This window comes from Lolium rigidum, chromosome 1 (assembly GCF_022539505.1).
Source record: "Lolium rigidum isolate FL_2022 chromosome 1, APGP_CSIRO_Lrig_0.1, whole genome shotgun sequence".
NCBI lineage: Eukaryota > Viridiplantae > Streptophyta > Magnoliopsida > Poales > Poaceae > Lolium > Lolium rigidum.
This window is the reverse complement of record NC_061508.1, coordinates 291,283,259-291,355,347: the sequence shown is the minus strand read 5'-3', so window position 1 is coordinate 291,355,347 and position 72,089 is coordinate 291,283,259. Positions and strand designations below refer to the sequence as shown.

General features: G+C 46.9%; 2 protein-coding genes and 1 pseudogene across 3 annotated transcripts in view; 1 reads left to right on the top strand and 2 right to left on the bottom strand.

Annotated features, from left to right (window-relative positions):
- Positions 1-28,015: 28,015 nt before the first annotated feature.
- Positions 28,016-45,259, top strand: LOC124660143 (annotated as a pseudogene).
- A 586-nt stretch (positions 45,260-45,845) lies between these two features.
- LOC124660133 (subtilisin-like protease SBT5.3) lies at positions 45,846-51,827 on the bottom strand. Its single transcript, XM_047197925.1, has 8 exons — positions 51,693-51,827; positions 48,561-48,850; positions 48,385-48,482; positions 48,013-48,286; positions 47,304-47,939; positions 46,969-47,214; positions 46,728-46,842; positions 45,846-46,634 (listed from the first exon to the last, which is right to left on the bottom strand). Exons 1-8 carry the CDS (start codon positions 51,825-51,827, stop codon positions 45,846-45,848), a joined length of 2,583 nt encoding a protein of 860 aa, XP_047053881.1.
- A 19,187-nt stretch (positions 51,828-71,014) lies between these two features.
- LOC124696007 (protein NRT1/ PTR FAMILY 8.3-like) overlaps positions 71,015-72,089 on the bottom strand; it is a 2,882-nt gene continuing 1,807 nt past the window's right edge. For both annotated transcript variants that reach the window (XM_047228808.1, XM_047228802.1), the window contains one exon: positions 71,015-72,089. This exon is cut by the window's right edge and continues 247 nt beyond it. In XM_047228808.1, coding sequence (XP_047084764.1) covers positions 71,065-72,089 — 1,025 coding nt within the window. In that variant the 3' untranslated portion in view covers positions 71,015-71,064.

Genomic DNA, 72,089 nt, shown 5'->3' with positions numbered 1-72,089 from the left:
ATGGTTGATCCACTGGTAGAAAACCGTTCGTAGTCCATTCGTACAGTCAGTTTAAGCAAACTACAGTTTAAGCGGGCTCTAAAAGGAAAGGCACAACCTCAAGCGTTTCTTGCTTTAAAAAAGCCATCTTCAAAGAAACAGCCGACTCTAAAATGTATAAGTGGCAGTTGGCTAAAATGAAATACAGAAACTGACGCCAAGAACATTAGAGTTGGTCCAAAAATTAAGAAGGCTGACTACAAGAAAATGACATCGAAGCCGGCTTTAAAATATGGCACTCTCTTTGCGTGCCCTCCATGCTCTTGACTAACTCATATTGTTTTAACTACACATGCCATATCTTAGTAAAAAATAGAATCTTCCGTAAGATAATACAAGTGTCTGTTTGATGGGTACTATCCACATGTTAGATGAGTTTACGATGCTGGCCATTGGTGAGAAAACCGACTACCAGAGTCCGTGCGTAGAGTCAGTCTAAGAAACTATTCAATTGGGTTCTGAAAGGAAAGGTACAACCTCGATCCTTTCTTTAAAAAAAAACAAACTTTAAAGACATTGTCGACTCTAAAAAAGTACAAGTGCCAGCTGGCTAAAATAAAATACAGAAAACCAATGCCAAGAGCATTAGAGCTGGTCTAAAAATTAAGAAGGCTGCTACGAGAAAATGACATCAGACACGGCATTGTTTAAATGGGCTCTAATTTTAATGGTTCAGATCCATCGTGATAAGAATGTATCTTTCCTACTAGTTAAGTGTATATATCCATGTATTTTTTGGTTGTTTAGACACATGGTCAATCGCAAAAGGTCCAAGATAATAATAGCCTCTTTTATTCTTATTTTACTGCTTGGGCACTAACTTTTTCCGAGCAAATCTATTTTCTAACCGATAGTAATAAATATTTATATTTTGTAACGGATGAGTTTTTTCGCAAAGAGGCTTAGGGAAATTGCCTTTTTTTCTTTTGCGACCATAACATTAATTAGAAGCTTGACAGCATGCAGAAGAAAAGAATACGGGCCCACTCTCCTCGCGTTGCTCCCTCCAAAGTGCACAACTGTGCGTGTTTGCTTAGATCCACGATGAACAGGGAGGATGGTTGAAATCTTACCACCATTGTTGAGGTCCACGACGAGCTCAAGGTCGCGCTGGTACTCACGATGCTTCTCCCGTCCGGGCTGCAGGTTGTGGCTGTCGTCACGGTCGGTGTCGCCCGTCTCCTTGCTTGTTCCCGCTCCTCCTTGTTGCGATGCGGCAGATTTGACGACGATAGTGCAAACACAAAGTTTTGGATGTGACATGTTGGGGGTGAGATTCGAAGAGGGAGAATGAGGGGAAGGACTCGGTCGGCGAGGCAATTTATGGCGCGTGTTCTCGAAGGGACGCAGCTTTTCCTCTCCCTTGCCCATGAGTATAGCCTTGCACTGAGAACTAACAACGGGGAAGACTTGGTGCAAATGGCCGATTAGGTTATTTCTCGTGGGACAGGTCTAGAGGTGCTTTAACATCCATGCTATGCAACAACACGGGTGAGTCCAGCCAACCAAATAACCCAAATTCTTCCCATCGTGTGTGGGTTAAAGGGTCTCTAGGCTACCAAACGCGCCCTTAGTCGGTCGCAAGAACCAGTGAAATAGTGGGATCTTAGCTAGAAACTTAGTTCATCTCCCGGGTGCGTATGATCTCTCTACCAAAAACTTTAATTTAAAAGTGTCAAAAAAAATTGACCAAAAAATATACATGTACATCTTCATAATATATGTGGATTCGTCAAGTTTCGCGAAAAAACGATATTTTTGTAATCCATGTAAAAAAGATAAAATTTATCTTGTGATAAACCTTATTTTCCGCACTGAATTTTGTCTTTTTTACCCACGCCACATGATAAGTCGATTTTTCATGATACGACTTTGTGATCGTGTAGAACGTGAAGATGTACATATGAACTTTTGTTTTAATTCTTTTAACATTTTAAAATGTGTTAAATATGTATTTCAAAATAAAGAGAGCATATACTCCCATATGCCAAAATATCACTCCTCAGAAGTAAATAAATTCTACTTCAGAGAAACAAACGATGTGACATCTCACATCAGCACAGCATTAGGTTAACATGCACCCAGCTTTCAACCAATAAATGCCACGTTTTCATCGGTGCACGAGCACCATGTTAATTCACAAATTCTAACCATCTGTCGACTTAGTTTAGGGCTTACAGCAAGGTCAAGTGGCACAACCGTCGGATGGAATCGAACGGCGCTCGCTCACGGTGCCGCGCGGCTCACCACCTGGCTTTTTAATGTGTCGTAACGTCTTCGCGATGGGGTGCGCTTAGTAAATTCACCGTTTCAAATTTGGGGACTCGTGCTACGCCAGAAGAGAGAGAGGGAGAGAGCTATCCATTCATTTCGCCCAAATCCCTGGAGTGAGCGTTGTTCTTACTTCTCCTTCCGCACCAATCCCCAAATCGCCGCTGCTTCCCGTGGTTCTCGTCGTAGATCTTTAGGTCAGTAGAAGTTCCTGGTCCGCGCGGGAGTGTCTACCATGTCGGGCTGTCGATTCAGTCATGCGCGCTTCGCTTCTCTCTACTGCAACACCGCGCCAACTTTTCTTCTACTCTTAGATTCCTTCTTGTGTTCTGCCAGGGATCGGTGATTTCTGTTTGCTGCTACATCTCCTAGCGCGACGATCTGTTCGTGCCCCTGTTCATGTGGGTTTTTCTGATGAGTGATGTTGATCCTGTTGGTGAGCCTTCACGGATCTAAGCTTATTTTTGAGGATCTGTGAGCTGATGTGTTGATCTATGGTTTAACCTATAGTTTTTGATGCAAACATGTGTATATTTTTGCCGGTTTGTTTTGGTTATTTTTCTCTATCTGCGCTGCTTGATCCTGCTGGTGTACTCGGTCAGATCTGCACAGATCTATTTCTCGTACATGCTCATCACTATGCCATATTTTTATGTTCATTTTCCTCAGCAGGTTAACTAGTTTTGCTGCTACATGCAATTTTTCGATCTGCTAATCAAAATGCTTAATATAGTTTTGTTGTTACATGCAGTGTTATGTATCTGCAAATAAAATGCTAAAACTAGTTTCCTGTTACATGCAGTGATGTATCTGCAGAATAAAATGTTAATCTAGTTTTCCTGGTACATGCAGTGATGTATCTGCAAATAAAATGCTAAATCTAGTTTTCCTGCTACATGCAGTGAACTTCCCAAAATAAAATGCTAAATCAATGCTTAGTTTTAGTTCATGTTCCATGCAGTATATAATGTGCAAATCCATGCTTTGTATTTTAGTTCCTATTCCATGCACTATATAATGTGCAAATCCATGCTTGTTTTAGTTCTTGTTCCATGCAGTGTGTAATATGCAAATCAATGCTTAGTTCTTAGTTCATGTTCCATGTAGTGTGTAATATGCAAATGAATGCTTAGTTTTTAGTTCCATGCTAATTTGTAGTACTTGTTAGTTCCTGTTACTTGCAGTTTTTAAACTGCTAATCCATGCTAAGTGTAGTTCATGTTACATGCACTAAATTCCTTTTATGTGTATTGTCATACCACTAGCATGTTGTTACATGAACTGTATTGCTAAGTACAGTTTTTAACTGGTTGTTAAGAATGTAGCAGTATTTTTTGGGTGAGGGTTTGCAGTTTTCCTATATGTTATATGCAATAGGGGATGGAACTAGCATTTGTTGTCTTGTGTATATTAAAATTAGTTGGTTTTTTTTTCCATTGTAATGGTTATTTTAGCTAGTAGTTTTTTTCTGCAGCAAAACTAACTAATGTTCTTAGTCAGAAATAGAATATGGATAACAATGAAGAGTCTAGGAACCCCATGGTTTCTCGTTTCGTTATGGATTACCTTAGTCTGCAGCCTGGCCCAGCAATTGGTGTCCTCTTGGTTTGTGTCTGTTTCTCTTTGTCACCTAAAGAAATTTTCCATGCAATCCACAATGTCAGGGCTTTGACTTCTACACCTATCACTTACGTCATGAACAACACACGGCATGCTCAACTACTTGTTAGGTGCAAAAACCTAGTTGACGCACTAAACCTAGATTACACAAGGGGCACCTTCAAGTTTGATGACATGTTGATTAAATGCATCAACCTTGAAACCATTAGTATGTTACCTTATGTTGAAGACAATGTTTACTCATGCGTTGGTCAGTAGTTCCGTGCATGCCATGAAGGCCTTTCTGCTATGAACTACCCTAGAGGGTTTGGGACTCCAATCGAAGACATGGACCTACATTACTACCGCAGGTCTGCCAGCACAATGGACATCCTTTGTGTAGAAGAAGGTCATGCAGGTTCTCTGCTAAGAGCGGGAATCAAGTATTTTGGATGCCCTAGGGATTTTCTGTATGTCCTACGAGTTGCGAACCGCCCTCACCACAAGTTTTTTGTTGACCAAGATGAACAATGTACATCAAGTATAGGACCACATTTGAAGCTCATTACACATCTAACCATCTCTTCTACGTGTGTGGACACATGATGATCAAGTTCTACCAAGTAGCATATGTGAACAAAAGGATTGCCGCCCTTGACACGTCTTTCATACCAATATATTTCAGGGCTTCAATCGATGGTGCATGGGACTGTGTTGTCTAGTGCACCTAGGGAGGAAATACCATCAGGCTGCGCCGGGAGGGAGGGGGTTTAGATATTTCTTTGTATTTTTAGTTATTTGGAACTTGATTTTGGGAGGATGTTCCCAAATCGTGTTTTCGTACTCCCCTTTTGCTTCTGCTTTAAAGTGCTTCTTCTTTAATAACTAGCTACATATTATGTCGAACCTTCCTTTTTTTCAATTCTTATTAGTACCCAACACAACATGATGGATTGTGACTTCTTCTCTGGTCCGAGCCTCTGGTTTTTGCTTTCTATGATGCTTTTCTGTTTTATGTTGCTACTCTGAAATGTGAATCAATCTGTAATAGGAATGTTTTGTTCTTTGTAATTGTGTTTCCGTATGGTCATTTTTTTGGAAATGGCATATGCAGTTTACATTCTAACAAACGAAACATTTTTGTGATGCAGATTTTGATACAGTTGTCATGGCAAGATCTAGTAGTAACAAGAAAAATAGGTCTGCCAAAAAAACTTCGAAGTACAGTTAGATTCGCCATAAGCTTACATTGAAGCGTACGATGTCACCAGTGCAATTCCTAATCAAGCAAGAGGTAAATGGAGCTGAAGCAAGTACAGCAATACTAAATGTGAAAGAAGAAGTTCCAGGAGTTGATAATTAACAGTACCAAGATAATATGGTTAGTTCTTTACGAAATCCTAGTTTACTACTAGTATTTTCTTTGTGTCGAACTATCCAAGAAATACATCTTGAATTTGTTATTTGCTTTGTTCTGTAGACAAGAACTAAGAAATTATTCCAGAGAGCATCACCTATGAGGGTGGTCGGGATATACCCAAGCATTACAGAGGAGCAGCAGTTGTTGATACGAAATAATGATTATGGCGGTCTTCTGGATATCAAGTGTTCTAAGTTGGATCCCAGGTTGTGTGATACATCTCAAACGTATCTATAATTTCTTATGTTCCATGCTAGTTTTATGACAATACTCACATGCATATACACTTTATATCATTTTGATGCATTTTCCGGCACTAACCTATTAACAAGATGCCGAAGCGCCAGTTCTTGTTTTCTACTGTTTTTGGTTTCAGAAATCCTACACAGGAAATATTCTCGGAATTGGACGAAACAAAAGCCCACGGTCTTATTTTCCATGGAGCCTTCCAGAAGTCCGAAGAGGAGACGAAGAGGGGCGACGAGGCGGCCACACCACAGGGGGGCGCGGCCCCACCCCTGGCCGCTCCGCCTTATGGGGTGGGCCCCTCGAGCGTCCCCCGACTCTGCCCCTTCGCCTATATAATCTCTCCGTCGCGAAAACCCTAGTACCGAGAGCCACGATACGAGAAAACATACTGAGACGCCGCCGCCGTCAACCTCATCTCGGGAGGTTCTGAAGATCGCCTCCGGCACCCTGCCGGAGAGGGGAATCATCACCGGAGGGCTCTACATCACCATGCCCGCCTCCGGACTGATGCATGAGTAGTTCATCCTTGGACTATGGGTCCATAGCAGTAGCTAGATGGTTGTCTTCTCCTCTTGTGCTATCATGTTTAGATCTTGTGAGCTTCCTATCATGATCAAGATCATCTATTTGTAATGCTACATGTTGTGTTTGTTGGGATCCGATGAATATGGAATACTATGTCAAGTTGATTATTGATCTATCATATATGTGTTGTTTATGATCTTGCATGCTCTCCGTTGATAGTAGAGGCTCTGGCCAAGTTGATACTTGTAACTCCAAGAGGGAGTATTTATGCTCGATAGTGGGTTCATGCCTCCATTGAATCTGGGACAATGACAGAAAGTTCTAAGGTTATGGATGTGTTGTTGCCACTAGGGATAAAACATCAATGCTTTGTCTAAGGATATTTGTATTGTTTACATTACGCACGGTACTTAATGCAATTGTCTGTTGTTTGCAACTTAATACTGGAAGGGGTGCGGATGCTAACCCGAAGGTGGACTTTTTAGGCATAGATGCATGCTGGATAGCGGTCTATGTTCTTTGTCGTAATGTGATACGTCTCAAACGTATCTATAATTTCTTATGTTCCATGCTATTTTTACGATAATACTCACATGTTTTATATACACTTTACATCATTTATACGCATTTTCCAGCACTAACCTATTAACGAGATGCCGAAGCGCCAGTTCCTGTTTTGTGCTGTTTTTGGTTTCAGAAATCCTACACAGGAAATATTCTCGGAATTGGACGAAACAAACGCCCAGGGTCTTATTTTTCCACGGAGCTTCCAGAAGACCGAAGAGGATACGAAGTGGGGCCACGAGGTGGCGACACCACAAGGCGGCGCGGCCAAGGAGGGGCACGCGCCGCCCTATGGTGTGGGCCCCTCGTGAGCCCCCGACTCTGCTCTTCCGCCTACTTATACTCTCCGTCGCGAAAACCCTATTACCGAGAGCCACGATACGGAAAAAGTTCCAGAGACGCCGCCGCCGCCAATCCCATCTCTGGGGATTCAGGAGATCGCCTCCGGCACCCTGCCGGATTGGGGAATCATCACCCGGAGGACTCTACATCACCATGATAGCCTCCGGACTGATGTGTGAGTAGTTCATCCTTGGACTATGGGTCCATAGCAGTAGCTAGATGGTTGTCTTCTCCTCTTGTGCTATCATTTTAGATCTTGTGAGCAGCCTATCATGATCAAGATCGTCTATTTGTAATGCTACATGTTGTGTTTGTTGGGATCCGATGAATATGGAATACAATGTCAAGTTGATTATTGATCTATCATATATGTGTTGTTTATGTTCTTGCATGCTCTCCGTTGCTAGTAGAGGCTCTGGCCAAGTTGATACTTGTGACTTCAAGAGGGAGTATTTATGCTCGATAGTGGGTTCATGCCTCCATTGAATCTGGGACAGTGATAGAAAGTTCTAAGGTTGTGGATGTGCTGTTGCCACTAGGGATAAAACATCAATGCTTTGTCTAAGGATATTTGTGTTGATTACATTACACACCATACTTAATGTAATTGTCTGTTGTTTGCAACTTAATACTGGAAGGGGTGCGTATGCTAACCCGAAGGTGGACTTTTTAGGCATAGATGCGTTCTGGATAGCGGTCTATGTACTTTGTCGTAATGCCCTAATTAAATCTCATAGTAGTCATCATGATATGTATGTGCATTGTCATTCCCTCTCTATTTGTCAATTGCCCAACTGTAATTTGTTCACCCAACATGCTATTTATCTTATTGGAGAGACACCACTAGTGAACTGTGGACCCCGGTCCATTCTTTTACATCTGAAATACAATCTACTGCAAACTCTGTTCTTTGTTGTTCTTTGCAAACAAACATCATTCTCCACACCATACGTTTAATCCTTTGTTTACAGCAAGCCGGTGAGATTGACAACCTCACTGTTAAGTTGGGGCAAAGTATTTTGATTGTGTTGTGCAGGTTCCACGTTGGCGCCGGAATCCCTGGTGTTGCGCCGCACTACACTCCTTCACCAACAACCTTCACGTGGCCTTCATCTCCTACTGGTTCGATAACCTTGGTTTCTTATCGAGGGAAAACTTGCTGCCGTACGCATCACACCTTCCTCTTGGGGTTCCCAACAGACGTGTGTCTCACGCGCCATCAAGCAATTTTTCTGGCGCCGTTGCCGGGGAGATCAAGACACGCTGCAAGGGGAGTCTCCCACATCCAATCTCTTTACTTTATTTTTGTCTTGCTTTACTTTACTTTATTTACCGCGGTCACGTAATCCGCGAGCCAATCTTCCGGCTTAGTGGTGCCATCGTATGTTTTGGTGTCACGGGGCAACTGGAAATTGCGTACCGGTGGTTGCTCTTTCATGATCCTTGGGCCAAAGCACTTTGGACCCGGAGGTCCCTCTGCCTCTACCATTTCAGATAGGTACACTCTATCCAGATGGTGCCTCGCATCCCGTTCTGGCAGGTGTCTTTCTCCCACGCGTTCTCCCAATGGGTTCCGGTAAGCGGTGAGTCTCGTTGAGTTAGCTTCATCGTAACGTTCCGGTACCGCGGCCCTTGCCTGCCGGTACCTTGGTGGAGGCATCTCCTCCTCATCATATGCTGCCCTTGCAGGTGGATAGTTTTGCCCGGTTTCATGTCTACCGGCATGATTGTTTCCGGCATAGCCTCCTTTGGCGTAGCCTCGATCTGCCCCTTGGCTTTTTCTACCGGCATCATGTTGCCCGGCTTGTTGTTTTCCAGCAAGGACCGGATCGTACACAGTCATCTGCTGTGCGTTCATTTCTTTTTCTCTCCTTCTGTCCGGATGGGGGGACGAGGCCTGCCCATGGGACTTGCTTCCGGCATTCTTTGTTGAACGCGCGGATTTTGTGGCCGCAGCCTTGTTCAGCTTAGCCAGCTGCTCGACGTTCTGCTGCTCGATAGTTTCCAGCAGCTCTCTAACACGCTCTTGCTGTTTTGCCAGAGCATCTCCTGAAAGCGACTCACACAGCTCTACCGCAGCCTTAGCAGCTTTTATAGTTTTATCCGGGCTACTGTACTTAGGTTTTTCTACGATGCTCACAGATGCAGAGGTACTTTTGCCGGCAAGAACTTCCTTACGCAGATCCTGATCTAGATTGCGAGCTTTAAGCCGGTTCTCCGGTATCCTAGCGGCATGAGCGCTAACAGAAGCAAAGCCATGGGCAGCGTTGTACTCACGTAGGGTCAGGTTCAGCTCGCGCTGCGCCCGGACGATGTCGGCGCCGTTCGCGAGCAGCTACGGCGTTGTGCCTCCGGCTCCGCCTGAGCCGCTGCCGGGTCGATGTTCTGCGCGATGGGCGTTGCCAGCACGTTCATCGCCGCTTGGAGTGGTGTTGCCGGTGGTGCGGATGATGCTCCCGCAGCGCCAGCGTCGCGCTCCAGCGGTGGCTTGGCCGCACGGGTCGAAACCGCACGGCCAGCACCTTCATCCACAGCCTCCTTGCCTGCGCCGACCACGCCGGTCATCATCACCTCGGCCGCTGCCGGCGGCGCGGCCTGCTGCAGAGCCACCTTGGCGGGTCCGGTGCCACCAGCACCGGTGAGAGGCGCCGGCGCACGGGGACGGTGCCGAAGTAGATGCGGTGGCTGCCGAACCTCGATGATGCGGCCGTTCTGGGGAAGATGCCGCCGTTGGCGAAGCAGCCCGCGTTGTCGTTGATGAAGTCCATGGAGTAGAAGCGCTGGACGAGCGCAGACACTGTCCGCTCGCCGGCGACCTCGAGGATGCCCGCCCGAATATGAACTCCTGCAAGCGCCACTTCATGCCCCACGGTGGGCGCCAACTGTCGTCGTGGGGAACAGACAGATGCCATAGGATGGCTTAAGTTGGGGCCGAATGGACGCTAGAGGATTCGGGGGAGGGTTTGTGATTAGATGGGATGAACTTCCGGATGGTTTCCTCAAGAACTTAGCCAAGGCTAGAGGTTGAAGAAGAAAGACATAAGGAAGAACTCGCTCTAGATCATCTTCTTTATTGATCTCAACAGGTTACAAGTTTCTCGAGTACATGGGTTCACCTCAAACCTAGCTTACCTTCGTTCGTGCCCCTGAAGAGGGCTGCCCCCTCTCCTTATATAGGGGAGAGGGTGGCTTACGGGGCAAGAAACCCTAATGGCATCTTTGACTAGACAAACTACTTTACAAAGCTACTTTAATCATAGATGACACTGGGGTCTTCTTTAATCAGGGATGCCGACGTCCTCCGGCTTCTTTGACCGTCATCCTCCTCTTTATCGTCAGCCCTTCGTTTAAAGCTACTTTGCTTAGCTCATCTTTGTCTTCTAGCTCGGAGAGAATCTTTGACCAGTCCTCGCCGACATGCTCTTCTTTCCGGTAGCCCGGTATCTTCTTTATCCGGTTCCGGCATACCCCTCTTGGGGATACCGGCTTAGCCTCACTTAGCTAATTTCTTATCTTCGTGCTCCGGTACGAACATTAAACCGGTATCTTGATGGCTCTAAACCATCCGGTTTGGCATGCCTTTGGCATACCGGGGGTCATCCCCCCAACATTAGTCCCCGAAGCTGGTATAGTCTGGCGGATTCTATCCAACAGACCATGCCAGGTTCTTCTAACTTAGAATACCGGTTTAATCTATCCGGCGCTGGGCTTGGATCCGGCATCTTTGCCCGGACTTTCGTTATTTCTCTTTACAAGATATTCTCCGGTATCTTATCCTCCGGCATCTTAATCATTAAACACTTCCTCGGCGAAGTCGAGAATATTTTGGGCCCGTGCGCCGTCGGTGACATGCGCACCGTGGATCGACGCGTCAGTGTCAGGGGTCACTTCCCTTCGGCTTCTGCGCGCACATTAACTGCCTTATAGCGAATCCTGACCTCCGCTCTGGATCCGTGTGCACTTCCCTGTGGTCTTCTATTTTTACGCGTGTATTGCCACGCCACGTGGTGGCCCGCGGGGCGAACCGTCGCGGACCACGATCCGAACCACCGAGGCCCAGCGGTTTTCGGCCCACTTCTCCCTCTTCCCTTATAAGGCGAAACCGCTCCTTCTTCTTCCTCTTCTCGCATTCTCCACTCCCTTGCGCATAGTGCTTTTGCCCTCTGCGCCTCCGCCGCTCTGTTCGCCGTTCGAGCTCCGCCGCCCGACGAACTTCCGCTGCTGCTCCGCCGGACGCTGCTGAACTTCACCGCGTGAAGGTCCTCTGCGGCGCTCCTGTCGCAGTTGCGGCATTGGCGTTTCCTCGAGCTCTTCCTCACCTCGCCGTCGACGGACCTCCTCGCCGACCTTAGGCTCACCATCCCTTCGGCGAACCTCCTCCTCTGCAACTCCGCCGCCTCAGGTTAGGTTCGATACCTCTTTACCTCTTCTCTCTTAGCTTTCCAGATCTTGGGCCGGTAGAGTATTTATCCCCTTTTTATTTTGCTTTTTCTCTTACTCGTAGATCTTCGCGCGAGGGTGTGTTTGGGGAAAACTGTTTTTCGGTAGATTCCGGCGTCGCCCAGATCTGTATGTCTAGTGAAGAATCCCTTCTCGCCTCCTCTTCTAGTAGTCAAGGCAGTAGGACCTCCGACGGGCTAACTGAAGATCTTGCCCGGATGGAAATAGAATCCAACAAGGATCAAGAGGCCGGCACCTCCAGCCGGGCCCCCGGAAAGGATCTTTCCGGTATCACACGCGGAGCCTGGAGAGGTTCCGACGTGACTCAACACGAGATTGATTGGCTTTACCGGTCTAGGAGGATACCGGAAGGGGTCTCCTGCCGGATTCCTGGTGACGAGATCGAACCGGTACTCAATCCTGGTGAGGTCGTCGTCTTCCTTGCTCACTTCGAGCGTGGCTTCGGCCTCCCCGCCTCCGATTTCTTTCGCCAATTCCTTGATTTCTATCGACTCCAGCCTCACCACCTTCCCGGCAATGCCGTTTTTTACCTTTCTTGTTTTGTGGCCTTCATGGAAGGCTACATTGGCATCCGTCCCGCTCGCGAGACGTTTGCACGCTTCTTCTCTCTCCGGATCAACTCGGTCCAGGGCAAGGACATTCCCAAGCCCAAAGCCCCCGTACAATGCGGGTCTTGTATCATCGGCTCCCGCCAAGGGAGCCCCTTTTTAAAGTTCAACGGCCTCGAGTCTTGCCGCTTGTGGCAGACAACGTTCTTCTACGTGAAGAACAAGAGCGCCACTGACCTCATCAACTTGCCGGCCTTCAACCCGGCGCCGCCCGCCAAGATCAACTGGAACTACAACCCTGGTACGGATCACATAGAGACGAACCGGGTGGTACGCTTCATGTTGAAGCTGATGAGCGAAACCAACATTTGCTCCGACGATATCATCCGCACCTTCATCAGCCGCCGGGTGCTTCCCCTCAAGCGTCGCGTTCACAAGATGAGCGAGATGTACGGCCCCGGCGATCCCACCAAGATCACCGGCCTGCCCTTGAGCAAGGCGGATGTGGTCCTGAAGGCTAGCCAAATATGCCAAACGGACATGCCGGTTGACTGGGAGTGGGGTCTCCGGCCTCTCAGTTCCACTAATCCTCCGACCCAAGAAGTAAGGAATTACGCGACTCGGGTCGGTTTACCGGTAACTTTTATACCGCGACTAATTGTTTTTCTTGCTTGTTTTCAGGCCAAGGACCGCTTCCCCCGCATCGACTCAGATCGGCGAGGCCCTTGCCGGAAGCGTGCTCTTGACAAGTTCGATCCGGACCCTTTCATCAATTGGCTGGACCTAAAGATGGGCCGGACTCCAGCTTCACGCCTCGGCAAGTCTCCACCGGAGCCAGTCGGTTCGTCTGACGACCTGAGCTCAGTTGAGGTAGCTCTTCTTTTTGATCTCTCATATTCTTCTGTTACCTATCTCCTTCTGTAGACGCTCCCTCAGCTAGCCCCGAACCACAGGTCCACGAGCACGTCGTTCCTCTGGGGGCCGAGGCCGGGGACGAGTTTGTGGAGAAACTCATGGCCCAAGGCCAGAAGAAAAAGGCTCCGGCTGCTGACGCCGGCCCTAGCCAAGCTCCTCCTGCCAAACGCCCTCGGACTGAAGTCCTTGGGGGAAAAGAGGTTGGCACTAAGCGCTACAAGCACAAGCGGATGCCGGTTTCTTCCGGGTAAGTTCTTTACTTCTCTTTTTGTTTGTTTTGTTCTTACCAAGTTCTTTTCCGGTTGCTTTTTTCCCAACCCTTCCTTTTTCTCTCTTTCAGCCCTGCGCTCCAGCTTGGCTCCAAGCCGGAGGGCTCTGCCGGCTCGGCAAGGACCTCAACTCCTCCTTCTCACTCAAGCCCGGCACCATCTGGTGCCGGCAACACCTCTGCCTCCCCTCCGGGAGGCACTACAAGTTCGGGGCGCGCGGCCCCTACACCTCCTGATCACCGCGCAGAGGAAGACCTCTCCTCCCCTCCTGAAACCCAAGACACCGGCGCCAGCAACATCGGCGCCGACGACGCAGCTGCCGGGCAGGCGGAACCTCTGGTTCCTCCTGGCCCGAAGAAGAAGAAGAAGAAGCAGCCAAGCTCTTCCCCCAGCAAGACCGCGCCGGATACTTCCGCGCCGGCCTCTTCTGCACCGCACCCGGAAGCTCTTATCCTCGAGCCTACGGGGACTACTCCAACACCGCCGCCAAGCCAAGGACCTCCCGCGGCCAAGCCAAAGCCACCGCCGGCGACCCCCAAGATCACGCAGTTCCTCAAGCCGGGGGCGTCCCGCGGAAAAGCCGTGGATGGCAGCGCATCGACCGGCTCGCAGTCTCTAGTGCTGCATGTTGGGCCTGCCGCTGCTGCCGTCCCAGAAAAACCTTCCGGCCTCCTGGGCCGGATTGTTGAGCTGAGGCGTGAGGGCAAGGACCTGGGGCACCTTCTCCCTTATGCCCAAAAATGGAACGACGCAGACATCTCTGCATCCACCCGCGGCTTGGGGAAGGACCGCCTTCCAGCGCCGGATCCCGCTGGGCCCCGGTCCACTGAAGAACACTTCATGCGGCTCAAGCGTGCCGTGAAGGAGTTCGACAGTGCGTGGTACGACGCCACCAGCAACGTGGTGGTAAGTTTCGCCAACTTGTTGTAACTTTTTGTTGATGCCGGTTTCTTTCTTTCCGGATCTTGTCTATCCTCCCAGTCCCCGAGTTTCGTGTTGAGAGCGTAGCTCTTAGCGCGAAACTTAACTAGAAACGCGCGAAACCGGCATAGCCAGTCCCCGAGTTTCGGGTTAAGATCTTTGCTCTTAGCGCGAAACTTAACTAGAAACGCGCGAAACCGGCATAGCCAGTCCCCGAGTTTCGGGTTAAGATCTTTGCTCTTAGCGCGAAACTTAACTAGAAACGCGCGAAACCGGCATAGCCAGTCCCCGAGTTTCGGGTTGAGAACATGGTTTCTTTCTTTCTCACAATTGTCTTCTTTGAACAGAGCACCGCGGATGCCCGGAAGCAGCTCTTCGAGGAGCTCCTCTGGGAGCACCGGGACCTTGCCGAGGCCCACAGCCACTGCCAAGGTTTGTTTCCTTTCTTTTGCTCCGGCATCTTTTTACCGGACTGTTCTCTTCTTTAACACTTATGCATCTTTTGTTCAACAGCTGTCCCGGAAGCTACCATTGAGACCCTCAAGGCCCAAATTGCCACTCTCCAAGGTATCATTTTTTCTCTTCCGGTTGACTCGTTCTTTTTTCATTTTACCAGTTGCTACTTGCTAACACCTTTCTTTCCGGTGCCTAGGCGAAAAAGAGCAGCTCATCAAGGAGCACCGCGAGGCACTGGACGCCCAGAAGACCGCCTCGAGGGAGCTTAAGGAACAAGCTATGCAAGCCGCGCTCCAGCAGGACCAAGCTCTGAAGGATGCCCAGGCTGCAGCCGAGGCCAGGCTGGCGGAGGTCGTGGAGGATTCCACGAACTCCAACACGGTGCTGATGACGGAGCTGGAGGAGGAAAGGAAGGCGCGGAAGGCAGCGGAGCACCATATTGAGGTCATGACCACTGATCACAAAGAATATGATCGGCTGGTTATGCAGATCGATGCGCTGGCTTTCCGTAAGTCCTTGCCTTGTCCCTTCTTTCGTTTATAAGCTTTCTCTTTTTGAAAATACATCCGTGTTCCTTTTCCTTCCGGCAGACTGTTTTCCGGTATCTTGTGCTTATGCTTTTCCCTTCTTCTTGTAGAACACTTCCCGGAGTCCCAGGCACACGCCGTGAAAAAGGTGATGGAGGATCGGGTGGCGCGGGAATTTCCCAACATGGACGCGCACTGGGACGGGTACGACTATCTGGTCGCCCTCTCCGCCCGAGTCCAACACATGCGCTCAGTGGACCGCACCCTTGTCGATCTTCCGGATGCTGCCATCCAAATCTTCAAGGTGCTCGTGGCCCGAAGAAGCCATGCCGGCCAACATCACCCTCACCGCCAACCGGCCGCAGGAGGCAGGGCGCCGGATTCGTGAGTGGCAGTGCTCCGCGGCTCGTGCTGGAGCTGACACCGCGCTGCGCTCCGCGTGCTCCTCGTATCGGGACTTGGACTTGGACGCGCTCCAAGGCGTACGCCAAGATGCTCCGACCGATGTGGACCCGGTTCTTACCGCGAAGCGGCAGGATCGGGCCTACCGGCTCGCTGAGTATGCCGAGGTCCGCACCTTCATCCCTCCCCCTCCTGATGTCAAGGACTACCTCAGCGATGAGGAAGAAGAAGAGGGAGATGAAGATGAGGATGCCGAGGATGTGCCGCCGGAAGCTCCCGAGGCCAGCGCTGCTCCCCCGAAGCCCCGAGACCGGTGCTGCTCCACCGATGCCCCGCTGCTTGAAATTACCTTGTCAACTCGGTTACCCGTGATAGGCCTGCCCTGTTTGACTTGAAAACATTGTCTGTTAAATTCTACCCCGGTATGCCGGGGTTTATGATGTAAGATAAAACTCATCCTTGTGGTTTGTGGTGCAACAATTTATGCCGGTGTCTTGCACACCGGTAACTTATTAAGTTATGTTGGTTTGCTACTTAGCACTTTGCTTATCGTTTCGATTTTTGTCTTGCACTGCAATGATTCCGAAATTGTTTCCGCATCCAATTCGATGCACACTTGGCTCTTTTGCTTTGGCTCTGCCTACCTTCTCTGGGCGTTTTTGGCATATGAGCGCAAAGTTCTTTTACCAAGCAAGCACTTTCTTGAACTTAGAAATAACTCGAAATTTTTGCAAAAAACCGGTATAACCGGGGTTAGTTAAATCTTTCCGGATTGTTCTTTCCTGCTCTCCCTTTCCGTAGTTCATGTGCTTATCCCCTACCGGTTTATCTTGCTTGCCATGAAGCCGGATTGCGGACAGCAGCAGAGTCGAAGACTCCGGTAGGGTTTAGCACACTACTAAACCGGAAAGAAAAAACGTTCAATAAGCAACCGGTAAACTGAAAAAATAAACAAGTTACATGCAACCTTAGTGGGGTAGTCCCCGAGATTCATTCGAGGTTCCGACATCTTTTATTCATAGCAAATAAGGTACAAAAAGGAACTTCTTACACCACAACTTCAAGAGTAGAAAGGACGCAACAAAGCTACATTCCATGGACGCTTGGTCTCCTCTCCGGACCTGTCCGCCTTTCCTTTCTTCCATTCCTGTGCATCAATTAGGTAGTAGGCATCATTGTGGAGAGCCTTGCTCACAATGAAAGGCCCTTCCCACGGAGGGGAAAGCTTGTGCCGGCCTTCAGTGCGCTGCACCAGGCGTAGCACTAGGTCTCCTTCCCGGAACACTCTTGGGTTAACCTTCCGGCTATGATAGCGTCTGAGGTTTTGCTGGTAAATGGCTGTTCTTGCCAAAGCTAACTCTCTTGCTTCTTCTAGCAAGTCCACATCGTTTTCTCGGGCCTCTTTTACCTCTTCTTCGGTATAGAGTTGCACCCTTGGTGAGTCATGGAGAATGTCGGTTGGTATGACCGCTTCTGCTCCGTAAACCATGAAAAATGGAGTGTATCCGGTAGACCGGTTTGGAGTTGTTCTTATACTCCACAACACTGATGGTAGCTCATCGAGCCAACACCCCGGCGATTTTTCCACCGCATCAATGAGTCTTGGTTTGATACCGGAGAGTACCAAAGCGTTTGTTCTTTCAACTTGGCCATTGCCTTGTGGGTGTGCGACTGAGCACAAATCCAACCGGATGTTGTTGTCTTCACAAAATCTCTTGAACTCACCTTGAGCAAAATTTGTGCCATTGTCAGTGATAATGCTATGTGGGTAGCCATACCGCAAAATAACATCTTTTAAGAACTTCACCGCTGTGCGCCCATCACACTTTGCAATGGGTTTCACCTCTAACCACTTGGTGAATTTATCCACCATAACCAAGATGTGGGTCATGTTTCCCCTTGCGGTTTTGAATGGGCCAACCATGTCTAGGCACCAAACGGCAAACGGCCAAGTTAGCGGTATTGTCTTTAAGCCGGAGGCTGGGGTATGATTTTGCTTGGCGTACCTCTGGCACCCATTGCATTTTCTTACCAGATCCTCCGCGTTCTCCAAAGCTGTGGGCCAATAGAACCCATGCCGGAACACTTTTGCCACCAGCGCCCTTGACGAAGCGTGATGCCCACATTCCCCTCGGTGAATCTCCTCGAGCATTTCTTTTCCCTCTTCCGGTTCCACACACCTTTGGAGGACACCGGTAACACTTCTCTTGTACACCTCGCCATTGATGATGGTGTAGGCTTTGGACCTCCTCTGGATCCTTCTCGATTCATTTTCGTCAACCGGCAAGGTGCCGTTGATCAGGAATTCCTTAATAGGTTCAACCCAAGATGGTGCCTCCCGAACCAGGAATACCGGTTGGTCTATGTCCATGCTGTCCACCAACATTGTTTCTTCCGGTACAGGCACATCAGTCCCCGAGCTTACCGGTACAGTCTCCGGGTTTCCTTCGTCGATATCCATTGGTACAACATGTGATTCTGGTACAAAAATTGACTCCGACTCCGGACTCGGCTTGATTGACGGTACCCTTAAGTGTGCCAAGGCTATTCCGGGAGGAATTTCTTGCCTGGACGAGCCTAGCTTTGACAAAGCATCCGCGGCTTCATTCTCCGCACGCGGCACATGGTGAAACTCACACCCTTCGAAGAATCCGGCAATCTTTTGCACGTGAAATCTGTATGAGGCCATGTTGGCATCTTTTGCATCCCAATCTCCGGAACATTGTTGTACCACAAGATCTGAATCTCCATAGCAAATGATCCGGTGTGCACCGATTTCTTTTGCGACCTTAAGCCCATGGATCAAAGCCTCGTATTCAGCGACATTGTTTGATGCCCCGAAATGTACTTGTAAAACATACCGGAGATGATCTCCCTTGGGTGAGGTGAGCACCACACCGGCACCTAGACCCTCTTTGAGTTTGGATCCGTCAAAGTGCATCTTCCAGTATTCTATTCTTTGATCTGGGGGCTTGTACTGCATTTCCGCCCAATCGACCAAGAAATCAGCTAAAGCTTGTGATTTGATGGCATCTCTTCTTTCATATACCGGTACATACGGTGATATCTGGATCGCCCATTTTGCAATCCTGCCGCTAGCATCTTTGTTGCTCATGATATCGGAGATGGGTGCCTCACTCACCACCTTCATAGGGTGCTCCTCAAAGTAGTGCTTGAGCTTTGTGGCGGCCATGAACACGCCATAAGTCATCTTTTGGAAGTGCGGGTAGTTTTGCTTTGAGAGGGAGAGCACCTCGCTCAGGTAGTATACCGGCCTCTGGACGGTTTTTCCTTCCTCTTCTCTTTCTACTACCACAACCACACTCACAACTCGGTTAGTTGCTGCTATGTACAACAACATGGGCTCTCTTTCCAATGGCGAAGCTAGTATTGGTGCAGTGGCTAGCATCGTTTTTAGCTCTTTGAACGCCGCGTCTGCCTGAGGGGTCCAGACGAACGTATCGGATTTTTTCATCAGAGCATAGAGCGGCAAGGCCTTTTCTCCCAACCTGCTTATGAACCGGCTTAGCGATGCTAAGCTTCCGGTGAACTTTTGTACATCCTTGAGCTCTCGCGGTATCGTCATTCTCTCGATTGCCCGGATCTTTACCGGATTCACTTCAATGCCGCGGCTTGACACAAGAAAACCCAGCAGCTTACCGGCAGGGACACCGAAGGTACATTTTGCCGGATTGAGTTTCATCCGGAATCTTCTTAAGTTATCAAATGTTTGCCGGATGTCGTCAATTAGGGTATCTTTTACTTTCGTTTTTATCACAATGTCGTCCACATAGACTTGCACATTCTTTCCAATTTGATCAAACAAGCATTTTTGCATACAGCGCTGGTACGTTGCACCAGCGTTGCGCAAACCAAAAGGCATAGTGACATAGCAATAAGCCCCGTGCGGGGTAATGAACGCAGTTTTTATTTGATCTTCCTTTTTCAAGGGGATTTGGTGGAAACCAGAATAGGCATCCAGGAAAGACAATAACTCACACCCAGCGGTTGAATCAATCACTTGATCGATCCGTGGTAAAGGGAAAGGATCTCTTGGGCAAGCTTTGTTGAGGTTGGTGTAGTCGATGCACATGCGCCACACCTTTGGAGCTTTTGCCTCCGTGTTCTCATCTTTTTTTCTTTTCGACCATTACCGGATTGGCCAGCCACTCAGCATGCGTGACTTCCACAATGAAACCGGCAACCAACAACTTCGTCACCTCTTCTCCGATAATCTTCCTCCTCGTCTTCGCCGAACCGGCGCAAAGGTTGTCGCACCGGCTTGGCATCCTTTCGGACGTTCAGAGAGTGCTCAGCCAGCTCCCTCGGAACACCTACCAAGTCATCAGTAGACCAGGCAAAGATATTCCGATTCTCACGGAGGAAGCTGACGAGCGCGCTTTCCTATGCTTCATTGAGGCCGGCACCGATACGAACGGTGCGCTCAGGGAAAGCCGGATCCAACACGATGTCCTTTGTTTCCTTTGTCGGCTTGAACGCTGGAGCGCTCAAACTTTCACTCATCGCCGCTAAGCTCAATTGTGAGGATTGAGCCAGCGCAACCGCGGTTTGCATCCTCCTTTTCTCCTCCGTGATCACCAGCGATTCTGCCAGGTTCGATCCGGCAGAGGCTGTTTCCAGTGAGATTCTATAGTTTCCCACCACAGTTAAGGGTCCACGAGGTGCCGGCATCTTCATTTTGAGATAGGCCGTGTGAGTCGAGGCCATGAAGGCTGCCAATGCCGGTCTCCTCAGCAGTGCATGGTACGGACTATCTAAGTCCACCACCTCGAACTCAACGTTTTCAACCCGGCAATTGTCACGTCCTCCAAACGACACATCCACCCGGACTTTTCCAACCGGTGCACAGGACAAACCGGGAACAATTCCATGGAACGTTGTGCGAGTTGGCTGAAGCATGTTTTCTGTTATGCCCAGAGTATGCATGGTGTGCCGGTACATTATGTTTATGCTGCTCCCATTGTCTATCAGCACCTTGCTGAATTTGACGCGACTTACTGGTCCCTTCATGATTGGGTCCACCACGAGAGCGTAACCACCCGGATTCGGCATGATTTTGGGGTGATCTTTGAACGACCGTGTGAGTTCCCGATCCGACCACGAGCATGTATTTTGGCACTGCCGGCATTACCGCATTCACCTCCATGGAACGGCGGCGCAGGCTTTGCTTGTCTGTCGGCTCAGTGACGAACACGACACAACACACGTCTGGATCCTCGTAAACATTCCGGCCCAAAGGTGCCGGTGGAGGCGGTTGGCCATGGCCTTCTCCCATCTGATTGACTTGTTGATACTGCTGCCTGTTTTGCTGAGGCTGTACCGGTAAAGCGTTTGCTCCGGTAAGCGGTGGTGGTGGTGGTAGTTGTTGCTGGCGCGGCATATCTTGTGGTGGTGGCATCATCGTGTTGCACCCTTGTGCTTGCGCATCTTTTACCGCCCCCTTTTGCATCAGGTACTTGGTCCAGGTACAATCTTTTGTTAAGTGGTTTGACGGGTGTGCCGGATTCGGCGTGTGCCACCGGCAAGGTTGATCCATGGCGGCTTCCATGGTGTATTTCCCGGGTTCTTGCCAATTCTTTTTCTGGCCCCAGGGTTTCTTTTCGACCCATTGCTTCTTAGGACCCGCCCACGGCTGCGATCCAGTTCTCTGCCTCCGGCTGCCGCCGGCATCGTAGTTTTCTTGCACAAGCAGCAACTTGCCGCGAACCATACCTTCGATCCGGGAAATCTTCCCTTCTTTTGTTGTTCCGGTTGTCCCGGTATTGTTCCCGGCGCTCGCTGAGGCGGGTTTTGTTGTTCCGGTTCTGCTTGTACCGCCGATTGCGTTGGGTCTCCCAACGCATAGCTATCCGCCACACGTATCATCTCCGCCAAAGTTGTTGGCATGTTCCGCTGCAGCTTTTGCCACAAAGGCGAACCTCGCCGGCATCCTTGGCTAAACCAAGCAATGGCTTGTGCCTCTATCACCCCTTCACAAGAGTTTCGAACAGAGTTCCACCGGGTTAGGTAATCCCGGTCTGTTTCCTGCGGGCGCTGCAAGCACAAAGCGAGCTGCTGAGGCCTGTTTGGCCTTCGGTAGGTGCTGCTGAAGTTGCTCACAAAAGCTTCCTCAAAGTCCAACCAGCCATTTATGCTTCCTGCCGGCAAGTTGTTTAGCCAGATTCTTGCCGGTCCTACCAAGAACGATGGTACAATTCTCACGGCCCAACGCCGGTTGCCTCCTCCGGCTACGGTACCTCCGCCGCCAGCGACGTATACCGCGGTCACATAATCCGCGAGCCAATCTTCCGGCTTAGTGGTGCCATCATATGTTTTGGTGTCACGGGGCAACTGAAAGTTACGAACCGGTGGTTGCTCTCTCATGATCCTTGGGCCAAAGCACTTTGGGCCCGGAGGACCCTCTGCCTCAATCATTTCAGATAGGTACACTCTGTCCAGACGGTGCCTCGCATCCCGTTCCGGCAGGTTCCTTTCTCCCAGGCGTTCTCCCAATGGGTTCCGGTAAGCGGTGAGTCTTGTTGAGTCAGCTTCATCGTAATGCTCCGGTGCCGCGGCCCTTGCCTGCCGGTATCTTGGTGGGGGCATTTCTTCGTCATCATAGGCGGCCTTTGCCTGTCGGTACCTCGGTGGAGGCATCTCCTCATCATAATACGCTGCCCTTGCAGCTGGATAGTTTTGCCCGGTTTCATATTTACCGGCATGATTGTTTCCGGCATAGCCTCCCTTGGCGTAGCCTCGATCTGCCCCTTGGCTTTTTCTACCGGCATCGTGTTGCCCGGCTTGTTGCTTTCCGGCAAGAACCGGATCGTACACGCTCATCTCGCCGTGCATTCACTTCTTTTTCTCTTCTTCTGTCCGGATGGGGGGATGAGGCCTGCCCATGGGACTTGCTTCCGGCATTCTTTGTTGAACGCGCGGACTTTGAGGCCACAGCCTTGTTCAGTTTAGCTAGCTGCTCAGCGTTTTCCTGCTCAATAGTTTCCAGCAGCTCTCTAACACGCTCTTGCTGTTTCGCTAAAGCATCCCCGGAAAGCGAGTCACACAGTTCTACTGCGGCCTTAGCAGCTTTTATAGTTTTATCCGGGCTGCTGTACTTGGGTTTTTCTACGATGCTCACAGATGCAGAGGTGCTTTTGCCGGCAAGAATTTCCTTACGCAAATCCTGGTCTAGATTGCGAGCTTTAAGCCGGTTCTCCGGTATCCTAGCAGCATGAGCGCTAACAGAAGCAAAGCCATGGGCAGCGTTGTACTCACGTAAGGTTAGGTTCAGCTCGCGCTGCGCCCGCACGATGTCGGCGCCGTTCGCGAGCAGCTTCTAGCGTTGCGCCTCCAGCTCCGCCTGAGCCGCCGCCGGGTCGATGTTCTGCGCGATGGGCGTTGCCAGCACGTTCATCGCCGCCTGGAGTGGTGTTGCCGGTGGTGCGGACGATGCTCCCGCAGCGCCGGTGTCGCGCTCCGCCGGTGGCTTGGCCGCGCGGGTTGAAGCCGCACGACCAGCACCCTCATCCACAGCCTTCCTTGCCCGCACCAACCACACCGGTCATCATTACCTCGACGCCGCCGGCGGCGCGGCCAGCACAGAGCCACCTTGGCGGGTCCGGTGCCACCAGCACCGGCGAGAGGCGCCGGCGCACAGGACGGTGCCGAAGTAGACGCGGTGGCTGCCGAACTCCATGATGCGGCCGTTCTTGGGGAAGATGCCGCCGTTGGCAAAGCAGCCCGCGTTGTCGTTGATGAAGTCGATGGAGTAGAAGCGCTGGACGAGCGCATACACTGTCCGCTCGCCGGCGACCTCGAGGATGCCCGCCCGAATATGTACTCCAGCAAGCGCCACTTCATGCCCCACGGTGGGCGCCAACCGTCGTCGTGGTGAACAGACAGATGCCATAGGTTGGATTAAGTTGGGGCCGAATGGACGCTAGAGGATTCGGGGGAGGGTTTGTGATTAGATGGGATGAACTTCCGGATGGTTTCCTCAAGAACTTAGCCAAGGCTAGAGGTTGAAGAAGAAAGACATAAGGAAGAACTCGCTCTAGATCATCTTCTTTATTGATCTCAACAGGTTACAGGTTTCTCAGTACATGCGTTCGTCTAAACCTAGCTTCCTCCTTTTGTTCGTGCCCGTGAAGAGGGCTCCCCCCTCTCCTTATATAGGGGAGAGGGTGGCTTACAGGGCAAGAAACCCTAATGGCATCTTTGACTAGACAAACTACTTTACAAAGCTACTTTAATCATAGATGACACCGGGGTCTTCTTTAATCAGGGATGCTGACGTCCTCCGGCTTCTTTGACCGTCATCCTCCTCTTTATCATCAGCCCTTCGTTTAAAGCTACTTTGCTTAGCTCATCTTTGTCTTCTAGCTCTGGAGAGAATCTTTGACCAGTCCCGCCGACATGCTCTTCTTTCCGGTAGCCCGGTATCTTCTTTACCCGGTTCCGGCATACCCCTCTTGGGGATACCGGCTTAGCCTCACTTAGCTAATTTCTTATCTCTGTGCTCCGGTACGAACATTAAACCGGTATCTTGATGGCTCTAACCATCCGGTTTGGCATGCCTTTGGCATACCGGGGGTCATCCCCCCAACACGATCCCATAAGCTTTTGTAGCTTTGTTGAAATTTGGGAGTGAAAGATTTGAGCACTTGTGTTCTTTCCCTTGTATTTGGTGCATTGATTTGAGTTCTCTAAGGAAATTCCGTTATGGGTGATTTCTCTTGAGTGCTTGTACCCGGAGCTGTACATCTCGGGTTCTTGGAACCCTATATGGTGTTGTCGCCTTTGTGGAGCTGTGGCCTTCATGGCGGTGTAGCCTTTGTTGCAGTGTGTCCTTCGTGTCGGTGTAGCCTTGGTGGCGGTGTGGCCTTTGTGGCTTGTGGCCTTGGTGGCGGTGTGGCCTTGTGTGGCGTCGTGACCTTGGTGAAGATTACTTGGGAGCCTCCAATTGTTGTGGAGTTTGCCTCAAGCTTGTGACCTCCGTGGAGTTTACTGGGAAGCCTCTAATTAAGTTAAGGATCTCGCCCCAAGCTTGTACGTGTTTGGTGACCACCCTCAAGGTCCCTTAGTGGATTGAGGATTTCCCTTTTGGTGGGAGGCTCGAGGACATTGTGGCATTTGGAGTCCTTGTGCCTCCACACCTCTCGAACAGAGAGTAGCACCCGCAAGGGTGTGAACTTTGGCATACATCGTCGTCTCCGTGTGTCTCGGTTACTTCTCAACCTGAGCTCATTTACTTATTCACTTTACTTTGTGATAGCCTTCTTTCTTGATGTTCTATATCTTTGCTATCACCCTGTTTCTTATCTTGCTTAGCATAGGTTGTTGGTGCGCATATGCAAACCCAAGTTTATAGTGTTTGTGCTTGACAAGTAACAGTTTCTCAAGCCCCCATCGTGGAAGTTTTTAAAACGCATATTCACCTCCCCCTCTAGGTGGCATACTTGTTCTTTCAATTGGTATCATAGCTTGGGCTCTCTTTTTAGGCTTCACTGCCCTGAGAGTAAAGATCACAACTAGTAGTTTAGTGCACAATGACATTTATATTTGATGGCATAAATTATGATGTTTGGAAAATCTACATGCTTGAATATTTTCGGGGTATGCACCCACATATGGAGAAAATTCTTGATATGGGGTTTTCTCCTCCTAAGGATCCACAAAATCCAACTTTTGAGGAGAAGAACACTCTTATCTTGATGCCCAAGATACTAAAGTGCTTTGCCATGTTCTGAGCCATGTACTTACTTCATCAATCATGCCTTTTCAGAGCGCTTATGAGTTATGTACAAAGCTTTAAGATAAGTATAATGTGTCCAACCGTATCGAGGATAATTATACTAATTCCATTTTGTCCATGAGAACTCGCATCCACTTCACCAATATGTTGCAAGACACAAGTGATGCATTTAAAATGCATACATGAACTTTGTAGTTTATTATGTCAAAATCATTATTATTATGCAACTATATTATATGTATTGGTACTAAACTATTAATAGTTGCAAAAGTGCAAAAGTTGTTTTTTTATACTTTCTTGTGTAGGAAACAGGCAAATATAAAAGGAAATCGGTCATTATGGTGAAATCTGGAGTTTCCCGGAATCTGTCGCTACAGAAATGTTTTTCGAAGATCGCCCCGGTAAACCCCCAAGCCAACGTCCAATGAAAAAAGCCAAAACATGAAAGTTGTGGAAAATTTTATGCAATTCATTTTAGATATAAATTTCGCCACAATCGGACTCCGGATGCCCCTTCCCGGCCATATTACTGCAGATGACAAAGGCAGTTTTGGGACTCCAAAAATATGTGATGACGTGATTGACTCAAATTCTTCTATATTTGGGGATTTTTTTGCCAAGGCACGACTTGATGGACTCATAAAAGACATAGGGGGGGGGGGGGGTCCTAGGAAGGTTCTAGAGGTGCCGAAGAGGCCTTAGATTAAAGAGGCATTCATCCTATGGCCAAGATTGCACCACCACCTCTATTTATTGAGGGAAAACCCTACATTTGGAGGAAACCACCCATAGCCACAAAAACCCTCCTCCTTGGCAGCCGCCAAGGAGGGGGAGAAACTTCTCAAGATCAACACCGTGGACAAGGGGCCTCCGCCCCTAGGGAAGTCGCCTCCTCCATGCCGATTGTTGTATTGTGATCCAAATTCATATACTAAAGGGAGGCTAACTTCTGACGAGCGGAGCGAGGCCCGTCGCCGGAGGCTTGGGCCGATATATATACATCTTGTAAGCCGCCGGCTAGGGTTGATCAGATTATAAGATAACCCACGGCGTTTGTAAACACTCCCCGATATAGTGAAGTTTTGCTGGCTGGCGCCCGTGGTTTTTCCCTTTCTGTGTTGGAAGGGGTTTTCCACGTTAAATCTTGTGTCCCCTGCGTGTGTTCTAGTTTTGTTCTTCGTTATTTGCTTGTCGCTTTTATAACACCGATGCCGCCTCTCCCCCATGGGGAGGCTCATCTCCATCACCATTTACAGAAACTCTCCATCACCCACACTGTAATTATACCATGACTTCAGTAAAGTAAGCATGCTCCGTAGTTGATGCTAACCAGATAAATTATGGAGAGAAATCATGATGAACAACCTGCAAGAGGGATATAAAAGATATGAAAACAAGAGCATCTTTTACCATGTATACTTCTGTGCATTTAAGCAGATGCAGTTTTTGTTTTGAACTATGTAGGAGAACTGCATGTGATCAAATAAGATGACTAAAGCCTTAGAAGGCAAAGTACACACGCATATACAACACGTAAAACGACCAAGTCGGGGTCTAGATTGAAAATCAGATATATGCTAAAACTGAAAACCAGCACAAGCCTGAGAGTGAAAACAAGAGCAAAATGACTGAAACTGCCATATGTCCCTGCAACAGCCAAGACTAAACCACCTCTACTGGCAGACTCCCATTAAGATGCATCTACCCGGAGTGTTCTATTTTTCTGATAAAGAGTTTCTCTGTTTTCGCTTATCCTTTATAGGACATCATGTGCCACCTTAGAAAGGGGACGACACATGGCTTACATGGTAACCCCGAGTCGGTTCAGATCTTGGAATCTTAGTACAAACTACGTGGATTCCTCCTGAACCGACTTTGACGGTGAGTCGACTCAAGTCTCCCATTGTGCAAGCCCACTTTCGAAAGCGGCCATATGCCGATTATGGGCCCCCCTTGTCGTCTAGGCCATCTTCATATTGGAAATACGCCCTTTGGTATTCCCACGTTGGGTTTGATTTTTTGTTTTTGTTTTGCTTTACCGGTTATTTCCCCTATTGAGGAATAGCGACGATGAAATAATTAAGTTTTCTTCTTTTTTACGCAAAAAACTACAGTTATATACGGGCGCCACTCATTAATTTTGTTCATTTGCACATGATTAGCAACTTAACTGAATTGGAGTACAATTAATGAGCTGTGCGAATTAATGCATCATTTTAGCACCTTAATTATTCATGGACATTTAAAAACAATTAATGCACCTTTAGAAGAATAACTAATGCACTATGAAAGAAGAATGAGATACGGCTGATAAAGAAGATATACATTGCTAATTAAAATAATTTTATATGGAATAATATATTAATCAAGCAGATATCGATTTCTTAATATCAAGTAGGTATAAATATATCCAGCCTCTGCAGAAGTACAAATAAAAATACAGAAAGTGGTCCTATGCTACGTGGAGGGTGAGATATTATGGGCATTGATTCTCTCATTTTTCGGTTCACATTTTTGTCCTGCTCCTAATAAAGCCCCGTCTCCGTTACTGATCTCATGTCACCGGACACCCGCAAAATTTTCTAACTCGTGCAGATGATGTTGGACTTTCCATGAGGATTATTTTAAATCACTAGCTTTTGTGCTCTAGTTGCCACTATAAAATCCCCATCATACACCATGCTCTTTTCATGTGCTTCTTCTTTGGTTCCGTGCCAAGAGGTACTCCATCTTCATCCACATCCTACCCCTGTTGCATGTTCCGTTGAGATTTGTGATGGTCTTTTCTTGGTTTTCCATTCTCAAGATAAGCTTATATGTGGTAACTGGGATCTTGTGGATGTTATGATTGGATTACTTCTTATGGATGTTGGAATGATTCTTCTATCTTTGTCACATCATCGAGGCTTTGCATCTATATAGTAGTAACTTGACACCTCCCATATGATGCCCACAGGTGGTCGAAGGCTCCCTACTGAAGTTCCTTGTTGTCCATCAAACAAGGCCTCAAGATGTTCATCATAGAAGACAAAGGGGATGCCATAGCTATCACGTGTGCCTCCCTCCTTTTCTTGGGCACATGGCCAGCCGTGCTCACCTTGCTGGAGCGTCGGGGCCGTCTGCCTCAGCAGACATACCTCGACTACTCGATAACAAACCTCCTTGCTGCTGTTTTCATCGCGCTTACCTTCGGCTAGCTTGGTGAGGCCAAGCATAACATGCCCAATTTCTTCACTCAGCTTAGTCAGGTTAGCTATCTTGGCAGTGTCATATGCAAGAAACTGCCAATAGAAAGATCAATTTTTTGGTCGATCTTTGGTTTGCTGACTCTGAATGAATTTTGTGATAAAGGACAACTGGCCTTCAGTGTTGTTTGCAATGGCAGGGGGTGTTGTACTCAGTATCGGGAACCTTTCTACACAGTATGCTTTGGCATATGTGGGTCTTTCACTAACTGAGGTTATCAGCTCAAGCATGGTTGTCGTTATTGGTAAGTTAGTATCCTCTGATACTGAAGTTCATTTAACATTCTTATTCTTTTCCTGGGCAAGCTTCTGATGATACATGTGAGGGACATCTCATTATCAAACACAGTATGACCTATTATTTTATAAATAATTACATGAGGGGCTCTATTTATTAGGTTACCACAAGTTGGATTAAGTCAGTCTTTTCTTAGATAACTCTAGTTATCTCATTATATGACAACTCATTTCGGTTCAGAAATTTGGTCTGTTAAATAGTCAGATATATACCAGAGCAATATTGTCAAGATTTGAACAGTTCAATTATTATAGTTCCTCCATTTCAGTAAGAGCTTTCAAGATATAGGTTCTAATATTTATTATCCAGTGTCCTGATTGTAGAATTAGACACATTATTACCTTCCCATTCTATTACTGGATATTTATTACTCAAGATGCATGTTGTATTTTCAGGCACAACAGTGAATTACTTCCTAGACAAGCGCATTAACAGGGCAGGGATTCTTTTCACTGCAGTGGCATGCTTCCTTGCTGCGGTCATCCTTGGCTCTTCTGTCCACGCTTCCAATGCACTTGATAATGAACAGAAACTAAGTGGATCCACAAACAACTACAAACTTGAGTATATTATTCCCACTTTCTTGGCCATATTTTTTCCAGGATGAGTAACCAAATCACCTTACCCACTTTGTAACTTCCCTCTGTTAAATGTTTAGATATGACTCTTCATAAACTATTTTATGTTTTATATTTGCTGCTCAGATCATTATGATGCATGATTTTATAGGAAAACTGGAGGCACAGAGACAGGGAAACAAGTTAAAGGCAAAGGTAGCATATATGGTGCATGATTATATAACTACTGGCACTGTTGATGTACTGCAGTTGCAGATTCTAATTCTTAACAGTGCCTATTTCAGATGCTTCTAGGGACATGGAGGATGGAGCTTCTGCTGACTATGCTACCAAAGCTGAAGCAGGAACTGCAGACTACCTAATTGAGCTCGAAGAGCGGCGTTCAATTAAGGTATTATGCACGTAATTCTATCGCATAATCATCATTGTAAGAGCATATCTAGCAAATCCCCATATCGGCCCCCATATAGCAATTTAGGTTGATATGGGGTTTTAGGCTGTTTTTTTGGACAGGCTGACACCGTATCTGTGGTCTGGCCTAGATATATTTTCCAGGAGCCCAAAACCGCTCTCGTCCGCTATATATCCCAGTCGGCGCAGCGGATGCAGGTCAAACCCCATCCGCCTCTCCGCCGCTTCCGCTCCCGTTGACGAGAAATCCGCCCCCACCGGCCACCACTCCACTCTCCGGCGAGCAATCGTGTTCCTCCCACGCCCGCAAGAGCCATGGTGTCCGACGGAGGTCTAGGAGGCCGCGACGGAGGGAGGGTGGGCGGCACCGGATTCCATTCGGCCCCCACCCGCAAGCTGAACGCCGCCGAGGAGCTCGAGCGGGACCGTCGGGCCTCTGACGCCGCCTGCATCCACGGTTCGTACCGGTACCTCCACCACGGCCTGAAGCCACCACGCGAAAGTCGCTGTTCTACCGTGACTTGCAGACGTCGAGGTCCCGAGATCCGCCGCCGCGCCGCTCGAGCTTTAGCGAGGCGTCGAGCTCAAGCGCCTCGCCCCGGAGCCACGGTTCGACACGGGTGACTACGCGGAGGACGACGACATCCTCACCCTCGCCGCCAAGCTTGAGCTTGCTGCCCCCACGCTGATGGCCGGTCCTGGGCACGGTGAGGAAGCTGGTGGAGGAGCAGAGCCGCCGCGACGCCGAGAAGAAGGAGGAATGGCTCCGTGAGCAGGCGTGCCTGCTACATCGAGATCGATGACATCGACTGAGCTTGAGCCAGCTCCGCCGCCGCGGCACGAAGCTCCCCGGTGAGCTGTATTTTGGTAGTCTCAGCGGCCGCGGCCGCGCCATTAACCTAGAAAGCGGAGCCCTATGCTCCGTTGTTTCATCTCATGTCTGTCAAAATGTAGCGAACAAAATCTGGCTTATGCAGTTTGATTTGCCGCTCACTACAGGAATGGGAGGCTACGCCGAGGGCCAGACTATACGCCGACGGCCAAAAGTCGGGGCCGTCGGCGTATGGCCCGGCCAGGCCAACCTGCCCTTTCGACGTTCGGCGTAGCGTGGCCGCCGGCGTAGCGAGGTCTACGCTGAGGGCAGCCCTCGGCATATCTTTGGCCCTAGGCGTAGACAGGGCTACGCCGACGGCCACCCTCGGCATAGGCAATTTTTCAAATTGTCTAATTTTGTAAAAATCATAACTAATTCATATGATGTCAGAAAAATACGTATGAGGTATCAAAATCTTCAGAAAAACATCCTCTATCTGTTTATGTTAAAATCATGCATATTTGAATCATGTAAAGTACCATGTTAACATAGAAACAATTCAATCAATTTCTTATATGTCCTCAGGTTCCCGTTTTAGCCAGATGGCAATTTAAACGAAGTCAGATAATCTCGCGGAGCCGCATCGCGTCATTTTATGTGTACTAGTAACCACTCCAAAAGATGAAATTGGAATACGACAATTATTTTGGAAAACCCTTCACGAACAGGGCTATCAAGTCCGGAGTTCTACGGCTTTTAGGAATGAGTAGGAAACGTGTCACACCCCAACTTTTGCAACTTTGTTTAGTTGTCCAGAGTGCAAAAATCAGGGGGAACAAAAACTTTTTAAGGTTTAACTGGGTTGACATGTTTTCGATTGACATGCTTGTGTCACTTTGTTTGTTGAGTGATGTTTGCTAGTACTAAGTGAAGTACCTCAACCCACATATTCTAGTCTCAAGAAAAATAATTAAGATATGGTCACTCTTGTACTACCTTAACCTCCTCTCCTTTGCCTCATTTCTTTTCACTCCCTACTCTTTCCTCCACTCCCTCACACTCCCCTTCTCCTCTTCCCCACGAAAATGGTGCTCCCCTTGCTCCCATGGCCGGCCATGGCCATGAATATCCACCAAGATGAAGCTCCCCTCCTCCCTCAAGCTCCTCCTCACCATGAGAGCCTCCCTCTCCATCTTCTCCCCAACCCTAGATGGTTTAATCTCCTCTTTTTCTTCCTCCATTGCTAAGATTGGATCTTGATGCAGGTGCATGTTGGTTCAAGCATGGAGAAGGTTGAGCAATCCTCAGATCTGAAGTTCTTGAGCAAAGTTCGTCCAAATCCCTGCAGTAATTTCTGCTATCTTGCTGTTTCAGATTCTGGTAGGAACTTGTAAAATCCGCCAAATCTCGTGTGCAGATCCAAATCGAGTGATTCAAAGTTCCCCAGTTAGATACTGAAAAGATCTACAACTTGGCGTTGGTCTCATACTCAAATTCGTTACGGATTTCCCACGGTAAATAGAGTTCTGTAAACATGCAGATTCACTGTTTGTTAGATTTGTCCAGTTTTACAAAACCTTTTTGAGCAAACTCAACTGCGGGTGAAAGCCCTCTTCAATACCTTCGTTTTGGCGGTGGTTTTACTTCGATTGACCTCCTAAAAATGAAATGGTTCGCAGATCAATATCTGGTCAGATCTGACTTTGTCGAATTAAACTAGGGGCTTGAAAACGAATTTTTGGATGAAACCAGTTGGGTAAGAACCAGCTTTTTAATACCTTTCCAATGCCACTGGCCTCATATTTTTAGAATTTTTGTACGATTTTTAGTGCATTAAACATGATTATTGTATTCTGTTTAGTGTTTGTAATTTCTAAAATTGTAGGATTAATATTTTTGGGTGAATCCAATTGGGTTAGTCTTGTTTAAGTACTAGCCATCTAAAGATATTGTTAGTCTCTATTCATGCATATTTGTTACTGTTAGTAATATGTGTGTGTCACATGAATTGTTAAACCAAAACTTTTTGTTTATTTAAAATCCTTGACCATTTCTTTTTCATAAACATGGTCAACCTATGTTTCTTTCTTGCAAAACAAAACCTTCTGCAACTTACACCAAGTTTTTATTGTTTTCTTAAGATTTCAAATGTTGGGGGTATATGGGTTACTTCCTATTTTTGGTGTAGTGTTTTGTTAACAAAATAAAAGAGAGAAATGATTTCTACCTCTTAAAAAAAGGTTTGAAAATAAAAGATGGATGCTTTTGAGCCAAAACCAATGCACCTGTCTTCTTTGTGGTGTTATCTACCAGGGTATTTTTAGTTTAGGCCTTGGTGATAGCCAAGAGGGGCAATGGTTAAATTTTGATGTTCTCTTGCTTTTATTGAGTGGAATAAATGGGTTTTTCTTAAAATAAAATTTAAACTTAAATTGTGATCCTTAGTATGTTATCTCTTAGTAGAGTGGTTAACTTTTGATTGTTGATTGTTGATTGTTGAATGTTGTTTTGTTGGTGCAATATGTTGATTGTGTTCCTTTTATATTTTCCGACGATAGATGCGAACAATTTCGGAGAAGAAGAAGAAGTGGTTCGGACAAGGATTTTATCTATATTGTTGGAGTTCTTATTTGACGGAGTTGAAGAAGTCCAGGGACAAATAAGCCAACCAAGGCAAGCCATCTCTTGATCTCTGAATGTTTAATCACATATTGTGGTTACTTTGTTGTTATTCTTGTCTCTCGATCTATCTTGTGTTGTTTCTACTTATGTTGATGGAGCATGCTCACCATGAGCATGTTTATTCTCTTTGACACCTCACCTACAACCCCCCCCTTTAGTGAAATGGTGGTCTTCATCATCATGTTCTTGGTGTACCCCTCTAAGTGTGATGGGTACGCCCACTTGTCTTGTGTGTGTCGACCTCTTGACACCCTTTTTGCACCCCATAGTGGTATAGTGGTTAGCATCATGCCCTTGTCGTATCTTAAACCCCTTGTTGATGTCATGCATACTTACTCCCAAGTATGTGAACTCCTTGTTGTTGTTATACATACTTACTCTCGAGTATGTTGAACCCCTTGTTGATCTTATGCATGCTTACTCTAAGCATGTATGCCCCATTGACCACCTATATTATCATCTTCTTAGTGGTATGATGATTAACATCATGACCCTTGTTGAATCATCCTATTTATGATGTCCCTATGCATGCTTATCCTAAGTATGTATGATCTCCTTGACACCTCAATTATCATCTCCTTAGTGGTATAATGGCTAGCATCATGCCATTGTTGTCGCTTAGTTCTTACATGAAACTATAGGTTGGGAACCCCTTGGAAAAATACCTTGTTGAAAAGAACTTTTGAAAAACCTTGGGTGAGTTGGACTTACCTAAGTGTGTGTTTATGAAAGAAAAGGATCTTGGCAAAGATGGTTGGAAAAAGAATCTTGTTTATGAAAACTTTGGCGTCTAAGTATTCACCCGTGACAATTAACCCGCGCAACCACAGCTACTCCAACGTGGGCACGGAGCTTAGCTTGATGTTTGTTCTTCTTAGCATGAGGCACCGCACAACTATACAAGGGTACGGTTACCCCCGAGTCCGGGTTGTCATTGTTGGGACAATAGTATAACGGGAGGCCTTCGGGGCTGACCCGTCCGGAAGACACTATGGGTCTCCTGGCTTGGCGGTGGAGCCACGCTCAAAGGGAGGTGAGCTGCCACGGTGCCGGGGAGGTACATACTCCATAGGGTAGGACCTCTTGCTAAGTCGAATGGGCGAAAGGCTATGTTCGGGTATCCGTCGTGGCATATGTTGTTATGCGGGGATGATGCCCACACGATAGGTATCCTGGATAGAGGTGGGGAAAGTGTGCAAACTCTGCAGAGTTAAATCTATTCGAATAGCCGCGTCCGCGGTCATGGACGGTTGGAATGGCTGTTGCTTAGCCTCGAAGGGTTTTGGTTTTACGAAAGAGTTTTGAGCAAAAGAAAGGAAGGAACTTGTTTGGAGTACCGGAATGGTACGTGAAAGTGGTGGTGACCATATGGAGATGGTCGGAAAGGAAAACTTTGGGTCTACCCTTCCTAGTGTTTTATGTTGTAGTTCCTCTTTTGAAGAATCTTCTTCAATAAAGATATAGAGATGTCTTAGATAAACTCTTGAAGGGTCCCTCTTCGATTGAGAAGTTGGATGCTATCTCCACCAAAAACATCTCTTCTCTTCTACATGCTATATCCACAAGAGAAACTATCATGCTATTTCCACAAGAGATATTAGCTCTTCCCTCTTGTCTTCTCTCGTTAGAATTGTTATCACCTTCTTGATGGTTTGCGAGTACAATTTCAATGTACTCACGGCTTTGTCCCTGGCTATTTACTTGGCCAGACTTGGAGGAACACGACGGATGAAGAAGGAGTTGGCGACGTCTATGCGAGCTAGGAACGTCTTCCCAGTCAGATGCCTGGAGGGTTATGGCAGATGACTTGGGTACTGCGCTGCTGAAGTGATGATGCTACTCTAATGTTTTAGTTAGGCCCTTCGAGGCTATTATGTAAGTATTGGTCGTGTGACCATGTTGTAATTTTCTTATTCCGCTTTGTAATGGATGGTGTAATTTGATATCAGTTCGGTTATGTGTTCACGGCGCACTGATCATGGGATCGTGAACTGTATACAGGGAATTTCGGACAGCTAGTTCGGGGTCCCCACAAAGCTGGTATCAGAGCTATCCTGACTGTAGGAGACCTTAGTTAGCATGGACGTTAGTTAGGAAACAAGTACTTGGGAAAAAACTATTTACGAAATAAATTCTTTCCTTAGTCGGTAGCATAGTTTCTACTCCTCTTATTTCTTCAAAACTTCTAAATTCTTATCTCTCCGCTTTATAAAAAAAATGATCTAAAGTTCTTACTCTATTGTCTCATCCACTTCAAACCTACGTATTGGACGATGTCCGCAACTCAGACAACACAAGGATGGATCAATCTCTCACGAAGACTCATGTATCACCAATAGCAGCTATTTAAGATTGGAGGCCGACTTAGCGTGCACATAAAGGGATAATTAGATCATGTCTTTGGTTGTCACCAAAGTCTGTCAAGGAGCTGACCTTGTACCTCCGTGGACTTGCACTTTTGTAGTCATCAGGGATCAAGTTCTCAGTTTCTTGACTAGTATTTTTTAGGCCAGCCACGAGAAGATCTCGACTTTGGGAGTACCTCAACAGCTACCCCTTCGAAGACCTCACGTCCCCGGGATGTTGAGCAAGAAGACTACACAGTTTTAGCCTCTGCCTCAACATCGACGACTCAACACCAGGCTGCTTCACCACCAACTATTTCGAGAATCCTTGTTAAAGTCAATACCAACAAGATGAAGACGTCCGGATATGTGACCAACCCCCAAACATATAGGATGGATAGGACAAACTCAATCGCTTTGGTTGAGCTACCTCCACGTATTAGGTATACCTAGATACTTAGAGTGCCTTGTTTGGTGCGTTGATTGTTTGTTGTTTCCTAGTGTGTTGCCTTGAGTGTTTTTTATCTGTTTGTTGTGTGCATGATTGTCTTGAGCCTTCGGTTTGAAAAACACCCTCGGTATGATAACCTAGCTTAGACAGCCTCCCTAAGATGTTTTTACCCGCATCAACCACGCCGTTAGAATACTAACTGCTAGTTACTCGGATAAGTTAACTCGTTAACCATCGATTCTCAACCGTCGCAGAAACTAACCCGCACCCCTATCCACGCCGACTACTTTCAAGATCAGCTGGAGCATCTCTACTACGCCAAGAAAGCAGAAGCCCGCACCTTCATAAGTGACTACACCTCTGCGAGAAGACATACTAACTTGGTCTAACCTTGGAGTATAATCGTGCTAACTTCGAGGATAACTTTTTGAAACTACCCTCTAACACGCCGTCTAACAAGCTGACAGAGCAATAGCATCAAAGCCAAGCTATGTCACATGGTTCATCTGGTCCTCATCAAGTAAAGCTCATGAAGATACTTCAAGACTCAAGATTAGGTGTAAGATACCCGCTCACTTCTCAGCTGGTGTCAGTCAGCACCAACCCTCAAGCTGAAGATTGTCTTCGACGACCTTTGTTGCTGCTTCATATGGATACCAACCAAGAATTTCATCGACTTACTAACTTACCGTGTGTCCTAGGGTTTAGTAAACACCGTGTTTACCTATTGAAGCCGTGGTCTACACGTCTCCCCCGAATATCCTTCTAGTGAATACGGAAGATCGACGACATCTTCAGAAGCCCAGGCAGAGCCACAAGGCAGAAGCTCAGAGTTTTTCCGAAACCCCCGATGAAAATTTTTAAGGGTGGAAGACTTCGTCTTCCACTAAAAGTTGGAGCTAACCCTAACATTTCAAACCTTTCTAACACACCGTTGGAAACGTGGGATGCAGTAACCCCTTTCGAAGCCGGGGACTACACAACTTACTCTGAAGATGTCCGACGAGAGATCAATGACTTCTCCAAAAAGCGCCCGACAAGACCCGTGGCCGAAGCTTGGAGTTTTCAACCCCCCCCCCCGATGAACAATTTTAAGGGTGGAAGACTTCGTCTCCCACTAAAACTTTAAGCTAACTCTAAAAAAAAGCTTTCAACCCTGTTAAAGCACCGTTGGAGTGCACTAACCCTCCCAGAGTCTTGAACCCCCGCTAGGATCGTTAAGAAGCTACATATCTAACACCTGCATGGAGTAATCAACCTCTCCACGAAGCTTGCTCTTGGCCTGAATCTACCATGTCTCTTAGAAGCTGATGTTGCGACCTTGTCGACAACTTCATGTCTACAAGAAGACGAGTCTAACTTTAGTCAACTTTGAAAGCCCTCTAGTCCTACGCTTAGTAATCTCGGGACGAGATTATTTTAAGGGTGGAAGATCTGTCACACCCTAACTTTTGCAACCTTGTTTAGTTGTCCAGAGTGCAAAAATCAGGGGGAACAAAAACTTTTTAAGGTTTAACTGGGTTGACATGTTTTCGATTGACATGCTTGTGTCACTTTGTTTGTTGAGTGATGTTTGCTAGTACTAAGTGAAGTACCTCAACCCACATATTCTAGTCTCAAGAAAAATAATTAAGATATGGTCACTCTTGTACTACCTTAACCTCCTCTCCTTTGCCTCATTTCTTTTCACTCCCTACTCTTTCCTCCACTCCCTCACACTCCCCTCCTCCTCTTCCCCACGAAAATGGTGCTCCCCTTGCTCCCATGGCCGGCCATGGCCATGAATATCCACCAAGATGAAGCTCCCCTCCTCCCTCAAGCTCCTCCTCACCATGAGAGCCTCCCTCTCCATCTTCTCCCCAACCCTAGATGGTTTAATCTCCTCTTCTTCTTCCTCCATTGCTAAGATTGGATCTTGATACAGGTGCATGTTGGTTCAAGCATGGAGAAGGTTGAGCAATCCTCAGATCTGAAGTTCTTGAGCAAAGTTCGTCCAAATCCCTGCAGTAATTTCTGCTATCTTGCTGTTTCAGATTCTGGTACGAACTTGTAAAATCCGCCAAATCTCGTGTGCAGATCCAAATCGAGTGATTCAAAGTTCCCCAGTTAGATACTGAAAAGATCTACAACTTGATGTTGGTCTCATACTCAAATTCGTTACGGATTTCCCACGGTAAATAGAGTTCTGTAAACATGCAGATTCACTGTTTGTTAGATTTGTCCAGTTTTACAAAACCTTTTTGAGCAAACTCAACTGCGGGTGAAAGCCCTCTTCAATACCTTCGTTTTGGCGGTGGTTTTACTTCGATTGACCTCATAAACTGAAATGGTTCACAGATCAATATCTGGTCAGATCTGACTTTGTCGAATTAAACCAGGGGCTTGAAAACGAATTTTTGGATGAAACCAGTTGGGTAAGAACCAGCTTTTTAATACCTTTCCAATGCCACTGGCCTCATATTTTTAGAATTTTTGTACGATTTTTAGTGCATTAAACATGATTATTGTATTCTGTTTAGTGTTTGTAATTTCTAAAATTGTAGGATTAATATTTTTGGGTGAATCCAATTGGGTTAGTCTTGTTTAAGTACTGGCCATCTAAAGATATTGTTAGTCTCTGTTCATGCATATTTGTTACTGTTAGTAATATGTGTGTGTCACATGAATTGTTAAACCAAAACTTTTTGTTTATTTAAAATCCTTGACCATTTCTTTTTCATAAACATGGTCAACATATGTTTCTTTCTTGCAAAACAAAACCTTCTGCAACTTACACCAAGTTTTTATTGTTTTCTTAAGATTTCAAATGCTGGGGGTATATGGGTTACTTCCTATTTTTGGTGTAGTGTTTTGTTAACAAAATAAAAGAGAGAAATGATTTCTACCTCTTAAAAAAATGTTTGAAAATAAAAGATGAATGATTTTGATGCAAAACCAATGCACTTTTCTTCTTTGTGGAGTTATCTACCAGGGTATTTTTAGTTTAGGCCTTGGTGATAGCCAAGAGGGGCAATGGTTAAATTTTGATGTTCTCTTGCTTTTATTGAGTGGAATAAATTGGTTTTTCTTAAAATAAAATTTAAACTTAAATTGTGATCCTTAGTATGTTATCTCTTAGTAGAGTGGTTAACTTTTGATTGTTGATTGTTGATTGTTGAATGTTGTTTTGTTGGTGCAATATGTTGATTGTGTTCCTTTTATATTTTCCGACGATAGATGCGAACAATTTCGGAGAAGAAGAAGAAGTGGTTCGGACAAGGATTTTATCTATATTGTTGGAGTTCTTATTTGACGGAGTTGAAGAAGTCCAGGGACAAATAAGCCAACCAAGGCAAGCCATCTCTTGATCTCTGAATGTTTAATCACATATTGTGGTTACTTTGTTGTTATTCTTGTCTCTCGATCTATCTTGTGTTGTTTCTACTTATGTTGATGGAGCATGCTCACCATGAGCATGTTTATTCTCTTTGACACCTCACCTACACCCCCCCCCCCCTTTAGTGAAATGGTGGTCTTCATCATCATGTTCTTGGTGTACCCCTCTAAGTGTGATGGGTACGCCCACTTGTCTTGTGTGTGTCGACCTCTTGACACCCTTTTTGCACCCCATAGTGGTATAGTGGTTAGCATCATGCCCTTGTCGTATCTTAAACCCATTGTTGATGTCATGCATACTTACTCCCAAGTATGTGAACTCCTTGTTGTTGTTATACATACTTACTCTCGAGTATGTTGAACCCCTTGTTGATCTTATGCATGCTTACTCTAAGCATGTATGCCCCATTGACCACCTATATTATCATCTTCTTAGTGGTATGATGATTAACATCATGACCCTTGTTGAATCATCCTATTTATGATGTCCCTATGCATGCTTATCCTAAGTATGTATGATCTCCTTGACACCTCAATTATCATCTCCTTAGTGGTATAATGGCTAGCATCATGCCATTGTTGTCACTTAGTTCTTACATGAAACTGTAGGTTGGGAACCCCTTGGAAAAATACCTTGTTGAAAAGAACTTTTGAAAAACCTTGGGTGAGTTGGACTTACCTAAGTGTGTGTTTATGAAAGAAAAGGATCTTGGCAAAGATGGTTGGAAAAAGAATCTTGTTTATGAAAACTTTGGCGTCTAAGTATTCACCCGTGACAATTAACCCGCGCAACCACAGCTACTCCAACGTGGGCACGGAGCTTAGCTTGATGTTTGTTCTTCTTAGCATGAGGCACCGCACAACTATACAAGGGTACGGTTACCCCCGAGTCCAGGTTGTCATTGTTGGGACAATAGTATAACGGGAGGCCTTCGGGGCTGACCCGTCCGGAAGACACTATGGGTCTCCTGGCTTGGCGGTGGAGCCACGCTCAAAGGGAGGTGAGCTGCCACGGTGCCGGGGAGGTACATACTCCATAGGGTAGGACCTCTTGCTAAGTCGAATGGGCGAAAGGCTATGTTCGGGTATCCGTCGTGGCATATGTTGTTATGCGGGGATGATGCCCACACGATAGGTATCCGGATAGAGGTGGGGAAAGTGTGCAAACTCTGCAGAGTTAAATCTATTCGAATAGCCGCGTCCGCGGTCATGGACGGTTGGAATGGCTGTTGCTTAGCCTGAAGGGTTTTGGTTTTACGAAAGAGTTTTGAGCAAAAGAAAGGAAGGAACTTGTTTGGAGTACCGGAATGGTACGTGAAAGTGGTGGTGACCATATGGAGATGGTCGGAAAGGAAAACTTTGGGTCTACCCTTCCTAGTGTTTTATGTTGTAGTTCCTCTTTTGAAGAATCTTCTTCAATAAAGATATAGAGATGTCTTAGATAAACTCTTGAAGGGTCCCTCTTCGATTGAGAAGTTGGATGCTATCTCCACCAAAAACATCTCTTCTCTTCTACATGCTATATCCACAAGAGAAACTATCATGCTATTTCCACAAGAGATATTAGCTCTTCCCTCTTGTCTTCTCTAGTTAGAATTGTTATCACCTTCTTGATGGTTTGCGAGTACAATTCCAATGTACTCACGGCTTTGTCCCTGGCTATTTACTTGGCCAGACTTGGAGGAACACGACGGATGAAGAAGGAGTTGGCGACGTCTATGCGAGCTAGGAACGTCTTCCCGCAAGATGCCCGGAGGGTTATGGCAGTATGACTTGGGTACTGCGCCGCTCGAAGTGATGATGCTACTCTAATGTTTTAGTTAGGCCCTTCGAGGCTATTATGTAAGTATTGGTCGTGTGACCATGTTGTAATTTTCTTATTCCGCTTTGTAATGGATGGTGTAATTTGATATCAGTTCGGTTATGTGTTCACGGCGCACTGATCATGGGATCGTGAACTGTATACATAACAGGGAATTTCGGACAGCTAGTCCGGGGTCCCCACAAAACGCCCCGTGACACGAGAATTGTGATGGAGCACACAGGGACACAGCCCCCCCGAATCTCACCCTCCGCTCACCATCAAGAGCCGTCCATTACTTGTATCCCAATGCAATTATGGCCGTGTATTTGTAGCACAAAAATCATTTTTCAATTGTATTTCAAGAGCCATTAATACCATTTGAGGCCCAACAATCAATGGGCATTTATTGATGAATTAAGTGTTATAAATGTTGCACCGTCCATTTGTGTTGTCATCAAGAATTAATTAGTTGTAATTTCATTATCCTACTAATCCATCTTATTTATTATTAGATCTCATACATGGAAAATAGAGTACTTTTTTGCGTAATTCTAGACACCCTTAGAATAAATTTTAGTTGTAATCTTGTTAACTTAGTAATACATCTTGTTCAATCATTTGCTTTCAAGCCTAGGAAAGGAAAAGAAAATCTATTCGATTATTTCAAACGTCTTGTGAATGTAAAACCGATAAATTTATAATGACTTTGTTCAATCATATCAGCATTTTAAAATCATAAACCGGCAATTAAGAATGACACTGTGAGAAGACACAATAAAACCGTGCTACTGTCTACTTCACAAAAGTCAAAGTGTCAGAGGACCATAAATATTTTAAATGCTAGTTATTGTTCTAGCATTTATTCTCCTCTTAGCTTGCAATTTATTCCCTCCATTAAATGCGTACAGCTCCCGTATTTCCTTGTATAGCTGTGTTTTCAAATTAATTAACTTATTTTTCACTACTTTGTCCACGGATCTTAATGCTCCAACCAACGGTCATGATACGCGGGGCGCTGGCGGCTATGAGCCAAAAATTCACGTCCCCCGTGACACCGCATAGTTTGTCGGAACGAGACCATATTTGGCACGTGCGTGGTCCTTGGGATGGGAAGCAAGGCCTCGGGAGCGGATTTCCAATCCGACCCGTGGGTGATGGTTTTTTCGTTTTCGGGGTGCCAAAACAGGTTTTTTGTGTGAAGCAGCTACATGGGGTGCATTTTAGTATTGCGCGAAACCTCCGCGTAGTGGTAGGACACCGCCTTCACACCACATATCACATGTCATATGTGCGCGCTAGCTATTTGGGAATCCATGCGGCTTCCTGCGGTGTCCCGCCGAATCCACTGGAAAGTGGACGGATTTGAACTAGGGCTACACTTTTCGTCGCTCAATAAATTCTGGGAATTTTTTTTAGGTATATGACATATCACTTTATATGCGAATTTTTTTTCCGTTTAGCGCGATGGTAAACGGGTGCACCAGCGCGCCCGGTACGGCCATACCGCATCTCCTTGGGGGGCCGTTTTGGCCAAATGGCAATTTAAACGAAGTCAGAAAATCCCGCGGAGCCGCATGGCGTCATTTTATGTGTCCTAGTAACCACTCTAAAAGTCGGAATTAGGATACGGAAATTATTTGGGAAAACCCTTCACAAACAGGGCTATCACGTTCGGAGTTATATAGCTTTTAGGGCAAATGAGTAGGAAACGGCCCGTGACACCGCATAGTATGTCGGAACGAGGCCATATTTGGCACGTGCGTGGTCCCTGTGATGGGAAGCAAGGTCCCAGGAGAGGATTTCCAATCCGACCCATAGACGATGGTTTTTTCATTTTCGGGGTGCCAAAACGGGTTTATTTGTGAAGCAGCTACATGGGGCGCATTTTAGTATTGCGCGAGACCTCTGCGTAGTGGTAGGACACCACCTTCGCACCACATATCACATGCCATATGTGCGCGCTAGCTATCTGGGAATTCATGCGGCTTCCTGCGGTGTCCCGCCGAATCCGCTGGAAAGTGACCGGATTTAAACTAGGGCCTCTATTTCCGTCGCTCAATAAATTCCATGAAATTTTTTTTAGGTCTATGACATATCACTTTATATGCGAATTTTTTTTCATTTAGCACGATGGTAAACGGGTGCACCGGCGCGCCCGGTACGGCCATACCGCATCTCCGTGGGGGCTTGTTTTGGCCAAATGACAATTTAAACGAAGTCAGAAAATCCCGCGGAGCCGCATGGCGTCATTTTATGTGTCCTAGTAACCACTCCAAAAGTCGGAATTAGGATACGTCAATTATTTTGGAAACCCTTCACAAACAGGGCTATCACGTCTGGAGTTCTATGACTTTTAGGGCACATGAGTAGGAAACGACCCGTGACACCGCATAGTTTGTCGGAACGAGGTCATATTTGGCACGTGCGTGGTCCCTGGGATGGGAAGCAAGGCCCCGGAAGAGGATTTCCAATCCGACCCATGGGCGATGGTTTTTTCATTTTCGGGGTGCCAAAACGGGTTTTTTTTGTGAAGCAACTACATGGGGCGCATTTTAGCATTGCGCGAGACCTCCGCGTAGTGGTAGGACACCGCCTCCGCACCACATATCACATGCCATATGTACGCGCTAGCTATCTGAGAATCCCTGCGGCTTCCTATGGTGTCCCGCCGAATCCGCTGAAAATTGACCGGATTTGAACTAGGGGTACACTTTCCTTCACTCAATAAATTCCGCAAAAAATGTTTTTATGTCTACAACATATCACTTTATGTGCTAATTTTTTTCCGTTTAGCGTGTTGGCGAACGGTGCACCAGCCCGCCCGATAAGACCATTTCGCATCTCCCGAGGGGGCCGTTTTGGCCGCAAGGCAAATTAGGCGTCATATTTGGATTCCTCTATTTTTTAGGTTCAAATGATGATATGAATGTTATATTTAGATTCCTCTCATTTTTCTGATCGATTTAGACATATTATTTGTGGAATTTCGATTTTCCGATTTAAAGATATTAATTATTCCATATTAAATAGAAAAAAGACCAAAAAATAAAATCATTTTATTGTTATTTGAATTCAATATTATTATTACTTATATATTCATTGTTGTCTACTTAAGTAATTGTTTGGGATTCAAAAATAAAGAGGTGTGCATCACGGTTCAAGGGTTAATAGGGTTGATATGCTATTGTCAATTTTATAATGGAAGCTCATCCGAATGGAACCAAGGAGTTAAGCGTGCTTAGGCTGGAGTAGTGTGAGGATGGGTGACCGATCGGGAAGTTTAACCATGATTGTAATTTGATCTAAGATTAAGTGTAGATAGAGTTAAAAGTGTATTGGGTGAAAGATAAACAAGTAAAAAAAAGAAAAAAAGGAAAAAAAAGATTGTGTAAAAAATTAAAATTTTAAAAATTTAAAAAGTCTATGCCGAGGGTTTTGCCGTCGGCATATAGGAAAAAAATATTTTTTTTCGATTTTTTTTGAATTTTTTTGGAAAAGGGAAATTTGAATTTTTTTAAAAGTATATGCCGAGGGTTTTGCCGTCGGCGTAGCGTGCTACGCCGAGGGCCGGGCTACGCCGACGGCGATAGTGGCTTTGCCGTGGGAGCTAACGCCGAGGAGCTATGCCGAGGGTGGCCCTCGGCGTAGCCTACGCCGACGCCCAAAGCAGGCTACGCCGAGGGTTCCCGGCCCTCGGCATATAGCCCCATTCCTGTAGTTTATGATTTGTGTGTTCCTTTTTTCAATCCGGATAGATGCTTTGGGGTGGCCTGGATAGTTGCTTTTGGGGTTTGGGAATCTGCTAGAGATGCTCTAAAGTAATTCAGATATATTTGACTTTATTCTGAATCAGCACCACTGAATGATCTTGTAAAACTTCTTGCTTTTCCAGGTATTTGGATCAAGTTACATAGGGCTAGGGATAGTTTTCTTTTCTGGCATCTGCTTCTCTTTTTTCTCCCCGGCGTTCAACCTAGCCACCGCTTTTATATAGTTTAGTTTACTTGTTTAGTTTGCTTTATTTTAGTTGCTATTTTATTTTACTTTTACTTACATGAAACATTGTGCTTTACAACCACACGGTGAAGTTGGGGACAAAAGGTTTTATTTTATTTTGTAGGATTGCTAGAAGAAGAGAGGGAGAGATATCTCTTTACATAATATTTCTAGGCAAAATCGCATGCATGGACGAGCATTCCTTACAAGAATGGCATATGTCCATGTTATTATTGCAAACAAGTGTGTTTTCACTCTGTTAATGTGAGCAGATTATTGGGAGTTGTTCAGCTCCAATTTGAACATAAAAACCAGCTGGCAAAGCATCTCATTTTCCATCCACAGAACATCACAGCTATAATCATATCGAACCAGCGACACTAATCCATTATATCCATGTTATTCAATAGCTGTATCATGTAACGTGCCACAGATAATTTAACTGCTAATTACCAAAACCACCACAAGAGTAATTCTTTTCTTCCTCTCCCTATCTGATCTGATTACTTCCTAATTAACCCAAACCTGCCTAAGCTCGAAAAGAAAAAGGAAAACATGTCGATCTCCTAATCCTACGACCTTCTTCATACGATCCTGGGCCTTTGGACGAGCAGAGGACTCCGCACCTGGTGGTTCCCGGTCCCGTCGGACCAAACAAGAGCACCGAACGCGTACCCGCCGGCGCCCTCCGGCCTGGGCACGACGGGGACCTTCTCCGCGAAGGTCACGTGGAACTCCTTCTCCTCGCCCACTGCCCCGAACGCCAGCGTCGGCGGCGTCACCGTCACCTGCACCCCCACGGGCTCCACGACGGCGGCCGTGTATGTGGTTTGCTGCGCCGGGCCGACGTTCGTGACCCTGCGGCGCACCGTCCTCGGCTCGGCGAGGGCCGGGATGGTGAAGGTCGGGTAGTTGAGGTCCTGCACGGCGACGGGGGACGCCGGGCACTGGTAGGGCACCCCGTTGAAGAGTTCCATGGCTGTGGCGTTGTACCCGAGCGTGCAAAGGAAGCCGAGGTAGTCGGCGGTGGAGGCGTCGTAGACGAGGCCCGGATCGAGCGCGCGGGCCGGGAAGACGTGGCCGGAGCCGTAGGCGAAGGGCGTGGCCTTCTCCAGGAACGGGTCCAGGATCGGCCGCTTCTCCATGTCCAGGTCGGTCGAGGTGGTCATGATGGCCGACTTGATGGCGGCGGGGCTCCAGTCCGGGTGGAGGGTCCTGACGAGGCCGGCGATGCCGGCGACGTGCGGCGTGGACATGGACGTGCCGGATATGGCGTTGAAGGCGACGCGGCGCGGGTCCCAGGGGCGGTCCGACGGCGCCGCCTGGCCGCTCCACGCGGCGATGATGCTCACTCCCGGCGCCGTCACGTCTGGCTGCATGCGAGACCAGAAAATCATTCAAGTAGATGATCTGAGACAGAAAATAGAAATGGAAGAAAACAGATTGAACATGCAAACTAAGAGAACCTTGAGGATCTGCCGGTTCAGGATGTTGGGCCCCTGAGACGAGAAATCGGCCATGATAGGCGCCGGCGTCATGCCAACCACCGTCCTCGCCTTCGTGATGAAGCCAGACGGTGTTCTTCACACGGACAAAAATTAATCCACTCAGCAAATTGAAGTCGTTAACTTTTTAAAAGAAGTTGTTAATTTGAAGTTTTGTAGTATGTCTCATTGTGTGTTTTACAAGAGGATCGGAGCGGCTTACGGGGTGGATTTGATGTAGGCCAAGAGCGCGAGCCCGTCGGTGTAGCTGATGTGCAGGGCCGGGAGGATGTGCGCGTCGGCGGTGACGGTGCTCCCGCTGTCCTCGTCGTTAACGAGGACCATCCCGACGCCGCCGGCTCGCCGGACGGCCTCGCCCTTCTCTATCCTGCGGTTGGCTCCTTTGACACACACGACGATTTTCCCCCTCACCTTGGCCGCGTCCAGGGTTTCCAGCTTGCACAGCCGACTGCATATATGGCATCCACAAGTAGTAAGTGCAAGCTAGCAAGGCAAGATTATTATTGTGATCGAAGTTCAATGTGCGTGCGTGCATACGCGTCATCGACCGTGCTGTTGGGGGCGACGGCGTCGGTGGCGACGATCATGGGGTAGAACATCTTCCCTCGCAGCGACGTCTCCGACAGGCTCTGCCCTCCGACCCTAGTTTTGTTGAAGACGAGGTAGGCCGTGAAGCCCCTGTCGGTGGTGCTTGCGGCGACGGTGACGACCCACGGCGCGAGGTTGTTGACGGTGCCGAAGTCCGGCCCGTTGTTGCCCGCGGAGCACACCACGGTGATCCCGGCCTTGACGGCGTGGAGCGACCCGATGGCCACGGCATCCTCGAGGAAATCCCTGGGGTCGCCGCCCAGGGACGCCGTGATGATGTGCACGCCGTCGGCGATGGCGGCCTCGAAGGCGGCCAGGATGTCGGCGTCGAAGCACTGGGTGTCGTTCACTTCCGGGGTGAAGCAGACGCGGTACGCCGCCACGCGCGCGAGCGGGGAGCCGCCCCTGGCCGTGCCGTTGCCGTAGCCGAAGGCGTTGGCGCCGCGCACGGAGGAGCCGCCCGCCGTGGCCAGCGTGTGCGACCCGTGGCCGTCGTCGTCTCGCGGCGTGTTCTGCCTGTCGCCGAGGGGCGCGCCGGCCGCCGACGCGTACCCCTTGTTGAAGTAGCGCGCCCCGATGAGCTTGCTGCACGCGCGCACGAAATCAATCAGCAAAGGAACACGTACGTACAGCTGAAATAGTCAAGGTACATATATACCTGTTGCATTGGAACTGGGGGTCGTGCTCGTTCTGGCAGATCCCCTTCCAGGTGTCCGGAATCGCTCCCATCTCGCCGTCGTTGAAGCTCAGCGACTCCGGCCACACGCCCGAGTCGAGGTTTCCGATGATGACGTCCTCGCCGTACCTGGCCACCTCCCACGCCGACCACTTCGGGACCTCGCCAGCTCTCTCGAGACCCAGGAACTCCCAGGACCTCGTCGTCTGCATCGTGAGGCCTCTGTTTGGGAACACCGAGACCACGTCGGGGCGCTCTGCAACACGCACGCACATCCAGAACATGAGAATGTTAGGCGCTTCAATACGTGCAAGGATCTAGATAAGTAAAAAAGGCTCGTGTACGTCGGCTCACCGGCGATGGCTGCGGCGACGCCGGGATCGAGGTTGGCGGCGAAGCCGTTGATGTTCTTGGTGTAGGAGTAGAAGATGGCGTTGCGCGCCATCTCACGGCTGCACGAACCGATTGATCGATCAACCACGTACGGCACATTCATATCAGAAGTAACTAAGTATGAATAATACACTTACTCTCCTAAGACGGAGCCAAGGATGTCGTAGTGCGACTCGGTGACCGCCTCTGTCGACACGCCGAGGCCATGGGAGCGCCCGCCGAGGTACACGATGTACCCCGACGACGACAACTGCTGCGTCCCGGAGGCGAGCGCGCGCGGAGCGCCCTGCAGCAGCGAGCAGAGGAAGAAGGAAGCTGCTAGTGTGAGGATGATCCGGCGCGTGGACTCAGCCGCCGCCGCCGTGCCGGTCTCCATGCCCAGGTGCACGTACGGGAGGAACGATCGGTGAGTGTGGCAGGAAGCTGGCTATAAAGGAGGAGTGGAGGCGGTGTGAGTGAGGCAGGAGGACCGTGTCTTACTTGCAGCTCGTAATTCGCGTCGGCAGTTTCGCTAGATCTGCTCGATGGAAATCGGTTACAGAGGTAACTGCCGCCATTCGTGTGCATGAAAGCACTGCAACCGATCCAGATGGACTATGGACTGCAAATAGAAGGTCGTATCTAATGGCCCAAATTAAGTGAAGTATTTTGCGATTACAAGATCGAGTGACAACTTTTTACTCCCTGCCAAATACATCAAAGTCCCTTTTTCCATAGTACTTAGAGCATCTCCAGCCGCGTCCCCAAAGCGTCCCCCAAAGCAATTTGGGGCGCGCCGGACCAAAAATCTGTTCCAGCCGCGTCCCCCAAAGCCCATTTTTGTCCGGCGCGCCCTGATACGGTGTCCGGCGCCGGGCACGCCGGACACAACGAAAAACGAGGCGGGCTCCCACGTGTCGGCGACTATTTGCATAAACCGTTGGTTCGCGCCTTTTTTCTCGTCGCTCCTTCCTTCCCGCGCCTCCCACCCCTCCGCCCCCGCTGGATTTCCCGGCCGTTTGGACGTCTGATCTCTGCTGAGAGTCGGCACCGTCGTCGCGGCTGGGGCTCCCGCCGGTCGTGCCGACGCCTCCGCTTCGCCAGCGCGTCCCAGAACGCGCCGTCAAATCCGCCCCACCTCCGCGCACACAAGGTGCTCGCGACTTGCCAGGTAGGCGCGATTGGCCGCTGTTCGTTGCGTCTTCTGCCTCGGCGCAATTTTAACCATTGATTTTGCTTTAGCCATGGACATCGACGATGAGATGCTTGCCCTGCTGCTGGAGGACGAGCAAGCCTTCGACGACGACCTGCAGGAGCATTTGCTGATCATCGCGTCCCTCCAGGACATGGTTGACGCTGAGGCGGAGAAGAGGAAGAGGCCGCGCCGCGGAGGATCAAGGCGGGGGAGAAGGAAGTCCAAGCCCCGATAGAGGATGGAGGGGCATACCATGCTGCACAACGACTACTTTGCAGACGGTGCAACACATGAAGACAATTTTCGGTGCCGGTACAGGATGAGCAAGGGCATGTTCATGAATATCCTCCACGGCGTTCGAGAGTTCGACCCCTACTTCAAGCTCAAGCTCGACGCTGTAGGCGTTGTCGGGTTCTCGTCCATTCAGAAGTGCACCGCCGTCATGAGGATGCTTGCATACGGAGCACCTGCCGATACACAGGACGACTACCTTCGCATGAGTGAGTCTACTGCCATTGAGTGAGTCTACTGCCATTGAGTGCCATTCAGAAGATTGTTTCCTCAACATGCATCCGAACGAAATCGGCATCGCGGAGGCAATTGCTGAGCAGGCTCATTGAATGTGTGAAGAAGTGAATTAGCATCAGCTAAATTGAAGCTTAGGAAATATGTTTCATCTTTTGGTTCACTTGGAGCGTTGTTCTAGGACGTAGCATTTTGGAGTATGATAGTATTTTGTAGAGAGATAGACATGTCTTCTGTCGACATATGATCATTTTGGTGTTACCTAATGTTTTCTAACTGTAAGATATGATGGAGAAAACATGTGCACATGTGGTGTGTCCTGGTGGATTTATGAAGATACCAATGTCTCTAGACCAAATGTGTTTTTTTCCTTATTGTATCATACTATGCTTTTTATGTTTCATGCTTGCACTATCATTGCACCATGAAAAGTGAGCACAATTTTGTGTCATCTACATATTGGTAGTAGTGCTTTCCTGGAGAACATATGCATCAGTAAACCCATAATGTACAGTACCAACTATTAATATGTTGGAATTCCTTAAATCTTTTGCTACATTCATCATCAACATAACCATGCTTCCCATCATTAGTACCAATGTTCGACTTGCTTACTAAAATTGTATCAAAATAATTTTCATAATGTTGGATATTGCCATTTGTTTTGCACCATCATTTCCCCCATTCATATTCTCTTAAATGATACACTTGCAAAAAAATTATGTTAGAAATGAATTCCATTTTGGTTCATACATATTTAAAAAATGTTGGAGTGCTCCATTAAATTACTCATGGAATATATAAAATGTATCATGAAGGAATACTTTTTGCACCCTGGAAATACTTAAAATATTACATATGTTCTACAATATAGCAGTGACCCCACTTCAAACATACATATGTGCCATGAAAATGTGTGACCATTTCATTTCAGTGCCTCCTCACAGACCATATCTGTACAATGGAAACTGTGTTACAAAAAAATGTATGGTTATCCTTTCTGTTTTATCCTGTCAATTTCTTGATTCATAACATCATTGTTTTTGTACCACGATTAGTTTTATTATGCACCATATAAATGACATAAATGTTACTTTCATCCAACACAAATAATACTTTCTATACACTTGTAACAAGCTACATAAGCAATTCAAATATAGTAGTTCTGCATATAGAAATGTGTCAATACATTTTTACACTCAGCATCTCATTGTAAATGTGTATTCCAAGTATGGTTTCCTGCATAATTCAAGCATCTAGAAAATGTATAAATACACAATGTAGTAGCTATGCATTGCTTGGTCCATCACCGTACGGTGGTTTCACTCTACTCATTGAGATCGCGGTCTTGAACCATCCACAAGTGGAGACATTGTGGTCGATGTCCTTGTAGTAATACACTTGGCTGGCGCTCTCTTCTTCGGCTCATCATTCTTCTTTGACTCCTCCTTAGATTTCTTCTTCGGCTTCTCCTCTCGCTGCTCCAGGAGTGGCTTCTTCCTCATTGACTTCTCTGGTGGCCTACCTTTTTGCTTCCGACGAACATGGTTCTTAAGTGTACCAGTCTTACCTCCTTCTCTTGCAAAATTTCCTTCTTATGGTACTTCATGTTATTCTTCCTGATGTTTTGCTTCTCCATGATGCATATGGGATATGTCATGTTGTTGTTTATCATACCCTTCTTCATTTTGCCCATGTCCTTCATGTCCCTGGTGGTGCCACTACGTTTCCTCCTATTGCATTTATTGTTGTTGTTTTTGAGCTTCTTATTGCTGTTGTTTTGCTTCCTCCTAGTGGCAATGTGTTTCTTATTCTTACTGCCGCATCGTTGCATCTTGCTGAGCTTTGTTCCTTCTCGCAACCACAATGACTGGTACAATGTTGTCAGCTACATCTGAGAGCATCTTGTATTTTTCATCACTGAAGCATGCGTCTGAAGCTAACCATTTCAGTTTCCGTCACAATGAGTTGTACTAGAGAGTATTTGTCCATGGGAGCCCGAAGTCAATTGGCGCACTCCTTCCAACCAGGCTAATAGTCGCTGCTTCTGACCACCTCTCTAGCATGTATCGATCATGTATTACTTGAACATTTGGATGTACCATATGCCCGATTATGTGTGAACCTATTATCCCATTCCTTTCAAAATAATGGTAGCTGCATGAATGTGTTTCATCCTCTAGGATAACTTTAACCGGGCACACCCTTGTTGTTGGGTTGAAGATAGAAACAAGCTCAAACATCATCGCTTGTTATTCAGTACCTTCCAATGAATTCAACATGTAACCGGTTGAGGCAGTCACCATCTTCTGAAACTTGACAAACACAAGGCATGTGTAACATCCGAGTGTCTGATTCTCTATGTTGTATCTGCATAACAACAATGTTGCGACAAGCTAAAAAATTGCACCAGAATTTTAGGGAAAGAGCTGCATGCATTTCAGTTATGTATTGTTGGGTTGGCACATACAAATTGTACCACTACAAGTTTCACATGTTTTTGATACTAGCCAATTTTGTTACATGATAGCAACCAAGTTTTAAAACTTATACATGGTTACTTCTAGTACTCCCTCCGATCCGAAAAAACCGTCGGACGGTTAGTGGAATTGCGTTTTACAGTTAACCCCTTTTAAAAATCAGAAAAAGTGCTGCACGGCCTCGCATTTCCCCTTCTCGATGTCGCTGCTCACCGCTGGAGGGAAATCAGGCGGCCGTCTTCGTGGAGCGCGAGCACCTGGCGGGCCTGCCGATGTCACGGCCGTGGACGAAGAGCCGCGGGGCACGGCCTTCTCGCCGGTGGCCGCCAGCCCGCTGCGTCGAACAGCGCGTCCGCCCGCAGCGTGGACCATGAAGCGGCCGAGTTTGGTCGGCGACGGCGGCGGGCTGCCGACCCGGCGGCGGGGAAGGATGACCTTGGACCCGCAAGATCTGTTCCTTTAGCGTCTTTATACATCACAGCGCGCTCCGGCGCGCTCCTGCGCGCTCCTGGGATGACCTGAGATTGATTGGGTTCACTTTTGGTTCCCGATGCGTGTGTGATTGGTGATGGTGGTGGACAAACTGGATCAGGCCTCGCCGACGCCGGATCCGGCGATTCCTTGCCGGCTTGGAAGTTGGATGAGAGCCTATACAGAGATGTGAGCGGAGCAATCAACAGAGGACTAGAGGAGGGGGATCGAACGATGCTTGCGGTTGCCGTCTGGTTCAGAGACGAAGAGAAGAAGATGACAGGACAGAGTGGAGTGTGGGTTGAGAAAGAAACAATCGGGAGGTCATTTTTGCAAAAAAGCTCGTCCGACAGTTTTTTCGGATCGGAGGGAGTACTAAAGTTTCATTTGATGTATCATGTCATATATTGTTCCTATCATGTATAAAAATTATACCACATAGATATTTCACATGTTTATTATACACAGCTTCTATGTTACATGCCATGCAACCAGCATATGCAAGATGCCACATTACTGCTTCAACCAAAATGCATCATTTGATGTACTTAAAATGCAATAGGAAGCAAAATGTGCGGACTTACCGGCCCCACAGCGGTCTTGAAGTCGTTTCATCTGGGAATCCAACATTATCCTCACGGTCAAGCATCGTCTCTTAGTATAGTTCATACTTTCGCACGTATGTCCACACAGAGTGATGTGGGTTGATACGTCCAATTTGCATAACTATTTTATATCATAATTTACTATTATTCATTGATATATTTCATATTTAGAGGTGATACTTATGTCATTCCATCTATTTTTGCATGTTTGATGATTATTGGAGAATTAACCACCGGAGCCAGGATTCTGCTGGAAAAAGGACTGTCAAGACACCATATTTCTGAAGAACAACAATTCCCAGAAAATATACAGAAAATCCTATTTTGCCAGATGACGGAGGAAGCCAGAAGGGGAGGAAGAGATGGGCCAGGAGGGGGCCAGAACACCCCTAGGCGCGGGCCAAGCCCTGACCGCGCCTAGGTATGGTCTAGGCACCCTAGCCCACCTCTGACGTCGCCTCCTCGCGTATTTCAACCCCCAGAGAAACCTAAGACCGGGGAGCAACCAGAGAAATATTCCGCCGCCGCTACGGGGCGGAGAACCAGAGAGAGAGAGAGAAAAGCTCTCCGGCAGGCAGAATTCTGCCGGGGAAATTCCTTCCCGGAGGAGGGAAATCGTCGTCATCGTCTCCGCCATCAAGATGGACATCATCGGGATCATCATCACCATCATCTCCACCACCAGTACCATCATCAACGCTGTCTCCACGTCGTCCCGCTGTAACATCTTGGGTTTGATACTTTTCTAGGGGAAACTTTCCCGGTGTTGATTACTCCTTGTAGTTGATGCTATTGAGTGAAACCATTGAATTAAGGTTTATGTCCAGATTGGTATACATCATTATATCACCTCTTATTATGGTCCATATGATGTCTCGTGAGTAGTTCGTTTAGTTCTTGAGGACATGGGAGAAGTCATGCTGTTAGTAGTGGAACTATGTTGAGTAATATGCAATGATTTAATATTTAAGTTGTGGTGTTATTCTTCTAGTGGTATCATGTGAACGTCGACTACATGATACTTCACCTTTATGGGCCTAGGGGAATGCATTGTGTATTTGGCTACTAATTGTGGGGTTGCGGGAGCGGCAGAAACCCAAACCCCCGTTAGGAAACCGGTGCATTAGGGAGTGTAGGATCTCAAAGTTTAAGGCTGTTGTTAGATTTATGTTAATTACTTTCTAGTAGTTGCGGATGTTTGCAAGAGGTATAATCACAAATATGTATTAGTCCAAGTATGTGGTAGTGTATTTGCATAGTTTCACCCACACAACACTTACCAAACCATTGAAGATTATTTAGCTATGTGAAGAGAAAGCGCATGACGAAATTCCCGTGTGTTCTCATGAACGTTTGGTCATCATGAGTAAAACAACCAGCTTGTTCTTTGCTCTAAAAAAGATTGGGCCACTCGCTGCAATTATTATTGCTGTATTTTATTTACTCGTACTTTATTTATCTACTATACCAAATACACCTGCAAACATGTTTGCTAGTGTTTATAGTGATTCCTCGATCAAAACTGCTCGTCAACACCTTCTGCTCCTCGTTGGGTTCGACACTCTTATTTATCGAAAGTAGTATGATACACCCCCTATACTTGTGGGTCATCAAGACTATTTTCTGGCGCCGTTGTTGGTGAGTGAAGCGCTATTGAAGAGTGGAATTGGTAAATGTAACTTTTACTGTAAGTGTTGTTTTTATTTCTGTCTGCTCCTGCTTTATTACATTATGGAGATGTCTCTGTTTGACTCTCTATTTGGAATTACTACTACCAATGTTACGGTAGTAGATGAACGACCGCGTGCTCAATTTGGATCCTTTTAAAATACCTACGAAACTTGTTGAACGAGTTATGAATAATTGCTATTTTGGAGATGGAACTGTCCATCCGGGTGATCATTTACTCTTTATACATGAATTATGCGAGTTTTTCAAGTGTGCATGTATCTCAATGGACCAAGTTAAGAGGAAATTATTCTCTTTATCACTTAAGAGAAGAGCTGCGGAATGGTATAAGATGTTGAAGAATGGCCGATCTATTGGATGGGAGGAAATTGTACCTCTCTTTTATTCTAAATTCTTGTAACATCCCAACCTTGTCTTTATGAATAAATGAGTGATCATGTGCATCTCATGCATATAGTTTGAATTTGAGCAAAATTTGCATCTCAATTTTCAAATATGCAAATCCCTCTCTATATCTTTGTCTCAAATTCTGTCAAGATTTTATAAAATAAGTCACATGGTTTTGTTGTTTTCAATAAACCCATGTGTGTGTTTATTGTTCTCTGGAAGTTTGACTTTTCAAATGATATTCAAAACACTTTGAAAATTGAATTGGAAAAGAAAAACTAAACAAAAAAGAAAAAGGAAAAGAAAAAAGAGGGACAACCCTCCTCTCTCTCCCTCGGCCGCAGCCCACCTTCCCTTCCCTCTCTTTCTCCCTGGCTCGGCCCGGACAGCCCAGCAAGCAAGCAAACCCAGCCCAGCAATCTTTGCAGGGGCTTTCTGCAAAATGGTCGTCGTCCCCGCGGCTCAAAGCAGCTGCCTGGCAGCAACGCGGCCACCCAATGGTCGCCGGCGCGCCAAGATCCCCGCCGCCACCCCCGGTGGCCTATAAGTGTCCTCCGCCGCTGCCAGCAACCCTAGGATCCTCACATCCCCTTTTTCTCCTCCTCTCGAGCTCCATGGCTGAAACCCCCACCGCCGGCCATCGTTGTGCCCCGCCATTCCTCGCCTCCCCGAGCTCCGGAGATACCTCCGTTAAGACCGCCTCGTCGTCCTCGTCATCTCCATAGTCGCGCGCGTCCAAGGGAGCAGGGAATCGGGCCAACCGAGGCCGTCTTCTCCGACACTGGCCGCCATCTTCACCGAAGCTCCTGTCGCCGTCGAGCCTCCCTCGAGCCCGCCGACACCTCCATCCGCATCAGGGTGAGCAGGCGATCGTTCGGGCACCCCTAGCTCCTCCCCTCTCGCCTTGTAGCACCTCCGCCACAAACCACCTGCCCCCGCTGCCACTCGAGCTCACCGCCGGCCACGCTCCGGTGGCCAATAGCGGGCGACGCCGCCATCACTCGATTCCCCGCATCGCCGCACGTCTTTTGCCCCCAACCGCGCGTCCTGTCGCCCACGGGAGCCGCGGATTGGAGCTCCATCTGAGCTCAATTGCGAGCTCATGGCCGGCTGACGTCATGATGACGTTAGCATGACGCCATATTTTATTTTTCAATTTTCTGTATTTTCTGGTATTTATTTCTGTAATTTCTGTAAATAGAAAAAAATGACATGTGGGTCCCCTTGTCAGAATTTTATTAATTTCATAAATATTTGTAAAAGAAAAAAATTATGACACGTGGGTCCAAATTGTTAAACTTTTATTATTTTTATAGAATTTTCAGAAATTGATTTAAGATGAATTAAACTTGGGAAATTCATAACTAATTCATTTTAAATCAGAAAAATGCAAATAATATATAAAAATGTTCAGAAAAACAAATCCTAGCTGTTTATCCATGTTTCATACATGCTTGAACCAATTAAATATGAGCCCTAGTAGAAACCGTAAATCGACCCCTCTCATATGTCGGAATCGATGCCGAACCCCCCCTTAATTTCAGTCGATGCCCTCATATTGTATGTGCATTGCATTGTACCATGTCTTGATCGTGCTATTCCTTTCCGGTGCTTGGTTCTTCACGATAGGTATCGAACGCGAGCTTGAGATCAACGCCACCGAAGAGCAGCACCAGAACAATGAGGGACAAGGCAAGCCCTAACCTGGTTCATATATGGTTTCGAAATGCTTTACTTCTGGTTCTTACATATTGCATCCGCTTCAAATATGTTTTATCGGCAGTTGTAGATATCCTATGTGTGCATATTCCATGCTTGTAGCCCAGAGTTCCTGATCCACCGCTCCTAGCAAAACTATGTTGAGCTTGTTCGCATTGCTAGAGCCGTATATATGATATGCTTAGCCATGCTTAGCTGTTGAAGTCTGATCCATCCGGTTGATGAATCAGAGCTACGAATGAACCTAGTTTGACAGGATGACGTGGTAAGATCAGTGATGATGTTAATAAACATGCTAAAGGCTTGGATGGGCCGCCACATGGGGATGTGGTGATTTGACTCGTTCTCGCCGATACTAGGACCTGGGTTCTCGCCTTCGGAACCAAGACTGAGCTACAGCCACACGGGGCCCATGGGAACCCCTTGGCTCGAAATTACCTAGCTTACCCATGAGTCAATTAGTTTGCGAGTTCCATTTGCCATACGCATGGGGAAAAGGTGGAAAAGGTTTTCAAAGTGCATCATACAGGGTGTGGCTAGGGTGAAGGATGCTGGAGGTATTGAACTGGATCCCCTGCGCATAATGACCGGGACCGCCTCGGAGAATGGCTACCTACGATGACGGAGTACCCCAGTTAGTTTGACTCATGGAATAGGCGAAGTAAGGGAAAGGTTTTGGTCGACTATCCTCTGCCAGCACACCAAGGAAGTGTGTTAATCTATAGTGGCATTAAGAGTCGATCGGCGCGTGTGGGTAAAGTTGTACACCCCTGCAGGGTAAATCTTTTCGAAAAGCCGTGTCCACGGTTATGGACGACTTGGGAAAGAACGTGATGATCATAGACAACTTGAACCTGATCGTAAACCTTGATATCTATGTGTGATTAAGGATCCCTTCTCAGGGTGTCGAGGGGGTGATCCTAGGTAACAGGTTCAGGTGATGATGAAGATTCGATGGATTCAACATGATGATCTTAGAGCTAGAGTTGATATCGCTCTCTTATCCCTTTTGAAAATGGTCTGAATAGACGAGCTTCTGCTCCCTCCTGTTTACAAAGGAAAACTGGCTTTCCGCAAAATAAGCTCCACATAAAGCCTCGCATACCCGCTTTGCTATCAGGTTGTACTAATTCTTGCTGAGTCCCTGTACTCAGCCTTGCGTGCTTTGTTTCAGACGAAGTTCTTCCAACCGATGGTGGTTTCTACCTCGACGTCGACGAGTAGTTCGGAGTTCGTCAGGAGGCAGCCTGAGACTTATAGGCTGGGACGTCGCCTTATGTTATGGCCTCTTAGGCCCTTTGCAGTCTTGTTATCTAGATAACATAATTTGTTTTCCGTTGCTTGTTGAATTGTGGTCAGTGACCTCTGCGTATAATAAATTTGGATCTTAACTCCGTTAAGAGTTGTAATATATCTGCTTTCAGTCCTAGAGTCACTGTTGTGTTACCGATTCTCACCCTGTAGGCCCTAGAGATCTAGGTTAGGCTTATGCCAGATGTGATATCTGGGTTTGTCTAGCCCCGACCTCCGAGGTTCCCCTCAATTCTATCCTCCAAATGAGATTCACAAAGATCGGAATCAAATATATAATTTTTGGCCTCAAGATGGAGAGAGTATTGCCCAAGCGTGGGGGAGATTGAAGTCACTAATGCTCAAATGTCCCATTCTTGAGCTCCCGAGTAATATTGTTATTAATAACTTCTATGCAAGGCTTTCTCTTCATGATAAGGATTTATTGGATGCTTGTTGTTCTGGATCATTTACACATATGAAAAATGAAGCTAAATGATATCTTCTCGACCACATTCAGGAGAATACTGAAGGATGGGAGAATGATAAAGGAAGAAAGTCAGGTATTAATTATGATTATGAATGCATTGAACCTTTTATGCAAACTGATGACTTTCGTAATACTAGTGATGTTTATGGTCTTGATTCTCAAATTCTTGCAAATTGTTTTAAGACTTTTGCCTCTTATCTTGATGTTCCCAAAAAGGAGTGGAACAAGTACCATGCACCTTATAAAGATATTGTTAATTGTGTTCCTGCTAGAAATATATTGAAGTTTGCACTGCTGATCGTGTTTTGCCTGAACCTTATATTGAGAAAATACCTTTCCCTGCCAAGGTAAAGGAACAATCTATTGTAACTAGTGTGGTTACTAAAAGTTAAAATAAAACTATAGAACCTGATGAGCAAATAACAATTGAACCTGCAGTAGCAATAGTAAAGGACTTGGTTACTGAAAATGTAGAAGATGGACATATTATTTTCTGTGAAGATGCTTCTAATATTGTTTCGCATCCGAGTAAATCCAAGAAAACTAGTGTTCCTATGCTTTCTATCAGAATAGGTGATCATTGCTATTATGGTTTATGTGATATTGGTGCAAGTTCTACTGCTATTCCTTATGAGCTTTACACGAAAATTATGCATGAAATTGGTTCTTGTGAACTTGAAGAAATTTATGTGGTTATTCAGCTTGCTAATATAGAGACCATCTCTCCGATTGGTATTGTTAGAGATGTGGAAGTTTTATGTGGTAAGATTAAATATCCTGCTGATTTTCTAGTACTTGTTTCAGCTGCTAGTAAGACTTGTCCTATAATTTTTGTTAGACCTTTCTTGAATACTTGTGGTGCTATTATAGATTGCAAGAAGGAGAAAATTCTTAATAAAATTGATGGAGAGTCTTATGAGTTTAATTTTTCTAGGTTTGCTAAAGATCCTTATAAAACTGAATTGCCTAATGAAGATTTTAGAGTTGAACAACTTGCCTCTATTGCTCTTTCTCCTAACAATGCTTTGCAGCAATATATGTAGGACCATGAAAGTGAGGTCTTTATGGAGGAAAGAAATGAAATTGATGAGGTTTTTCTTCATCAACCGGAGATGCTTAAGCACGATTTACATGTGGAAGACTTGGGTACCACGCTACCACCCAAGGAGGATCATGTTTTTGATTTAAAACCTTTACCTGATGATCTTAAATATGCTTATATTGATGATAATAAAATATATCCTGATATTATTAGTTCTAAACTTTCAGGACATGAAGAGGAAAGATTATTGGGATTATTGAAGAAGCACCGAGGAGCTATGGGATATACCTTGATGATTTGAAGGGGATTCCTCCTACTATATGTCAGCATGTTATTAATATGGAACCGGATGCAAAGCCAGTTGTTGAACATCAACGCCGTTTAATTCCTAAGATGAAGGATGTGGTAATAAATGAGGTATTGAAACTTCTTGATGCTGTTATTATTTATCCTATTGCTAATAGTAGATGGGTTAGTCCTGTGCATTGTGTCCCTAAGAAAGGAGGAATTACTGTTGTGCCTAATGAGATCATTACCCTTTACCTTTTATTGATCAAATGTTATAAAGGTTGTTCAAGAAAAATATTTTTTGTTTCCTTCATGGTTATTCTGGATTTTCTCAAATTGTTGTTAAAAATCAAGATCAAGAGAAAACCACTTGTACTTTTCCTTATGGAACTTATGCTTATAGATGTATGTCTTTTGGTTTGTGTAATGCTCCTGCTACGTTTCAAAGATGCATGTCTTCTATCTTTCATGGTTTTTGTGAAGAAATTGTGGAAGTATTCATGGACGATTTCTCCATCTATGGAACTTCTTTTGATAACTGTTTGCACAATATTGATAAAGTTTTACAGAGATGTGAAGAAACTAATCTTGTTCTTAATTGGGAGAAATGCCACTTTATGGTAAATGAAAGAATTGTTCTTGGACATAAAATTTCTGAAAGAGGTATTGAAGTCGACAGAGACAAAGTGGAAGCAATTGAGAAAATGCCATGTACTAGGGATGTTAAAGGTATTCGTAGTATTATTTGTCATGCTGGTTTCTATAGGAGGTTTATTAAAGATTTCTCTAAAATTTCAAAGCCTCTTACTAATCTTCTCCAAAAGGATGTACCTTTTGTTTTTGATGATGATTGTAAGGAAGCTTTTGAAACTCTAAAGAAGGCTTTAACCACTGCTCCTACTGTTCAACCACCTGATTGGGATTTACCCTTTGAAATTATGTGTGATGCTAGTGATTTTGCAGTAGGTGTTGTTCTTGGACATCAGGTAGATAATAAGTTGAAAGTTATTCATTATTCTAGTAAGACTCTTGATGCTTCTCAAAAGAATTATGCTACTACTGAAAAAGAATATTTAGTTGTAGTCTTTGCTTGTGATAACTTTAGACCCTATATTGTTGATTCGAAAGTTATTATTCATACTGATCACATGCTGCTATTAGATACCTTATGGAAAAGAAAGGTGCTAATCCTAGGCTTATTAGATGGGTGTTGCTTTTACAAGAGTTTGATTTGCATATTGTAGATAGGAAGGGCGCTGAAAATCTTGTCGCTGATAATTTCTCTAGATTGGAAAACATTTCTTATGATCCTATTCCTGCTAATGATAGTTTTCCAAATGAACAATTGGCTGCAATAAAAGTAACCTCGCGTGAGAGTCGATTGTATGATGATTATGCTAACTTTATTGTTTCCAAGTACTTGCCTCCAACATTTACAGCTCAGCAAAGAAGGAAATTATTTTATGACTTGAGGGATTAATTTTGGGATGACCCCCATTTATATAAAGAAGGAGTGGATGATATTATGAGAAGATGTGTTCCAGAATATGAGCAACACAAGATATTGAGAAAATGTCATGGTAGTGCTTATAGAGGACATCATGTTGGAGATAGAACTGCACAAAAGGTTCTACAATCAGGTTTTTATTGGCCTACCCTCTTTAAAGATGCAAGAAAGTTTATTTTATCTTGTGATGAATGCCAAAGAGTTGGTAATATTTCTAGACGCAATGAAATGCCTATGAGTTACTCTCTTGTTATTGAACCATTTGACTGCTGGGGATTTAACTTTATGGGTCCTTTTCCTCCTTCAGAAGGTTATACTCATATACTTGTTGCTGTTGATTATGTTATTAAATGGGTAGAAGCTATACCTACAAAGACTGTTGATGGTGAGACCTCATTAAAAATGCTTAAAGATGTTATTTTCCCTAGATTTGGTGTGCCTAGATATCTTATGACTGATGGAGGTTCTCATTTTATTCATGGTGGTTTTAGAAAGACCCTTGCTAGATATGATGTTAATCATAGGATCGCTTCAGCCTATCAACCTCAAACAAGTGGGAAGTAGAATTATCAAATAGAGATATTAAATCTATCCTACAAAAGACTATTAATAAATCTAGGAAGAATTGGGCTAGTAAGTTAAATGATGCTTTATGGGCTTATAGAACTGCTTATAAAAACCCTATGGGTATGTCTCCTTATAAAATGGTTTATGGAAAAGCTTGTCACTTGCCTTTAGAATTAGAACACAAAGCTTATTGGGCACTGAAATAACTGAATAGAGACTTTAAACTAGCCGGTAAGAAAAGGTTGCTTGACTTGAGTTCTCTAGATGAATGTAGGAATGAAACTTACGAAAACTCTAGACTCTTTAAAGAGAAGGTTAAAAAGTGGCATGATAAGAGAATTCTTAAGAGAGAATTCCATGTCGGTGATAGATTTCTACTGTATTGGTCTCGTCTCAGATTTTTTGCAGGAAAATTACTCTCGAAATGGGAAGGATCTTTTATTATTGAAGAGGTGTATCGTTCCGGTGCCATAAAGATTGCGTCATTGAAGGATAACACTACACAAGTGGTGAATGGGAAAAGACTCAAACATTATATTTCTGAAGATTTTTATAATGAAGATATTGATATTATTCAAGTGGTGACTCTGGAAGAATTCATTAAGGAGCAAATCCAGGAATCTGCAGAGTCTGTTTTCAAATAGGTAACAGTTTTAGTAAGAAAAAGTTCGCGTGAAACTTCCCAGTTTATATTTTTGTCATTTTAATTAAATATGAAAAATTACGAGACGGAAACGGGTAGGAGAAGGTACCCAGGGGCACTAAACCACCCCTAGGCGCGGGCCAGCTCCAGGCTGCGCCTAGGCATGGTCTGGGTGCCCTGGAGCCCCTTTACGACCGGATTTCGCCTTCTTCGCTTCCTTTTGTTACGAAACTTTTTGCTATATAATACCCCGGATGGATCCCCCGAGGTCCGTATATCGTGTTCTCGTCGTGTTTTCGTTTCGATATGTTTCTGCCAAGATTTGTTCTCGGTTTTAGAGGAGCCATGGTCTCCACCAACAACAACAACAACAAGGGCAAGGAGCTGCCGAAAGATGATTTCCAAGAGCCCAAGCCGGAGGAGAAGGTCAAGAGTGAAGCTGAAGAGGAAGTAGAAGAATACCGACGCTCACCTCCTAGCACCATCATTGCAAGTATTGGAGTGGTCGAAGACCCTCTCAAGTTCAAGAAAGGAGCACGGATAAGTGCCGGAGGAGGGATTCCACGTCACATCCTAGCAGAGAGGAAACCGTCTTCAAGCAAACGTAAACCCTTCCATACTTTAATTCATAAGCATCAATTCGAAAGGGTGCCTCAGGCGGAGTTACCCTCTGAATGGGATATGGATCATTCTAACAATGCAGGGAAGGGAAGCTCTGAGTCTGAGGAAGGATGGGGAAATAATTCCAAGAGCTGGGATTCACAGTCTGACAGACTCATGAATTGTATTGATCACAACACGGAGTTGATTCATATTCTCACCTACAAGGTTGATGAGTTGAAGGAACTGGTTGATAAGCTTATTAAGGATGCACCACCACAATCGAAGGAGTAATTCGTCGTTGGTATTGGAATCCCCTTGGCTTGTTCCAAGCTTGGGGGAGTGCCGCGATATCACACTATTATCTTTTGCCTATTTACTTTTCAGTAGATTCATATCATGAGTAGTGAAGTTATCATATATGGTAGTTTGCAGTATGGAAGTATCTCTCCTTTAGTAGATTATCTATGTATCCCTTGGTGTGAGTTGCCATTATGGAATATTAATGAGAATTTTTATCATTTACTTTCTGCACATCTTATTTTAGTTTGTAATTTTCGTCATATGATTAATCTTGTTAGTTAGTATTGGTATCACTTTGGGAGCATCAAGTAATTCTAGTTGGTCTTGGAAAACTTAGCATTGGTCAGTGGCAACATTAGTTTAAGGCTTAAGTAGAAAAGAGAGAAATACATGTAGATATATTATTCCATTATCTTTCTTTCTTGTTGGCTCATAAGCTTAGTATTCTCAAGGTTGAATCGTTTGTACTTCCAAGGAAGATTGCATGATTGTTTTCTATCACATGCATATTTGTTTGTTTTGCTCAACTCTTATGCTTGCTACCGAACCTTGCTAGCCAAAGACATGTACTGAGAGAGAATGCTTCTCGTGCATCCAAACCTTGAACCAAAAACCCATGCCAGTTTTGTCCACCATATCTACCTACTGGCATTATTGCTATTCCAAGTATATTTATCATGTTTTTATACATCTTCCAAATTAAATTTTTTCATGAGAAAATTAGTTAGTAAAGCTCTCACGAACTTGATGGCCATGCTTTCTGAATCATATCATCCAACAGGGCCCGGAGAATATCTCTCCAAGTGGAGGGGCAAAATCTCATCTTGGTTATCCATGTCACGCAGCTTGTTTCTCAGTCGACCCAAACTCTGCCTTTATAACTGCCTTATTACAGAACAACCTTTGACAGAACCTAAGTCAGCCGATCCACAACTCGGATCATGCAATAATCTCAGGTCTAAGGATTACATTGATAGAGACATGCAAATGACGACTTTGCTCGATGCGTCTCACTGTCGGTCAGTTCGACTCGCTAAACACTTTAGTCGAGCCCGTGCAAGTCAGATTAGCGTCACCATTCCCATGACAAGTGGAACGGAGTCATCAGCTGAGTTGCACATTAGTCTAAGTCATGTTTCCAACACAACCTCGCTGACTAAGGACAATTTAGTATGAACTACATAAGCATATAGTTCCACAACCGAATCACGTATTCGATGATATATACAAGAAATCATACAAGGTCAACTTTACTTATGAATACATTCGGAAATACATCATCCATGATTGCCTCTAGGGCATATTTCCTACAGCTTCGTTGGATGTTTCGTGACGCTGCTGTCTGTGTCCCAAACTCCTTTTTGAAAGCATACTCGTTGTAGAACTTATGTGCGTCATCAAGGTGGTCAAACAACATCCCAACAAACGGTACAACTAGTTATGGTGAAACATCATCAGCAATGTCGTCGAATTGTATCTTAGCTTCCTCTCCATGAAGGCCATCAAATGCATTTTTGTATGGTTACCATCCTCTTCAGGTACTCCTGCTTTGTAACCATTTTCTTCGGAGTAAACCCCATCATGAGCTCCTGGGTTGTAACCCCCATCAACTGAATCATTTGCAAAGGATTCCTGCAAATGTTGAAAATTTGCAACAACGAATCAGAGAATGCAACAAGCTTTAGAGCCTAATGATGCATGTCTATGATATACGTACAAAATAGAAGAATGTATAAAAACTCCCCAACATATAGCTACCTAGATGTTGGTTATCCACATGTTAATGACTCATATTTTTGATGCATCACGAATTATGCTTGATGGTACAAAAAAAATTCCACAACTGGTACATGCATAAGAACAACAATAATATGGTCACAGTTGCGAGCAAATTAATGCATGGTACAATTCTTCAGCATGCTTATTGATGGACAACAACTCAAATGTGGCAAATCTAGATGATACAATCGCAACAATTTCATGCAATAACTTAACAAAACTAGGGTTGGATAGGTCAGACTACCAAATCATGGTTGTTGTCGATACCAGCTTCAGGGAAGACAACGGTGGGGTTCTCAAAGCTGCTCCGGGCGGGCTGCTGCGGCGGAGGCCCTCTCACCGGCAGCCGATGCAGATCGTCAATGTTCAAAGGAGCTGAACTACTTTGACGTGGCGCCATCATGGATGACGAAGCTCCGATGTTTCTCACCAACGGGTGGTACAGATGGCTTCTCGTCCTCTCCAACTGGTGTAAGATATGTGCCATGGCTGCCGAGCTCCGCCAGCGACGACGCTGGCGCCACCCTGCGAATCGCCTCCCATCCGCTTTCTCTTGTCCAGCCAATTTTTGTTGGATAACGACCGTTATGGTGCAACTGAATTGTTACATGGGTACGCGGTTCGCGGTGCTGTCCTGGACAACCATCAGACGATCCTTAGCGCTTCGATCCAGCGGTGCGGGAGGCGGCCGATTGGAGGCTCCGTAATAGCCGGCTGTAGGCTAGCGCTCGCAATACAGGATTATGGGGCCCATAAAATTTGGGGGCCCTGTGCGGTCGGCCATTTCGCACGCCCCTATCGGCGGTCCTGGTAACCCCAAAAGATCATGGAGCAGCAGCATATAACCCCGGATGAACCTTGGCCGCAGGAAGCGACTGGAGCCCCCCTGCAAGGTGGTGCGGTAGGATGGGCCTAATCTGAGCCTACCACGGGTTAGGTGGGCCCGTGGTGGTGTGCAAAAGGTGGCGTCAAAGCGGCTGGCCAGGGAACTGTTGGCATCGATGCCATGCCGGAATATCTGGGCCAGGCGGGCCCGGATCTTATGGCATCTTCGCAACTTTTTTTTTTGGGTTGTGGCTATGGAGGTTACCGCTACTGTGCATGGGCATGGACGCCTGGCCAGCGGCCCCGGACGGAGAGGCTACGTGTGGTGGCGTCTTCCCGTGGCTACATGGGTTGCGAGGGACGGGTAGCTAGTGATCCTAGTGCTGTTGTCTTTGCGGTGGTGTCGTTGGTCTAGATGTGGAGCCTTAGAGCTGGTGACGATTGTCCTCATGTCGGGTAGTGTCGGTGACCCTTGGGTCATTGGGTGGCACGTGTGAGGTTTCAAGTGAAATCTCCATGCCACAGCGGCAGTGCCGGTGACGCTTATGTGTGTCATATCCCTCCCTGGCGCGCTATTGTGGGGTCTGCTCTCCGTGCCAACGTTCCGGGTGAAAACAACCGGACTCAGCAACGGCTCCATGTTACATCGTTAGCTTCTTGGAGGGAAATGTCGTTGTGTGGGGTCTTGGGTATTTCGTGCTCAACTTAGAGTTGGTGGTTGCTAACATCCTCTATTGTTTTTGCTGATTTGTAAGAGGGTTTTATCACCATATTGTATCGATTGAGCTGTACGTGGGCTTTTATAAAGTTGGCGAAATTTGGGTTCATTGGTGTAGATGCACCCATTGCAAAAAAACATATTTTAAATGTTTAAAAAATCTGAAAAAATCTAGGTGTACACATACAAATATTCCTTGTTCGCATACAAAATCTCGTGAAAGCATAATATTTCACTTTTGCTATCTTGCACCCGGTTGTTTTTCAATTCGGCAACAACCGATTTTTTCCTTCGCAGATTGTCTGCATATACGATCGCTTGTTTTCTATTTCCATGATGCATGATGGTTTCTTTCGTGGCCGAATTGTCAGCAATTCGGCAAGAATCTGGGAAGTTTTACGTGAGATCCATGATGCACGTTGGTTTCTTTCGTGGCCAATCTAGATCTTCCTTCTTTCCCATATCTTTCTTCCATCTTCTTTTTTCCGATTCCAGACAATGAGGTATTCCCTTTTTCCGGTTTGCTGAGAAAAAACAGAAATGGAAAGCAACAGACTTGCTGTTCAAGAGACAGGCGAGATGTGCGCTGGGATTTTTTCTTTGTCTGCATTAATTTGTGTCCATGTATCTAGACATCATGGTTGATTAGCTTGTTGGATTGTTTAGCCCATTACTTATCGTAGGGAGATTCAACACAGTCCCGGTTTTTTCTGCTCGCCTGGTATTTTAATCGAGGGAGAAACATGACGAAAACAAGCAGGACAAAGGGAAAGTAGGAAAAAAAAATAAAGACGCGTCTTCTGATTGGTCAAAAGAAATTGAGTGTTGACGAAAATAAAAACACTCAGGTTTTATGTAACTTGTGTAAAAAAGATAATTTTTGGTGCTTCAAAATATGAGGAATGCTTCTGTGCTTTCCAGCATTTTTTTGCACGACTTCTAAAGCAAACGAAAGGCTGCGATTAGAAGAGATAATCCACCTGCGTTCATTAAGGAAAGGGACAATTTAGTCACTACGCATTAATTGCGGTTCGTTAATATATATCCACTCCACAGCGGGGCCGAAACCGCAGCGTGCGCAACTGAATCAAGGCCGGCGGCCGGACATAGAGGAAATGGCTGATCATTCGTCGGTCTTCAGAGCATCTCCAGTCGCGTCCCCCAAACCGCGCCGGATTGAGCGTTTAGAGGACGTGTTTCGTTCGTGCCGTGTTTGGGGGACGTCGCTCCCCAGTCGCGACCCCCAAACAAAATTTCGGAAATTTTAAACTTAACGAGATTCGATTAGATTCGTCCAAACTTACATAAATTCGAACGAAATTTGACTAAATTTAAACTAAACCTAATCTAGAACCACTTGCGGCGGCCGGAGGCGTCGTAGTACTGCTGGAAGTTGTACATGTCGTCGGTGACGACCTCCTGCTTGACGCGCTCGTCGACGGGCTCGTCGACGGGCTCGTCCTTCACCAAGCCGCTTGGTCCTGCCTCGCCGTCGTCGGTGAGGTCCACCAGCGGCTTGCCGGAGTCGCGGATAGACATGGCGATCGCCGCGTCCAGGTCGCCCCTCCAGGCGTCCTTGTCGTTCATGGACGCCAAGAACGCCGCCCGCAGCCCTGGGCAGTCCTCGGGGTTGTCGCTGCTGGCGATGAGCCGCTGCTGCCGCTCGTACTCCGCCAGCAGCGCCGCCTGCGACGCTTCCTCCGGCTCCTCCTTCACCTCCGGCTTCGGGATGAGGAGGGCGCCGCCGCGCCTCCCTTGCTGCCACCGGCTGCCGCTGCCGCCACGCCTCGTGTTGACGGGCGTCGCCGGCTCCTCCTTGACCTCCCGTTTGGGGACGGTGTAGGGCGCCGACCGGTACGACGAGGACGGCGTCGATCGCGCCGGTCCCGAGGAAGAAGAATGCGAGGAGGACGAGCCTCGGCTGCCATTGAGGAGACGGCGGCGGTGACGACGGCATCTCCAACCTTGGAGCGCCGTTGCGGATGCCGCGGATGACGTTGTCGAGGGTGCGCCCCGGAACGCCCCAGAACAGGGCGCGGCCGTCCTTGTTCCAGCTGTTGGCGCCGCCGACGAGGTTGTCGGTGCTGTACATCTCGACGTCGTACTTCGCCTTGAAGTACGTCGTCCACCGGCGTCGTTGTTGTTGACCGCCCACGTTGGATCCAACCGCTCCTCGGCGGTGAGTTGAGCCCGCCGGGCCTTGATGGCGTCCCTCCATTGATCCGTGCCCGGCTTCGGCGGCGGCGGGACGCCAATGCCGTTCACGGCCATCTTCCAGCCGCCGCTGCTTGGCAGCCGCATGTCCGGGGGGACTGGATACCGGGCGTGGTACAACGCCCACGCCTCCGGCACGGTGAGGCTGCCGCGGCCGAAGCCGTTCGCCGCGGCGATCTTGCGGGAGGACGAGCTCGACATTTTTGGAGCGGCGAGGAGAAGATCTGGGAGGGGGGAGGCGGCGGCGACGAGAAGGTTTGTGAGCGGCGAGAACTGCAGGGCGTCTTAAAACAGCGGCGGCAGCTGGCGGTTGCACGCAATAACTCCGGCGCGGACGGCCACGCGGCCATGCACGACGAGACGCGTCCCTGCGTCGCCTGGGAAAACAGGGACGCCATTAACGTGGCTTGACCAAAGGTAGGCGACGGGGTTTTAGCCTTCCGTGCCGCTGACAGGTCGGCCCCGCCACTCCCCGCCTCGCTTTTCGTTGTGTCCGGCGTGCCCGGTGCGTCCCCTGTGGGACGGGGACGGGCTCGGGGCGCCGGACACCGTATCGGGCCGCGCCGACAAAAATGGGCTTTGGGGGACGCGGCTGAAACGCATTTTTTGTCCGACACGCCCCAAATCCCTTTGGGGGACGCTTTGGGGGACGCGGCCGGAGATGCTCTCAGGCACACGGGAATACGTCGTGAGAGAGAAGCCATGTACGATGTTGGTCTGAGGTGATGGTTGCGCTGGCCGCACTAGATAGGCTAGATGTGTAATTAACTTCATCTCCACCGCGTCCGGTCGCCGGCAACAGCCGTGAAGCTTTGTTTGCAGAGTGCATGGATGATGGATCGTGGGTATTGTGTAGTTGCACACGGACGTGGATATTAAAGACGAGTAGTAACCGCAATGGACGTGCAGTGACCGAATGGCCCATTCCCAATGAAAACAGGTGGATTAGTTCTTGTAATCAGAGCCTTTGCTCTTTGCTTTAAAAGTCGTGTAAAAAAACTTTCAGATAGCACTGGAGCACAAGCCTCAAAATATTTTCTCACGAAATTTTGTTTTACCTTTTACACAGCCCACAAAAAAATTCACTTTACCACTGAATTTTATGCGTGTACTACATAGCATGTCCGGATGTATTTCTAGATTTTTTTTTTCAGAATTTTTAAACATTTTAGTAGATATTTAGAATGCATTTTTTTATTATAGGTGTATTTGGACCAATGAGCCAAAACACCATGTGGGAGCCAAAGTGCCTGTTTACACAAAAATTACCGAATGATTTCAAAATTAAGTACCCTGCATTTTAGTCATAAACATCGATATAACCTTTAGCTTTTGTATCTGGTGGAGCAGTAGATGAACAGCAAGAGGTTAAGCGCACTGAGAGCAGTCATGAACCAGAAGAAGTAGTCGAGGTGGCCTTGGTCGAGGTTGTCTGGGATCCACCTCGTGTACGACGCGACGACACCGAGCAGGGCGGAGTTGAGGTAGTTCCCGGCGGCGATGGCGAGCTGCCCCACTGCCGCGCCCAGACTCTTCATGGACTCCGGAGATTGGTCGTAGAAGAACTCAAGCATGCCAACGCTGGCAAATACCTCAGCCGTTCCCAGCAGGCAGTAGCACGGCGCCTGCCACATGATGCTCATCGTCGCAGCCGGCGACGCTAGCCGCTTGGTCTCGACAGACGCGGCGTACGCCATGGCGGCCGCGGACAGCGCGAGGCCGACGCTGATGCGCTGCAGTTGCGTAAATCCCCTGTCCTCGCCGGTGAGGCGCCGCGCCAGCGGCACCAGGATGGCTTCGTAGAGGAGAACACAGATGAGGAAGCTGACGACTTCGAATGTGGAGAGGGATGCCGGGGGCACGATGAAGCCGCCGACGCTGTTGTCCATGGCCATTCCCTGCTCGACCAGCGTCGACGACATCTGCGCGGTGACCGCGAAGAAGACGAGCAGCAACGACCAGACGGGGCACATCCGCAGCAGCATCTTCAGCTCCTCTACCTGCGACACCGCGCAGAGCCGCCACGGGCCCTTCTTCTCCGGCGACGGTAACACGATCGCAGCCTTGTCAAAGAACCTGAATTGGCTGGTATGACGGCCAGCCCTGCCATTTTCGTACAGGGCCGAGGCATCATCCGGCAGCTCGAGACGGCAGTTCCTTACGGCCGCGACAACCACCTGGGTGACCCTCGTCAGTGGGCTACCTCCCGCTCCGAGTGGCTTGTACCTATAAACCTTGCTGCCGGCGATGAACACCGCAAGGCCAAAACCTATGAGCACGGTCGGAATCGCGTACCCGATGGTCCACCCGACGTTATCCTGTATCCAGACGAGCAGCGTCGCAGACAGCA

Coding starts and splice junctions, on each gene's coding strand:
- LOC124660133 (XM_047197925.1), bottom strand. CDS start 51,827: ATGAAGGACATGGGCAAAATGAAGAAGGGTATGATAAACAACAACATG. Junction 48,287..48,384: donor CGTCGCCGCAGCCATCGCCG/GTGAGCCGACGT, acceptor TGCGTGTTGCAG/AGCGCCCCGACGTGGTCTCG. Junction 46,635..46,727: donor TGAACCGGCAGATCCTCAAG/GTTCTCTTAGTT, acceptor TCTCGCATGCAG/CCAGACGTGACGGCGCCGGG.